Here is a 68,675-nt window from a genome sequence, read left to right as displayed (position 1 = left end):
CTCCTTGTGATTGCTCAGGCTGTTGCGATGCGAACTTGCGTCGGGCCTGGACGACAGTGTCGGCCAATGAGCGTGTTTCCGCAGCGGACGGCGAGCGCTCCCGCGGCGGCCCCAGCACGAGAAGCGCGGCCGCCGCCGTCTTCTGGGGGCTGTCGGAGCTGCCGACCTACACGCCGCCCGCCGGCGCGCGGGTGCGCACCTACTCCGGCCACTCCAGGGTACGTACTAGGCCTGGCGGTCTGCGAGCACTCGGCGAATGTCCGATATTCGGCAACAATGCGATATTCGATGATAACTTGGCATTCGATATTCATCAATAATACGATATTCGTTAATAATACGATATTCATTAATAATACGATATTCGTTAATAATACGATATTCATTAATAATACGATATTCGTTAATAATACGATATTCATTAAGAATACGATATTCGTGAATAATTTGACATTCTAAGTATTTTACATTCAATAGTCATGAATAATATGATATTCGATATTCATTAATTATTATTGTATTGTTTGATTCGACATTTCAAATAGAATATTATCCCCCCAGTTATTTGCTACCAATAGACGGGCTTACACATGTCACAAAAAATTATTTGGGGGAAAAATGTTACACGTGTGATGCTAAGATTGCAACATACAACATTATTCACAATTTGTTTTTAAGTTTAACAAATAATCAATTATTATGATTTTAAATTATTAATTATATTGTCAAGACAACTTTCAAAATTAAAACTTAGTGGTTTAAAAAATGCATTGCCGATAAGGTTTCCCTTTTATTTGCACCTGTTTTTTTACTGTATTTTGGAACAATTTTTTTTATTCCTATGAAATGTAAAAAAAAAGTTCAACTCTAAGTTAAAATTCGATTTTAAAATGTTATTTTCATATTCATTACGAAATTCGATTCGAATTAAAAAAAAAAAAAAAACAGTATTCGCAGAAGCCTAGTGCGTGTACGCACAGCTGAGTACAGGTTGCACAAACAAAATCGCAGTGCGTGACCGCTGTTCAATAAACTATCTGAGCTCTCGAAGCGGCGAGAGTGCGCCCAGGTGTTGCTCTGCCCTTGCAGCGGGCATCATCGTGGTTTAGAAGTCAACTGAGAGCTAGAAGGTGGTCATCATAGACACGGAAATATCGCGTGTTCTTCGGGTTGTAAACAAGCAAACCTTTGAATTGCTTTGATGAGTCGATCTCAATTCTCTTGACACATCTGTCTACGACTGTGGGCCAGCCAGCAGTATAGAGTGGTCGAATTAGGCGGTGGACACACCAAGGCGAGCACGAACGCGAGCGCGGGCGCGAACAACGCAACATTAAGGACTGAGTGCAGCAACACACACCGCCGAGCGAGCAGTTCGCGCGACCACGTGGTCTGCGGTCAGGACGCGCGAGCTGCGAGCTGACCGCACATGCTGGGTTGTTCGCGCGGCCAGTGTGCAGTTGTGAGCAATTTGGACGAAAACATGGATTATGAAATCACCGAACGACTTATATAACTTGTAAAAGTGAATGAAGTGCTGTACAATATGTCTATGGAAGGATACAAAAACAACAGAGTAACAAACAAGTAATGGGATGAAATAGGAATCATACTAGGAATGCCAGGTAATTATTTAATTATTATAGGTAGTTATAGAAATAAAAACAAAATTGGTACACATAACTACAAGGTTTTTGCAATTGAACGTACTAAGTGATATAGGAACTTGGTTAGTTATCATTAGTAGCATTAAAAAAGGAAACAAATCGGTCGCGAATCTCAAATGCATAATTTGCAGGCCTTCTAGGAAATATGTTCTGATTTCGAAAGGCCCCAAACTCGCAAATTACAGGCTCTAAAATATGTTCTAGACGTCTTTCACCTTGTTCCCGCGACTGCCTCTGTTCGCTTTGGTGTGTACTGGGTTCGATCGCCAGTCGTTCGCGCCCGCGTCCGCGTTCGTGCTCGCCTTGGTGTGTCCACCGCCTTACATCGGCCTTCTCAAAAGAAGGGGAGTTTCTGCAGAAAGAACTCAGGCAAAATGAAAGCATATGTGGGTGGAGTATACATAGGACTGTTTAAGCATGACACCGAATGAATACGCGAAATTTCTGGGTGTCTAGTGGTGAGGCTCTATATTTACTGCCAGGGGTCTTCTTCAGGCAGCCAATTTCGAAAGGTCTCTCTTTCCTATTGCCAAGGTGTCAGAATACCAGGGAAGGACTTTCCAGCCATTGTTTTTTTTTTTTTTGTATTGGCCAGTTGTGATGCGCCTCTTCTCTTTACCTGTGTTCGTTATTTGGAGTTAGGCCCTGTGTGGCTTCACTCCTCTTGCTTTTTGCTGTTGTTTTTCTTTGTTCGAGCCTTTAGGAAGAGGCATTTCGTAATTAGCCGCATGAAGAAGACACCTGGCAGTATACAGGATGAATTGTAGAGCGTTAGATAAATTGAACAGGCGTGTTGGGAACCGATTAAGAAAATACGTATTGAGCAAGACGGCCTAGGGGTTCAAATGTTTTTGTTATAATTTTTTTTCCTATGTTTTACCGAAATCCTATTTTAAAATTTAGTACACGTTGTGATAAACAATACTTAGGGAAGTTTTTAAAACCATCTGAACTTATTCAACGTGATTAATGTTTTTTTTAATTAAGTTAAAGTTTAAGTTTTTGCCTTTTTTTTTTCAATTTTTCTGACTTTATGAAATCAGAACTAATTCATTAGTCGTTCTTTGCGTCCATCACTGCATTTCACAGACGAAGGATGCATCAGAGAACAAACGTAAATAAAAAGATCAAATCTAAAACATGCTACAAAAAAACTTCTAAAGGGGTTAAGAGGTAACATTTCTGTAAAACTTAGGTGAATGAATAGAACAAATTATAACAAAAAACATATTAGACTTCTAGGTCCTTTTTTCTCAATAAGTATTTTTTAAATGAGTTCACCGACACGCCCGTTTGGATTGTCCGACCCTCCACAAATCATCGTGTGTATCTAAACGTCTAGTCCACATAAGGGGGAAGTGGGGTGAGATTCAGCCGCGGGCAAGAAAAACAATCGTGATGTATACATAATGATTATACATATATATATATATATATAGCATTATGTACCAACACTACTTCGATTTTACAGTAGCCAGTCAAAATCATTATGAAAACCACACTAGACATATCATAAAGTCCTGAAAAGCAAAAAAGCTCTGTACTCAAGAAATGGATGTATGCAACTCCGTATTGTGGGGGAAAACAACATTACATTTGTTTATATTCCTCCGCGTCTTTCCGTCTTTTTACGAACAAGCTGCACAGACAAAACATAAAACTCAATAACAAAAATTAAATAATAATAATAACAATAATAATAATCGCAGCTTCAAGCCAGTCCAGCAAAGCAAACTGTAAACTGCTGCCGCTGACATCTGTCCCGCCACAATTCCGCATCCTTAAGGCCTCTCCTGCTTGGGTTTTTAACATGTTCATCCACAAATGTAATTTTTAGTTTAATATTTAAACACCGTTTTCATTAAAACAGGACATTCTGCCTTTTTCTTTTAAATTTCACCATGGTAAGTCACAGTTTATTTTGTCAAGTTACTGCGATAAAAAAAAATTTTTATTTCAAAACGAGGATTACATAACGTCTCTTAATATTTACCAGTGGGCTACCATAATATTAAGCCTGCTCATTTAATTAATTTTTTTTATATTTGTATAAAAACGGGACGAAATGCAATATCTTTATTTTTTGTTCATTAGAATTTTAATAAAACTAAAAAGATATATTCTGTCGAACGTATTTTATAATTAGTTGTGAAACTTAAACATATGTTTTAATATTTTAACCTACTTTTAATGAAAGAACAAAATGGATATCATAACTGGAACTGGAATACCCAACTCTATTTCTATGAAATTACAAAAAAAAACTATTAAAACGGTCATATAATTTCCCATATTTTCAACACATGTTACCAGGACCGGATTTAGGGGAGGGCAACCGGGGCGAAAGCCCCGGGGCCTCCACAAACGGAGGGCCCCCCCACAATAGAGACTTCGGAAAAAAAAATCTTTCAAATTCCGACAAGTAAACACTAGTAAACATATTTTCCTTTGATATTCGTTTTTCACTGTTTTACCTTTACCCACAGTACTTTGTACATACATGATCATATTATTGTTAAATATTAACAGAAATATCCATTAACACTAAAATTTAATTTCATATAATTCTTGTCTCCGATTATATTTATGTATGTTTTTTTAAATACTAAGAGAATCTACTTCATTTCACAATAAATTATTTAATGGAAAACTGGACTGAAAAAAAATTGTTCATTTTATTTGGAAAATAATTTGGGGCCAGGGGGCCTCCGCTCCTCTGTTGCCCCGAGGCCTCCGGACCTCTAAATCCGGCCCTGCATTTTACACACACATATACACACACTTAAATTTTGTTAACGAAAGAAAATTGATCTTATAATACAGGCCACTTGTTAATAACCTTAGTAATCTTAATTTTTAATATTACTTGAAGTATAAATAAAGTTGTAAATATTTAAAATAACTGACTTTGACAGTATTCGTAATCCAATGACGGGCTCCATGCTCAGGAGACACGAATTGGTGAATCAGTCTTTGTCATTTGTGTTCTATTAAAGTATTCATTTAAAAAAAAAAAAAATATTTGAATCGTTGAGCCAAACATTTACCACTCTGGGTTCAGTTTTATTTCGGGTCCAGGGTCCAGTTTACTATTATAACTTCATAAATAATATACGCAAAATTTGTGTTTTATAATATTTATTTATTTTGTATTTTTGTTCCGTTGATCCCACATGGACTCAAGGCTCCGGGATATAGAACATGTCACGTTATACATGTAGTTCCCTTTACATACAACTATGTATGTGCAGACATTAATATTTACATGATGCAAGTTAAAAAAAAAGTACAGAACATGTTACACAATTTAACTGTATAGTGATACTTGATACTTTATGCAAAACCTGAAACAGCTGTTATCACAAGTCCATTCAACAAATTAACAGTTCAATTTCTCTATTATCAATCAAATTAAAGAATTCCTTCAGAGAGAAGGTAGGATATTCTATAAGTATTTGTTTTATTTTTTTTTTAAACTGTTTTACTTTAACACATTAAATTGTTATATTGTACTAATATAAATTAGAATTTATTCCCTGTCATGACACTGCCATTATTGCGTGATGTACACGTGCATTTTGGTGAATGCGTGTGTCCGGAAGTAAAGAGGTGGAATGCAGTGCGAAGGGGCCGGTTCCGACCAGTAGCGGATCCAGAAGGGGGGGGGGGCTAAGGGGCTCAAGCCCCCTCCAAAAGCATCTGGGTCCACTCAGGGGCGCAACAACTAAATTTCCAACAGGGAAGGGGGGGGGGCAATATACCTTTTTTTATAAAGAATCATCGATCCCCCCTATTGAAGCGGGGGGGGGGGGGGTGCCGGGGGTCCTCCCCCGGGAAAATTTGTATTTCAAGGTGGAAAATGGTGCTATTTAAGCAGTTTTATTATCTAAAAATTGATTACACAGCACTTTATTTGCCCCCATTTGCCCCCACTTCAAGGTTTCAGAGGGGGGGGGGGGGGCAAAATACCCTTGCCTCCTCCCCCCCCCCCTGTTGTTGCGCCCCTGGGTCCACTATTGTTTTAGTGTTTGCCTCGATGAAGCCCAGCCCCAGCTGGGTCAAGCCCCTCCCAAACCAAAATCCTGGATATGCCGCTGGATCCGCCGTCTCGCTGATGCCGCAGGTGGTGACGACGCCGACGGCTGCAACACCACTGAGGGACGCTACCCCCGCGCGCCGGCCGGTCGGCGTGCTGAGCGAGTACCGGCCCGACCGCCGCTCCTACCTCTGGCACTTCCCGGAGCTGCTGGCGCCCTCCGCCGGCGAGGACGAGGCGGCGGCCGTGCGCGACGCAGCCGTCGAGCTGCAGAAGGAGAGCAAGCAGCGCTAGTGTCGCGCCTGCCGCGGAGGCAGCCTCCGTCTCAGAGCGCGCTTTCCGTAGACACAGCCTCGGACTCAGAGCACACTTTCCGTAGAAGCAGTCTCGGACTCGGAGTACGCTTTCTGTGGAAGCAGTCTCGGACTCAGAGTACGCTTTCCGTAGAGGCAGCCTCCGTCTCAGAGTGCGCTTTCCGTAGATACAGCCTCGGACTCAGAGCACACTTTCTGTAGAAGCAGTCTCGGACTCAGAGCACACTTTCTGTAGAAGCAGTCTCGGACTCAGAGTATTCTTTCCGTAGAACCAGTCTCGGACTCAGAGTACTCTTTCACTAGAGGCACTCTTGGACTCAGAGTGCTCTTTCCGTAGAAGCGGTCTCGGACTCAGAGCACTCTCCGTAGAACCAGTCTCGGACTCAGAGTACTCTTTCACTAGAGGCACTCTTGGACTCGGAGTCTCGGAGCACATGCCCCGTAGAGGCAGCCTCGGAGCGTACATTCCGCAGAGGGACCCGAAGTAACAAGCGTGTGTTCGACGCCTATCACGTGAGCTTGACACAAAATTTCGATGTAACTACCCCGTTGTAACATTATATTTTTTTAAAAAAAAAGTGACGGTACGTTCCTGGGGCTATATATATATTTTTTAAGTGACTGTACGTTCCTGGAACGTATCTGATACTATGAGTGTTCTATAAACACCGTCCAAATTACGGAATTGTGACCGCGAATGTTTCTAATCAAACCGTATTAATTAGGGGGCAGTTTTTTTTGCAAAAACGTTTTTGATATTAGTTGTGTGTCAAAACAATCTAGCATGATCTGTGTTTCGTGGTTGGTTAAGTGTCTTTCAAGTACATGTCTACTGTCGACACACGAAGTAAATGCGTCCTGAATGGCCCGGCCAAATAAATCGATGGATTCTCTTGCAGACGGTTGCCAATTACAAGTAAAAAACCACTATTGAGGGTATACCTAATTGCAGTCTAATGAGCGTTCAGATTTTTCCGCAGGAACCTACTATTAGTATTAATTGTTTAAAAAACTACAGTCAATGGATTTTTTTTTAATTCAAGAAAGTGTAGGCAATTAATATATTAATGATTTCTGTGGAGCGTAGGGCTATTTGTCTCACATTCTCACCGCTAATAATATTTTTAGTGTAATAGTGTTTAATACCTACACTCACCACGCATTTCTGGCGTATTGTAAAACACGCGCAGAATTTCTGTGTGCATGATTAGTGGCTTTGACTGTGATTACGTACATTTTAGCTACCTTTGTAAGTGTGGCTGTATTTTAAACTTACACGCAGTTTGTTCTAAATTGCCCGCGTGATAGCCATAAGTAGTTTAGTCCCTCTTTTTCCTGCATAGCCCAGACTCCCTCTATTGCGTGATTCACTTACTTTTTTTTTGTTCCACCGCACAGTCCAGTTCTTGTATAATGATGTAATAGCTCACGGCGAGAGAACAAAGACTTGATAGCGAGGGTTCTGAAGCATATTGTGCGTAAGTGACTGTGCTATTGGTGAAGTGTCGCGGGTCGCAGCTCTGGAACTCAGTGATGCTCCTGTGTGTTCAACATAGATGCTAGCAACAAGTGTCTGCGCGTTGTTTGTGTCATCTGTGATTGCAGCCTTGCAGCCTTGCAGCCTTTTCTGGTTCTGGAAAGATTTTTTAATTGTTTCAAGCTCGTCCCAGTGTTAGTTTTTTTAAAAAAATACTTTCCTTAATATGTACCTACTTACAATAATTATAGCAGCGAGTGCCTTTACTATTTATTTTTAAAATGTTATTACTTCAAGTGAAGTAGGCCCACGAAAATAAATCAATAACTACTAAGCAGTTATTTACATTGTATTTCTTTGCACGAACCTGTGTAAGAAATTGACTTTTAGTAGAAAGAGGTTGGCAGACATTCACAAGCAATGAAGGAAAGAAAAAAAATTCCTGCAGAAAACTGAATTGATTTCAAAACTTTTTTTTTAAATGTGTTTTTGTAGACCTGTGCATGTCTATGTAACGGTGTATTCAATAACTTTTATGTTGGCACAGTTTCTGCACTAAGTAGCTTACATTAAGACAAAAATGTTAAATATAATATGTTATTCGCTACTGTGGTATGTTTCAGTAGAGACGTAAGGCAGTGATTGTATCGCTTGAAAATTACACTTATAGAAAATAATACAAGGATGTTGAGGTTTTTAATGTTTCTTGTACATTGATGTAGCATCTGTTGTGTTATATATTTTATTTATATTTTTGTATTGTGAACTTCCTAAGTGTTGTTAAAATTCTAGTGTCCAAAATTATTAGATGACTTGGTCTTCAATGGTAACAATATGTAGGCAGAATACTAATTTACTGCTCAAATTTAAAGTCTTATTTCCCATGAGCATTGAGGTAAACTGCAATTATCATTGGTTTTAAGTAAAAAAAATCGTAGAACATATACATAATCTCATGTACACTCAGGTTGGTTGGTTTTTTTTTTTTTTTTTTCTCATTAAGAACAGACCGACCATGGAAGTAACTGTTAAACTCTGTAAGCGCCCAAGCGTACATTAAAATACTGTAAACATGAGATTCTTCGCCACAAACAGTTTGGATTTCCAGTTCGCTGTGTGCCTTTGAACTCGCGACGAAAAATTGGTTTGAAATAGTTTTCAAAATGTATACATTTCGTGCAACTAAAAAAAATAAAGCAACCATCAAATATGCAGATTAGATTCCACTAAATTAACACGTATGCTGGCAAAAAATATATTTACCATTGTATTTCACTCAACAAATTTAAAGCAAAACCTATAAGTTTGTAGTTAATCATTTTCCCCTAATCGTTCAAATACAATCCATAGCCTACTTACCAGAAAATGGGTAAGTAAATGTGAATATGTTGGCAACCACTATAAAAAAAAACCAAGTAAACGTGTTTTCAGGTGCATGTAAATGTAATTTCAAGATCATGTACATTTTAAGCTTAACATTGCATTAATAAATTGCAATAAACATTAAGTGTTATCAATCTTACTCCAGCGATGTATTCTCAATTATGTACATATTTCGTACGAGTTGTTTGTGAAGACACGTTGCACTAGTCATATAAAGGCTTGACAAAGAACTACATTGAATTAATTTTTTCTTTGCATCCATTCGTAATTGATTACAGTTTACCGAAATAGCCTATTCTTTCAAATGTGCACCTGAAGTCTTTGTATTGCGTTTTGAAAATGTAGTTTTAAATTTTTGGCTTCATGTGATCGTGAATGTTATTGCGATAAAATAAAAATGCAATATGGATATGGAGGATAGTAGTAACAAATTATACAACATAGACTTCACTACCAAATATTACCAATTAAGCTACAAGAACTAAGATTACTGACTTTAAATTATATTTTACTTCAAGCATGTTAATTTAATGTAACACTAAAAGCAGAGAATCAATAAACATATGGTAAAAAAAAAGTCACTTGATATTGAAGTATTTTTAGATTCTCACACTCTTTTAAGTCCTGTTGAGAATTGTATTTGTAAATATAAGAATCATTGAGTGAATATTAAAATATCTGTAAGATTTTTACAATAAAAAATTACTCTGCAAGGTATTTTGAATCAATGTCACTACTGGTTTCCAGCATCAACAACGATACATGTATTATAACACTTTTTTTTATTTTAGAGAATCTAGTTATTCTGTTATAATTTTATTTATACAAAGAAGTGGTTCCAATAAAAATTCAATATAAGTACAGCAAAAGGATTTTTGCATTTAGTGGAATGAATAAGTTCTATGTCACTTCTGAGTGTGTTTTATAATTCATATAAGTGTAGCTGTTTAGGAGTGAATTTATTTAGTGAAAAGTGTATATTTACTAACTTATACTGCAAGTTTTTAAGTGTTTATTCCTGTGGCAGCTTGTAAGCATGAATATGACACATTTATGACTTAATTTATAGTTCAAAATAATGACTTTGACCAATCATGTATATTTAATTTAATTTTTATTAAATTTTTCACATTCAAAATACGAGTTTTTATTTAGTGGAATAGTTTAAGTGGCAATTTCACCTGCATGTTTTCATTTGTAGATAATACTTATTATGGAAATTCTTCGTTAATAATGAGGTATCAATTTCATATTAATGCACCATTTTATTTTCTCTTGTCATTAATATTAATTAAGTGCAATTATTTTATATTTATCACGATATCTCTCATGCTTTTTGTGTTACAGAAATTTGTTTTCAACACAAATGTATCAAAACATTATCGATAAAAAGTAACATAAGTTTTCATATTTATAATCGTTTTGTCATGTCCACCATTTTGGCCTCAGCCGACACTGCAACACAATCGGAACAATCTTCCCGGATGTGCATTGCAGCCGTATTCACCTATGGAAAGTGTAACGTCGGCACCAGTCGCCCAAATATTACAGTTGCAAATATTCACAACCAGTATGCTAAATGGGCTTGTGACATCGCCTACAGTTATTTAGGGTAAATACTGTAATTTCCATGTGTATGAAAGTACAATGTTGTGTATTTGTGTATTAAAGTACGGTTTTCAAAACCTTTACGTACATGTGTTATGTAAATGCAGATCATAGACTAGTGTATAACATGGTACTATATGTATCTCAGATGAGTCAAAACTGGAACGCTGTGCGCCCGCAGCTACTGCCAACTTACTGGCTCGCCTGCCCACCAGGCCCTAGCTGCTGGCGAATCAGTGGGTTAACCCCCCTTCAGAGCCTGCCCTGACGCCCTCTGCCGCTGTGAATGTTGCTAGAACCGAGACTCCGGTGCTAGGGGAAGGGAATATCCACAGAAGCCCATTTATTTTTTACAGGTGGCTGCCTGGGAAGTTGAGTTGGGCTGACAAGTGAAGTCACCCACCCCTGTGGCCGTATGCTAACAATAACCCAGATGTGCCCAACAAATAATGCGGGCCGCAAGGCCCAAGCACCCAACCCCTGCATAGCTGAATCATTCCGCCCCGCCCAACTCTTCTTACCTGGACCTTTTTCCCTCTTGTCCAGTAGTTTTTTTTGCTTTCTTTATTTTAATAATTGATTAATTGATCCCCACTTGACCCGGCCCAGGGTTTTCCCTGTCTAAGCAGGTTTTACCTGGGTCAGCGTTTTGGCTAAGCAACCAAAGTGGCACCAGTCGCAGCCATGAATGGCCAATAAACCCCAATTAGCACACGATGCACGATGCACGCACCCTTGTTCTGCATGGTTAAAACCTCGCATGGTAGAGTGTATAGGTTTCGGCCTGAGACACACTTAGGTCCCCCTCCCCACACACACACTTAGATTAACTTAGGCTAGAAAAAAAAACTATTTCAGGAATTCCCACCTCAAAGCAATTTTGGAGAAATAATGACCTAATATAAATACTAGGTTATTATTACTGCAATTCCTATCCTTCTCTCCTGATCCTGTCCTTAGTGGTAGGGAGTGACTCTTCGGGGACTGCTATCGAATTCATCCTCTGGTAACAGCCACTCGTGTACACTCACCATATCCATCCTGGTAGCAACTGTTCATAGGCCTCTCCATCTGGGACAAGTCAATTTGTATGACCGTTTACAGCGCGAAAATAACTTTCAGTAAATATCTTGTGAGAAAGTGTGTGACAACAATTTCAAGAGAGCAGTTTAAATAAATTTATAGAAAAAAATACCTTGATTAATAGTAATGACAATAAAGCCAATAACCTATTTTGTGTGTGAGATGAAGCTATCAGATAAATCACTCTCTATCAAACAGTGTCTCCAGATAACTTTTACACAATTACAAAACTGTAAAAGAAGGGAATTTAATGTAAACACTCATAAAAACTATTGTAAAGTAAAATGTAATATGCTTTCTCATGTCAGAAATATCAAAACATTGTCCGCCCCATTATTATTAAAATCATTACAAACGAAATTATCAAACGCTCAAGTAAAGTTACCCGCATGCTAATCTGAAACTATTTAAGTATTGCTAACTTCTCTCTCTCTCTCTCTCTCTCTCTCTCTCTCTCTCTCTCTTGGTCAATATAGCGTGAAAATGTACAGCTGCTTGTCCTTATATGTTGTCAGATGGAACAGGTGTAAAACAAGTTATATGATTTAAGGGAATGTTGTGCATTTTTGACAGTAATTACTTATTCCTACATGTTCAGATTGGATGGAATGCATTTTAGGGATATTTTCCCCTCTACCACAAATACATTTTTTTTGGAGTGTTGGTAACTCTACAAGACGAATACCTACAGTTGACGCACAAGTTTCAAAATTTGTGGTACCTATGATATGGGATGATAAAATGCAAGTCACCATGTAATGTATCCAGTTTAAGAAGTGCTAGATGACGCTTTTAAGCAAACTATATAAACGTACAATTCATAACAACCGTCGTCATCAAGCGAAGGCCGGCATGCATCACATGTGCGGGCTTGCGCACGGCAAAGCAAGGGAAGCAAAATAATGTACCAAATCGTTTTCCAACAAGACGTGTGTGAATCTTGGGACACTGTTGGCGGCCGCATTTCTGAGCATTAGTTGTGATGTGCGATTTATGTTGTTGGAAGTTGTTGAATAAAACATTTTCCCCCTTAAACTATTATTATTTCTCTTTCTGCTTTGTCCTTTATCATTTCGTAACACAGTTGAGTGCCAAGCATTCAGCTTGTGGAGATTTGTGCTTGTTTCGTTGTGTTCCATTACATCCCCAAGAATTTTGAAACAATCTGTATAAAGAACTCTCGATTCAGAACTGTCGCAAACGAGCAAGCAGGCCACCATAGCCTCACAAGCTACAATTTCTAATGCACGGAACAGCAAAAAATAAAAAATAAAAATAAAAATCATATGACCATGAGTGTGACGGCACAATATCAGCGAGTGTTCAATATACACAGCTAGTGAAACTAGTTTACTAGCTTACGTAAGGGTTGCCGTGAATGTGATTAATCTATAATCATGTTGCTAAGCCTTTGTAATTTAATATGCATGTATTATACACATAAACCTTACAGTGGAAACCATATAAAAATCCATTGTATAGTTTAGAAGAAGTGAGCATAAAACACAGACTTTTTATTTAGAGACCAGGATCACTACATGTTATTTGAAACCAGACTACTTTAGAGAATTTGGTGTTAATACCACAGTAATGAGACTTCATAACAGAAATTTTTGCTCTGGTCCCAACAGAAACAACAACAAAAGCAGATTATTGTTTGGTTTATTATTTCTGAGCTATAAATATTGTGTAATAAAGTGAATACATAAAAAAAGTCTAGTTTACAAAACGAAGTCTAGATTTCTTGGTACACTAGCAAACTAACAAGAACATCTTCATCGCTTGTTTTAATATGTCTATGGACTGGAAGAAATGCTAGTCCATTAAGTCTACTTTCTGATGTGGTATTTCTTAAGTAAGTCTCCAGTCTTCTTAACTTTGAGAAGCTTCTTTTCGTTGTTGTAACAGAAACAGGCAGAATTGCTAGTAGTTTCAAGATAATATAAATGTTAGGGAAGAAATTCTTGTCACATTTTACTAGAGAACTAATGGCTGTTGAGTTCAGTTCTGTTCTGTTATATGTCGTAATGGAGACGATGGTTAACAAGAGAAGACTAGTTCCTGGCTTTAAGCATGGGCGGAGGGCCCTCGCAAGCACATTTCCCACGTGGACGAACGTGCCCTATTGCAGATTCCCATGGTTAATGAATTGATTAAATAGTTGGGCTAGAAGTTGGCACATTTAGTCCATAGACAAACCCAGTTTATTGATGGTAAGTTCACAAATAGTACCTCATTCCTGTGGAAAGGTCCGCGAATGCGGCATGTCAACTACAAAGGAAGGAAACATAAATCTCGAAAATGGGTTACTCAGAACGAAAAACTTCAGTTATGCAGCAGGTTCCTTCAAACTGCACCAAAACGGGGCCAGTCATGGGGCCGATGCAAAAGGATGAGGAAACTTATGCTCTGTCTGTTACAGTCGGTGATGGCAATATGTTGTAGACCCCTTGGTGCACGGACACGTCCAACCCTGGTGCCAAGTGAATGGTGACTGACCGTGGCGCTGGAAGCCCGGAGCTACCTAGGTTCAAGTTATTTTTTTTATTTTTTATTTTTTATTTTTACAATGCTCCGGAGAGCATAGCTCTGTTTTGGAACTATACACGTCACTTTGGCATAATATGACACATAATTTTTCATAACACAATTCATACAAAAATATCATAAGTTTCACAGGTAATACCATTACAGTTGAACATTTAACACTTAAAATATTTATCATACATTTAACAATAAGGTCTCGCACAAATAAAATACCTAGTTAATTTAACACTTATTCATTATTTATTGTACTTAAAAAATTACTATTTAGTACAAACATCAATTACACTTTCAACACATAATATAGTTCTTATACATAATTTTGGTGATGCTATTGGTCTATATGTAAATGAGATCAATTAGTAACTATATAACTGCACTTTTAACATTTACAATATTCCTCCCACAGATATATTTTTAGCCATTTAACAAACAAATGTTCAGGTTTCATGTCTTTATATTTTTTTGGCAAGTTATTGTAGAGTTTGGTTATGTTGACTGTGACACTAGCAGATCCATATTTAGCTGTGCTAAAAGCATCTAGGTGGATATTTCCAGCTAGCCTTGTGTCATGACTATGGATAGCATTGTTTTTTAAAAAAGAAGTATTGCCATGTGTCAGGTTATTGATAATTTTGTACATATAAATTATGCTTGCAAGTTGAATCTGCATTTTGATTGGTCGTATTCTAGTTTCTAAGAAGAGAGTGTGGCACGGGGTCAAGAAAGGCAGGCCATACAAAATTTTAATAGCACGTTTTTGTAATATTTCTAGTTCTTTTATTATATAATGTGACCCATGACCCCATATTGTGCACATGTTTCCCACACAAAGTACGCAGAGTGCAGGAACGACTCGGCCTGAGATTTGTGGCATAGTCGCTCAGTGAACAATTTTATTAAAAATAGTAAAGACAAGTGATGAAGTTACTTCAATTAATAATTAGTGATTAAATAAATAAATTAAAATGTTTGGGATCTATGTTTGGCAGATAAATACATACACTGCAGAGGCAGATGAACAAAACTCTTCGATAGCCGGGCGAGCGGCTACAGACCGATCGACCTCGCGGTAGTTCTCTTTGCTGCTTACACTTAAACCATCTGGGCGCTCGCTGTAAGCACACGATAAGGGGCGGGTGTCGATGTGGCATAACAGCCTGTGCGACAGAGGCGCACCGATGGTTGGCGTCAACCATTATACTGCTCTGTGTAACCTTAATATGATGCACATGTTATGATTTTATCCCGATGTTTTCACATAAAATACATATTGAGGACTCGAAATGCGCCTGTCTCTGGGTTTTTTCTGGTATGGTTTGGCACAGAAGTAAAGCTGTCCCCACTCCCACATCAACACCTAATGGAAGTCTAGCACAGGCCGTGGTCCGAGGCAGAAACACTGTTCCGTGGGGAAACTACAACTTTGGTATATCGATTCTTCATTCTGGAATATATAATTGTTATTCAAAACCATTTAGTTTAACAATTTTCTGGTGTAAGGCCTGCCATCACCCGGGTTCTCGTGTTCGAGATCCGGCGTAGTTCCTAGCGGGAAGGCTGAGTTTTTACGGAAAAACGTGTCTGGGAGGGTGCCAGGCTAACTCGGTGGCTAACCACGAGGTGGGTCGGTGGGTACGAATACCCCTGTGTGGCCCACTAGGAATGGCAGTGGTGGTCGTGGTGTTAGGGATCCCTGGTTACTGATGCACTACTGGCCCTACACAGCATAGCACGCTGATCCCTGACTGGATTGGGGAGATTCACAAAAAACATCACGAGTCTGGTTTGCACTGTTGTATACACATCGCGCACGGAGTGTGCGGAGTGGACGTTTAATTAAAGTTGGAAGTTACACTTGCAGTTACAGTTACACTATTTTTCCCTACACAAATTACACTATGTTTACACTGGGTTGAGGGGGAGAGTTCGATTGGAGTCGGCCAATCCCATAAATTGCGAACGGCGAAGCTCGGGCCCACCTGTGTGGACCGCGGCTCGCAATGAAATTAGTTAAAAGTAACTAGATGTGGCCGGTGCCTGTGCACTTCGGCAATTAACCAAATGTCTGTGGTTGCGGGAGTCGGCCCGCGCCATATGCTGTAATGCCCCGCGTAAAGCGTGGTGCGGGGAGTTTACGTTTAAGCGGCTGGGATAGGCCCTACACCGTAAAAGGACCGGGCGCACACGGGGAGTTAATTACAAAACGGTTTTGGAGAGTGACTATAATTACCAAAAATGAAATCAGTGCAGATAATGGTTGAAAGCTCCCCGTGGGACGCACGTCCGTCCCGATCCGCGAGTCGCTCGGTACTGGCGTCTGGCCCTGGCGTGAGGGGAGGGCTCAGCATCCTATCGCACCAAGGTTTCTAAAGTTCCGTTATTCGTAAAATATTATATTAATAAAAGATTGTAAGTGGCTCTAAATTCACGCATTAAAATTTAACAACTAACCTAATACATAGATACATTTTGGAAATTGGATTTAACAAGTTTACGTTAATTCAGTTTGAATAATGTGAGTCACACTGGAGACTGTTCATCGCTTGCTGACTGCTCCAGTGGCGAATGATACATGAAAATTTGGGGCGGTTTGAATTGAGTCACGCACTAATTTATTTAAATTAGGCTGAAGGCCGCAACGGGAGCACTCACAAAAGTATTAATAAAAATCCACACGTGAGTGACCCGGGCACTCCTACATCGCACTTCCTTTGCACGGGGTTGTTAATTAAAAGTGATGTGAACATTAATTTACGTTGAATTTATAATGTACAGGACTCGTGTTGTCTGGTTGATTACGGCATGGGCTTTGATTCTACCTTTGCTCCGCGGTGCTCGCCTGACTCGGGTGGGCCATGGCTAGGGGTGCGTTCCGTTAGCGGGGTCGGATACTGGCGGTTGCATGTCGAGCTTTAGGGTGGCCTTCGGTCGGACGACGTCAGGCCTATCCCCACCACTTCATCTTAACTCTGTCATGCTAACATGCCATGGAGTCATCATTCTTGGAACTGGCCGTTTCCAGGACAGACAAGTTTCTTTTAGTACTCCCAAGTTTACATATGCTATAGTATCAGCAATGTCCTTTACAATAAAAATGTTGTGTCACTGCAGCAACACATCGCGCCCAACTACTTAGTAAACTTTACCAACTTAGACTACTGCCCGACTTCAGCCACACAACAATTCATAATTTGTGTCCCACTAGGACATATTTGCATAAGCATAGCTATAGTATCACGTGTAACAGTGATGTATAGTGTGTTCTTGTAATAAAATAATGTGTCAGTAATTCGTATGTTTCTTCAGAGTCTTCCTATGCTAATATCGTCTAGAAATAAGTAGTGTTTATTGATTAGGGAGTTTAATAGTGTTAAAGTTAATTTCTTGTATGAAACTTCAGCCACTGATCTTGTGGATGACATTGGAGTTGACAACCCACAACAACCAATCTGTTATTGGACACCTAAAGCTAGCCTGGAGTCCTTCCAGACATATTTCACACCTTAAGCAAACCAGCATCAACTAAGTCTACTCCATGGTTCGTAACGCAATCAGCTGTTGATATCTAGTTTATAAATTTTGTTTTTGTTTTTAAAGCAAGTTTATATGATCGTAATATTGTAAAGAGCAATTTTTATAGCAATTGCCTGGCAATGTTGTGAGAATTTTTTATTTTTAATTTCATGATCACAAACATATGCCACTGTGATGCCCTTTTCTTAAATGAAATAGAATTTTCTAAAGAAAATTATTATACAATTGCTAAAAACTGCCGAATTAAATATGTCGTGACGACAGTCGTCGTACCCTCCCAGATGCAGAGGCCGTACCTGTCCACCGATGTGGGCCTGAGGGAGTTTTGCCCCCCCCCCAGTGCACCATCTGTGAAGTGCTACGGTCAGGGACGCACCCGCGTGCGCCCTAGCATGCCAGTGGGCCTCTTTTAGTGTTATAAATAATTCTGCTTTTTATGTATTTTTTTAAATGATCACGAGCCTTAACAATTGTGTATATTTTGTAATCGCAACTAATTCATTCATGTGTAAATTCGCTTTTTAATTAATTATCCGCTAAGCTGTGTAAATAATTCTGTGATTTTTCTCAAGTGCTTTTACCGTGCTAGTAATGTAATCGCAGTCAGGCGCGTCGCGGGGCGGGCCTCTCCCACGCCGGCCGATTTCTCCCCCTCTCCTCCGCGGCCCGCGGGCCTCGGTCCACGGGGGGAGAGCGCAGTGGTGTTCTGGGCGCGATCGAGAGCAGACGTGCACGCCGCTCCGCGCTGCTCGTGAGGCGCGTCTTCTCAGCTCGTAGTCCGACGACAGTGTAACATCACGGGTTGTCACTGCAGCCGAGCTGCATCCGTTGTATCGCTCACCGTATTGAGTTTTACGAGTTTTCCGGGACGTCACCATACGAACGTCATAGGCCGTGTACGCGCAGTTACGAACCACCGAACCTCGCAGTCAGTACGAGACTCTTACGTGACGGACAGCGTACGCGCTGCGCATCGTTACGGATCAATCTTAATCGGAGCCATTGTTACGGGAACAATTTCCCAGTTTGTGTCGGGACGTGTTAATGGACGAGACTTTCTTCCAGGAGTCCGGGTCGTAGCGGGAAGGCCGCTCATTCCGCGACGGATCCGCCAGGCTGCGGCAGGCTCTCTAAGCGACCATAAAAGGGGCTCGTGAACAGTCAACACCAAGTTATCCTTGTAACTACCTACCATTCTTCCTCCTCACCTAAACTCCCTCCAGGTCCCGCATTTCCCGGTCCCGGCCACGTTGGCCTGGACCCACACCTCACCGACGAGAGCTGCACGGGCAAGACAGGGCAATTACGCAAACGGGGAATCAGGGACCAAAAGCCGAGGGACGTCAGTCGTTTTTTAATGGTTTATTGATAAGCAACTTTAGTTCAACTTTAAAATGAAACTAATTTTTTTGTAGTAGTATATTTAACATTGTAATTTGCAGAAATGTTTTTTGTGTAAATTGAAAAATTAATATTAATTTAAATATTATTTAATATTTCAATTTAGTTTCATATTATTTTAATTAATCGTGAATTATCTGTTTAGTTTAAATTAGTTACATTTACTGATGATTTACCAGTGGTAGGTAGTGTTCGACCACCGTAATAGAAGTTCAATTGCTGACAGTTGTAAACGGAACATATCTTTGTATATAGCAGACGAAAGGGATGAAATTAGAATTGTCGAATAGTGGGAAATAAATTTATTATTTTTATTTGTATCCTTTAAAACGTGAACAAATGGCTGCAAGGGCTGGAATTAAGTTTGGCAGCAAATTAAAAGAAATCAGATTGCATTTATGCCAGAAATCTGAGGCAAGCAAGGGTGTCAGGTAAGAATTTATGTTGTAAAATTAGTTTGTTTGTAGTAATGGTTACTTTTTGAAATTAAATTTTCAGAAAATAATATTATTGAACATTATAAATGTTACTTAGTTAGTCTTAAAGTGGCGTTTTTAAATTCTCCCAGGATTCTTAGACACTAGGAAAATAGTTGTGAACATTATAAATTACAAAGAAAAATTTTAATGTAAAGGGGTTTAAATTGCTGTAATGGAGATGCTTAACACATTAAAATAAGTAAATCAAAAAATAATTTCGAAGTATATAGTGTAATAGGTAATTGCAGTGTTAATGCTGTTGCAGGGAAATGGTTTTGCTAATGATCATCATGTGTGATCATGTTCATGTGTGATGTACTTTTCTTTATTTCAGAGATTTTGTAGAGCAATATTACGTAGAACTGAAGAAAGCCAACCCCAAGTTCCCCATACTTATCAGGGAGTGTAGTGGTGTACAGCCGAAAGTGTATGCCAGATATGGTGAGGAAAAATATTCCATTATAGACATTCTGAACTTAGAATGGTCTTTAGAAATAAGTTTTGGTAAAAGTTCCTTATCACTTATCCAAGTTTATTGATTGATCATGATAGCGTGATCGTGTACGCATTGATCATGTGGTACATGATGTTTGCTGTTTTAATTTAGTACATGGAAAGATCCTGGACATAATCAAAAACTTGTGAAACCAGTGAATTATGATCTCAAAATGTATACAAAAGAAATAATTTCTACAACACCTGAACATAATTTGTTTGTATAGGGATATTTGAGTTTTTGTTATAAACAGGTTCTTTTTATATACTAAATTAAAACAGCAAGTGTCATGTACCACCTTATCAGTGTATACAGTATGCCATTAAGATCAAGAAATAAACTTGGATATATGATAAAGAATGACTACCGAAGTTTTTATCACAATAAAAGAATGTAAAATTCTCGCATCGAGGCTTTTCACTAAATAAAATAATAAAATTCAGAAAATAGTTTCTTCAAACACTAAAGACATTCCTTTATTTACCCTGATAACAGCATTTCTATATTCCTACTTGTTTCTGAGAAATCACAGTTTATAGGTTACCTTATAATACCTGTGCATTGATGCGGCTGGTGCAATTTTTTGCTTTCCCGTGTGGATCCATGTGTTTATGTTTTGGAAAACTTGAGACAAATTTTGAGAATGGTCAATTAGGTTAGGTTAGCTACCTTAAAAATAGTTAAAATAATTTTATTAATATTGACAATAATATTTATTAATTTAAAAATAATATTATTTTTAGGAATTACCTATTTACGACGTAGCTATTCTGACCTAACCAACCGTTCACATGATTTCACAGCATTTTTAATGTAGCTACACTAACTAATCCACTGGCCACACTTTTTTTTAATGTAGCTCGACTATTCTTTTATTTATCCTTCACATAAGTCTATGAAAGATGCAAGATGACTTGGACATCTTATCCTGTAATTAGATATGTGCTACTGAGTTGCTAGTGCTAGCTGCAAACTTCAGTACCTTTGGTGAACTTGGGAACTATTCGGGCCTCGGAGTGGACTTGTGTTAACTTGTTGCTATGCTACGTTGTAATTTTTAAGCAACCATTAAAAACATGTGACAGTATTTTTAATGTGGCTGTAATTGTTCCGTATCACATATCATTATGATGGCATGATCCTGTATAATTTATCGTGTAGTACATGATGCTTGCTGTTTTAATTTAGTACGTGAACAGATCCTGAACATAAAAAAAACATCACAATACAAACTAATTATGTCAGGTCTTGAGGAATTTTATTTTTGTATTCAATTTGCGATCATAATTAGTTTTTTTATTACAAGTTTTTCTGTAAGTCCAGGATCTGTTGACATATGTAATTAAAACAGCAAGCATCATGTGCCACAGAACCAATGTGTACAGGATCATTCAATCATGATCAAGGGATTAACTTGGATACATGATATAGAATTTTTACAAAAGTAGCTATGCTAACCTAACTAATCGTCAAGAATATATTAAGGTATTTTTAATGAAGCAAACATAATCCAAACAACCATTCTCACTGTGTAACAAATTTGTAATATTTATACCGAAAGTACACAATTGCTGCTTCAGAATGGACTTTAGTGAATATTAGGTGTGCCGATTTTTTGTAATTCTTTATGTATGAGAACATAAAAAAAATGATGATGACTGCATCAATGTATAGGTATTATAATGAAGCTATAAATGGTTATTACTCAGAAACCAGTTGGAATATAAAACACTGTTTTCAAGTTAAATACAGGAAGGTTTCAAGTTTTTGAAACAAGTATTTTCTGAATTTTATTATTAATTTTTGGAAAAACCGCAACCTAAGAAAATTACCTAGAAAAATATAGCTCTATAGTTATTAACAGTGGTAGCCTGTATTACCGCCTCAGATTAAATTTCCATTTAAGACTGCTTCACGTCATGCTAGTGCGTTTTTTGCTAAATGAGGTTCTACAGTGAGTCAAGTCATTGTTGTAAAATGATAACAGAAGTCCTAGGGTGATTTGCAGAGTCATAGAATACTATGCTGAGAACCTGGATAAAGTCCAAGCCTTATGACGAACTGTCGGCAAACTGTATTAGGCAAATATGTCTGTTTTATCTGTTTGGAGCAGGTTCTTTTTAATAGTACCAGTGTTGAATTCAAAAGTGTTAAGAGTACTATAAGCTATTATTAAAATTTTGGCAAATGTTGGCTTTATGGTTGCAAACTGAAGTTAATTGAAATGATGCCATTGTTTTCATTTTTATTTTGCTTTCCAGAATTTGGCAAAGAAAGCAGTGTGCCTCTAACCAACTTGAAAGCTGAGGATGTGCTGAAACATGTTCAGACTCTTTCCAAACAGTGAAAAAAATATTCAAAGTTCTGTATAATTGTATTATAGATTAAATAAATTATGTTAGATTGTTTTTAACAGAATTTTTTTTTAATGTTTCCTTTTGGTCCATCCGCCCACCAGCAAGAAACCAAGCCCAAACACGGGTCGCTGTACTGTTTACCAGTCGCACCTTGAATGATCTGCTTTTCTGCATAGGGCTTTTAAGAACCTGTGCAGGTTGTTTTATTCTTAAATATTACTCTGAAAGCACACTTTTTAGCCAATTTAACTCTTCTAAAAAAAAGGTAAAAAATTTAATTGGGAAACAAAACTACTTATTGGCCCTCAGCCAATTCTTAAATGCTTGACGTGAACAGACCCCACTCGGATATCTCGAGTAGTTTTCAAATTGCGTGGTTTCTTCTGAAGCTCTGCACACCGTGTGTGTGCTCGGGTAGGCAGGGGCCTTAAGAAGAGCAGACAGGTGCTTGGAGGGGGAAGCAGCCTTATTAAAGGAAGAGACTTGTAGCACCACAGTACGTCCCATGCTGGAGTACACAGCAGTGCTCGAGAGAGAACTGGAGGGGGGTGCAGAGGAGAGCAGCTAGGTGGGTGAATGGAAAGTGGAGGTGAATAGACAATGATGAAAAGGGAGAGTATTTTAACAGCCCAACAGAGCTGATGAAGGAAATAGGGTGAGATAGTCTAGAGGGCAAAAGGCATAAGGAGAAGCTAATTAGGGTGTACCAGGCACAGTTAGGGTCATAACGTACTGACATTAAACATCCCTGTCTTTATAAAACAGTCTCAGCTACACTGTATTCCTAAGGATCTTCGCAGAACCACAGGATCAAATTGCAGCTAGTATCACATAAACAGTCTTGGCTATGCTAATAAAGCACAACATAGGGATGGCTGCATCACTGGCTAATATCAAGTGAACAGTATAGCAGCGGCCAGGTCATGTTGGAATCACAATAGCGCGATGGTGGCGACACAAATATATCTAACCAATCATGTTCAACACACTTGAGACAGCGCGACAAAAATGGTGGAAGCGACATATTTTCAGATTAGAAATTTTTTATATTTCCAACTGCGTCACAGGTCAGAATTTTGTTTTGAAAAATGTTTTTTAATTGTTGCATTATTAATTCTAACATTCTTGTATTTGAAGGTAATTTACACCGTGATTTTTACAACTAGAATGAAATTTGAATTAAATAAATCACTCTCTCAAACAGAAGTTTCTATTAAAAAAAACCTGCAAACATTGATTTGTTGTATGTTTGGTGCATAAGCTATGTAACAGCAATATTTATACTATTATTTATTTTTGGTTTTCGCGCTGGTAAAAACCCTATGTTTACAATAACCTGATATTTTGCTGTCGCATCGTCATCTTCGATAAGAGCCTGTTATTTGATTCCAACACCACGGCAGATGTTACCTAATGTAACCTATAAACAGTAATTTCTCAGACACCATTAGAAATTTTCAAAGTAGAGGAACATCTATAGTTTTCAAAAACACAACACTGAGAATTTAATTTTAAATTTACGGAAGTGCTGTGACCCTTACAATTTATTGGTTGTATATCTAGTTTATAACAGATGGAGATATAATAAAACATAACTGAACCACATTTGTTGATCTCATCAATTTTGATAGGCCTGCCAAGTTTGAAGACTTGATGTTTCATTCAGCCTTGTACGTGAGCATTAATTCATTTTCCTTAACCTGTCGTGGAAGACCATTTCTTTCCATAATAAATATACTCTAAACTTGCCTTATCAAAAAAAAATTTTCAATAATTATGTAATTGTTATTTTATAAATTTGTTGTAAACGCATGCGTGATAAGTTCAATATACCAGTGCTTGAGAAGTTTGTACACACCACATAATTGGGTTTAATTTTGAAATTGGCTTTCATTTATGGTGCCCCATTGCAGTTCGACTGAGTCAGGAACTTTATATGAGTTTTCATTGCGAACTCTATGCATGTAGATTATTTGGCATAGATTCTTAAAAATTTGAATTATTTAAAAAATTTATTAAGATACTGCTGTGACCGAGCAAGTGTTGAGGACCAGAGGTGTAACCCCAGTCCAGCGATCATGATTTCAGTTTTCCAATTATGACCAACACCACTCCAGGCAAATGTTGGACGGGTTATTTACTATAGGCCAAGGGTCTGCAAACTTTCGAGTAAGATGAGCCAAACATTGAGCTAACAGATTCTCCAATTTTTTTAGAGAGCTGCAACTTGTATTTTCTTTGTATTTATATGGAATTTTAAGATGATAAAAAAAACAAGATAAAACCAAAATATTTTATTCATAAGGTCTTAGAAATAAAAGCTACTTAGAGGAAGAAAAAAAAACACGGAAATGTAAAAAAAATATGGCAGTCATTTGTAGAGATGTACTGATAAAAGCGGAAGACAGCACCTAAATTATTTTTATTAAAGTGCGGGCAGGCCCCCACCTCAGTGAAGGGCTTCTTATTTTTCCGTGAAAAGGGGGGGGGGGGAGTATCTGTGCCCATGCGTCGGGGCCTAGCCCGTGGAAGATGTGTCCCTCCGGGGCCCGTGCGGTTCGTCGACAGAGATAGATCATTCACGGCGGCTGGAAAGAAATGGAAGAAGGCGTGAAAATTGTTTCACGGGTGTCGGGGAAAATGCGTGCTCTCGACACCGGTGATTTGCGCAGTGGTATTTTACTTCGTTTTATGTATTTAATTACATTTTGGGTACAAATCAGTTTATTTTTATTGTATCAAGTGGTTTTGTTTGTTGTATTAGGTTTCCGATTCATTTCGGTATATGTGGATGTATTTAGAGTGCGGTGGCGACGGTGCGATGGTAGGTGTGAGCATGGGTTGAGGACATGCGCTGTGATTGTGCCGTTTCATTTTGTCATAAAAAATAAAAATAAAAAATTTGTGCTGTGGCAGATCAGTGAGTTGTAGAGTCGTAAAATCCTATGAAAATAGCCGCATGCGGTTCACGTGTTACAGTCTGCCGACTCCTGCTGTAGGCCATGGCTGATTCCTTCCCCTACTTCAAGATGTGTTATGTGTATCATCTAATGATCTCGCTATCCACTAAAACTAAGAAAATATAGATTGGGATTATTCTTGATTTTTGGTTATTATTGATGCGTAAACATCTTAGCTCTTGGTATACGGCATTTGGTAGGAGTAATGTCATGAAAATAGTGTAGTAACATAAGCCAGTATGTATTCACTTTCATAAATATTAGGGATTAGCGGACTTAACAAATGTATAGCTGTGCCAAACGAAACTTTATGATAGTTAAACTACCCTGGAATATGTATGGAAAACTAAAATAGTCATAGTAAAAAGTAATCTCAAGTTTTAAAATACCTAAGAAAACTGGCAATACAATGATTATAATACATATTCTCCTTCTTAATTCCCAAGAGGGGAGGCCGCCAGAACTAAGCACATGGCTGCAGGTGTAAATGTGCCATTCACAAACCATTTAAAAATTATGTTTATTAAAAAAATAATGTTTAACAGGTGTTTCACTGGCATTTTCAGGTATGAAAACTTAAGTTCGCAACAATGTAAGTAGGCAAGGTATGAGCTCATCTTTAATATTCGAACGTAAAATTTTGGGGTCAACGCCTAAAGTCCCTGAGAGGTGCGTTACTAATGCTAAGACCGCTTGCCAGTTTGGTGCCTTGCATTTGATGCACGTGATGCGCGAGCCTATGTCGCCCTTCGAACCCTCGCACTTTTCAGAACTTGAGCCCCGAGCCATACGCACGTTTAATTTTCCTTTATTGTCTTTTATTTGGTTGTTATGCCTAAGAGGTAGCAAAGGAAGAGGATGTTATTTTTCTTAATAACTGATCAATCATTGCAGTTTTAAGTTGTTTACCTATTTTAAGTGGCAGAGATGATGAAATGTTTTTTGAATATTTATATTCAGTAGACCTTAAAAATTTTGCTACAAGTTAACTCTCAACAAAAATTTCTTTTTGTGTGTGTTTATTAGCGGTTAATATTTTGTAGAATGATAAATGCATACTTTACTTAAAATTTAGTTATGAGGTGCAATTCACAGTTTTTCTGTGCATGTCAGTGCAATCTGCATTCTGTTTTTACATTTTTTTTATTGACTGGCTAAGACTAGCCCAAAACCTTGTAAATTAATTATTTTTTGTGTGTTTTATATGGAGAAGATGGTTAATTTATCACTCATTGTGTGATTTACAAGTGAATAAAATGTGATGCAGCTATGCTTAAATTATCAGTGCATCATTACTGGACTCCTGCTGTAGGACAAGCTAGCAAAACAGTGACCATGGTCATGACTTGTCACTCAGCCCCAGCCAGCGATCAGGTAGGTGTACTCGTGTATATGGAATACAAGACATATAAGCTTATCTACAGCCTGTTGGGACTGAAACATTTCCCATTACCATGCATCACATTTGAATATTGTGTGATCATTTATCTCAACGACGTGCAGACTAGTCTACAAAGCTGTGCCAGAGTCGTAGCTCACTGAATGCTGGTACTAGCCGCCTGTGCGGTAATGTAGCTCGCAGTACTTGAAGCAAGGGCAACTCGGTCACGAACAAGGGTCACTGTGTCCATGAGCATGGCCGAGTTTCACAGGAAGAGGATTCATGTCCATCCCTGCACCCCACACTTGACTCGAGACAGCTTCATAGCGAGCCTGCCCCAGGACAGCTGAGAACCTTTTTTTGGATGTAAAGTGAAGGTACATTAAGCACTTCCACTTCATTTGCACAAAATTGTGCGATGTAAAATACTTTAAATCAAATTAAGTTTCCATTAGCTAGTACACGCAATTGCTCGGGAGTACTCTGTACCCGTATGGACTCTAAATATTGGTTCCTTTTTTAATCAAAATTCCACAGTGGTATAATAAAAACGGTAACTCAAAATGCTGCTTATTTATTTTTATTTTTGTAGATGTTTCAGCTACACAGTATACACGTCTGCCGGCAGTGAATGGGAATGGCCAGATGAAGCAGCCAGCTGGTCGCCGAGCGAGGTGACCGACAGGGCGGCTCGCAGCTGCTCCGTCGTCACCGCTCCAGGGGCGGTGGTGTAGGTGAGGCGCCTTCGACGCACCACCAGCTGGAAGCCGTTGTCGGAAAAGCGGCCCGGGGGCAGGTGGCGGGCCGCCTCCAGCCACACCCACAGCGCCGGCGCGTCGCACGTCAGCAGCAGCGAGAAGCGGTCCTCGCCGCTGGCCGTCCTGTTGGGGCCCGCGACCTCGCTCACCGCCAGGCCCGACCTCCGGGCGCCCGGCACGCGTCCCAGGAACAGGAAGTTGTCGGGCACCTCCTGCGACACCGACGACCACCTTCGCTGACCTCCGTCAACTTCTGTTCAACCTGCTGGCGAGTCTCCTTCAGCGTTTCCTCTGCATCCAATCATCCACCCCTAATCCTCTCAAACACTTCCGGCGTCGCTGCTTTTCCGTAAATAAAATAATAAAATTCAGAAAATATATTTTTCGAACACTTAAAGACGTTCCTCTATTTACCCTGTAAACAGGGTTTCTTAGTATTTACTGATTGCTAAGAAATTGCCATTTGTAGTTCACATTTGATAGTCTATGCAGTGAAGCGGCCGCTGCCATGTTTAATTTCATTCTCGATCCTAGGTTTTGCATACATAAAAAGTGTATAATTTGATATGGATATTGTAACGTGATGTGACGTAAATAATAACTTCTAAAAAAATACATTAGCGTCAACCCTTGACGGTTTTTTATTTTTATTTTAGCAGTATGGTGGTGCGAAGCGCCAATATATTACGTGCGATAGAACGTAACCTTACGTATAAAATAAATTGTCTTTGTTTGTGTCAAACGTAATAATTCCTTTTATACGACAGGTTATATGCTATCGCACGTAACAAGTCGGCGCTTCGCTTCTCCGTGCTGCTAAAAAATCACTTTCAAGGGTTGACATTTGGGTTTGGATGCATAGTAGGGACTCACATAATTTGAAGTTATTATTTATGTTACATTGTGTTGCACTATCCAAATAAAAAAAATATACAAGTTTTTGTGCTTGGAAAACCAGAGGATAGGCAACGCGATTAAAACGCAACATGGCGGCTGCCGCTTAACTGCATAGGCTATCAAATGCAAACTACAAACGGTAATTTCTCAGAAACCAGTAGTAATTTAAAAAAAAAATGCTTTTTATAGGGTAAACAGCGGAACTTCTTTAGTAGAAACTGTAGTGTATAACGGTTGGCAGCAAGGGCGGACGAAAAAGGTGGTGTATGACGGGCCAAGATGGTGGTTTTGTGATGTGTAGACGAGTGTGTGATTTCCTTTGGGAATAGTAATAAAGAACCTAACAATTGGCGACGAGGATGGGATCGGCGATGTGCGGTAATTTATGGGAGTGCATTACAACAACAGTGGGGTGTATTGTGAGTAAGGCGGGCCACATTTTGTTCACTTTCACGTACCGCACCTGAAAATGTAAACATGGGGTTGCTGGGACATATTGGGGAATATAATGCGCAGACAGAGGACTTTGATTCGTACGTGGAAAGGCTAAAACAGTTTTTTGTAGTGAATGAAATCAAAGAAGATGCCAAGGTGCCACTATTTATTACCCTTATGGGGGCCAAAACGTACGCTACCCTCAAAAGCATACTGATACCAGACAATCCTACATCAAAGAAATTTGAAGAATTGTTGGAGGTGCTTTCTACACATTTTTCGCCTGCCAAGAACATCATAGTCGAAAGGTTCAGATTTCATAAATGTGATCAGCAAAGCAATGTATCGGTATCTGAATACATAATAGAACTAAAAAACCTGGCAAAATCATGTAACTTTGGTAAATTTCTACAAGAAGCATTACGGGATCGTTTGGTATGTGGCTTGCGGTCCGAAATCATACAACGTAGTCTGATCTGTGAACCTAACCTAGACTTTGACAAGGCTTGCCTTATCGCCAGCAGCATGGAACAGGCCACACAGCAGACAAAGTTGTTCCAGCCAACATTGCCAACTTCGCCAATGGACGTAACAGAAACTGTCAACAAAGTAACAGATAAGCAACAAGGTACAGTCCAGGAAACATACTCGCGAGGCGGGCAGCAGAGAAATAATGACTACAAGTCCACATACAGGTCTACATCCAAACACCCTAGTGGAGCAGCGGCAAGCGGAGCAGCATCATCTTGCTTCCGATGTGGACGGAGGCATGCTCATGAGACATGTCCAGCAAGGCAGTGGACCTGTTACTCGTGTGGGAAGAAAGGTCACGCAGCTCGAGTATGTCGCTCTCGTATGGTGAAAGAACTGGGGGCAGAGTCTAGTGACGAGCTTCTGGAACTTAATGCATTGCATCTTAATCAAGTTAACTCTTCCGTGAACACAACAGTATATATCAATAGTGTAAATAAACCCTTGACTGCAGTGGTTTCCGTAGAAGGTCAAAAGATAAAAATGGAGATAGATAGTGGAGCTTGTGTATCTGTCATACCAGTTTCTGCTTACAAGGACCATTTTCCACGGGTAGTACTTAAACATTGTGCCTTAGAATTAAAGTCAGTCACTGGTAACCAGGTCAAAGTGTTGGGGCAAATCAGTGTAAATGTAAGAGGGCAGTCTGGGAGAGAGCATCAACTGCCCCTCGTGGTAATAGGAGGGAGAGCAAACATGTTGCCTCTGTTGGGAAGAGAATGGCTTGATGCTATTCTACCTGATTGGAGAAATAACTTGGAGGCAGTAAGTAACGTAGGTAAATTGATTGGTTGTGGTCAGGGTCCCAATGAGGTATCAAGCACATGTGTTGAAGTGGGGACACTGGGACTAAGTGAAATGAGTACAAGATTTCCTAGAGTATTTAATGCAGACACTACTGGATGCATACGTAATTTTAAGGCCCATCTGAATGTCAAAGAGGAGGCAATACCAGTGTTTCACAAAGCTTATGATGTGCCTTACGCACTTAAAGAGCAGGTAGAAAAGCAACTACATGATTTGCAGAATGTAGGTAAAATTATTCCTGTAAGACATAGTGAGTGGGCTAGTCCCATTGTGGTGGTACCAAAAAAACAGGGGGGTGTAAGAGTATGTGTAGATTTTAAGGTGGCCTTAAACAAAGTCCTAAATGTTGATTGTTACCCGCTACCAAAATTGGAAGATATTTTTGCTGGGTTAACAGGGGGTAAGATTTTCACTGTATTAGATTTGAGCAATGCGTATCAGCAGTTAGAAGTGGGGGAGGAATCTAGGCCTTACCTCACAATGAATACTCACCTAGGCTTGTTTCAGTGGACAAGTTTACCCTATGGCGTAGCTAGTGCTCCAGCCATATTTCAGTCCGTTATGGATAGAGTGCTGCAAGGATTACCTGGGGTGGTATGTTACATAGATGATGTTTTGATTGTGGGAACATCAATAGATGATTGCAAGCAAAAAGTATTTGCTGTACTAGAGCGGTTAAATGATCATAATATTAGAGTTAACCTGTCGAAATGCCGCTTCTATGGTGAGTCAGTAGAATATTTAGGGCATAAGATAGATGAGTATGGAGTTCATCCTACCGATGAAAAGACTGAAGCCATTACACAAGCAGCCAGACCTTTAAATGTAACACAGTTAAAATCCTTTCTGGGTCTGCTGCAGTTCTACCATAAGTTTTTACCTATGCTGTCCAGTAAGATGAAACCCCTGTATGACTTGACTAAATGTGGCAGCAAGTGGATTTGGAATGCAGAGTGCCAAACAGCCTTTGAGGCAGCGAAGCAAATGTTAACATCCAATCAGGTATTAACGCACTTTAACCCAACAGCTCAAATTGTGGTGGCATGTGATGCATCCCCATATGGAGTTGGTGCTGTGTTAAGCCATAGGATAGAGGGGAATGACAAACCTGTGCTTTTTGCATCGAGCACACTTTCAAAGGCAGAGCAAAACTATTCACAAATCGACAGGGAAGCGTTAGCCATAATGTTTGCGGTAAAACGTTTCCACAAGTACATTTATGGTCATCAGTTTGTACTGGTGACAGATCATCAACCTTTAAAGAGACTGTTGGGCCATGATCAGGCCATTCCTACCTTAGCACATGCACGGCTTCAGAGATGGGCAGTTATCTTAGCAGCTTATAATTATAAACTTGAGTACAGACAAGGATCATTAATGGCTAATGCAGACGCCTTATCTAGGTTGCCCCTGCCGGGGAGCATAGATAACTGCATTTTTGCTTTCACAAACATTCCTGATTTACCCCTCAATACAGATGATGTTTGTGAAGCTCAACGTCAGGATGTAGGAGTAGCAAAGGTAATAGAACTCACAAAACATGGATGGACAGATAGGTTATCAGATCCAAACTTGAAGCCATTCTTCATGAGGAGGCATGAACTGTCGTTACAACAAGGATGCCTTATGTGGGGAAATAGAATAATTATACCAAAACAGCTACAAGAGAAAGTCATTGAAATGCTACATGATCAACATCCAGGAATTGTGAGAATGAAACTGTTAGCACGTGGTATGGTTTGGTGGCCTGGTGTTGACCAGGACATTCAAAATAGAGTGCAGACTTGTGAAGCCTGCCAATGTACACAGAATATGCGCAAGGAGATTCCAACAATGACCTGGCCTCAAACTTATTCAGTATGGGAGCGAATTCATTTGGATTTCTTGGACCAAGGAGGAGAAAAAATACTCATTCTATGTGATCACTTTTCTAAGTGGGTGAGTGCCTGGGTCATGAGTACTACATCAGCGGGGAAGGTCATTGAAAGGTTACGTTCATGTTTTGCCATTTTTGGAATTCCAGGTGCTATTGTCTCTGACAATGGGCCTCCCTTTAACTCTGAAGACTTCATATCCTTTTGTAAAGGAAATGGCATACAGGTGTTGAAAAGCCCACCGTATCATCCCAAATCGAATGGACTAGCAGAACGGGGGGTTCAAACATTAAAACAGGCATTGAAGAAACAGGTCATTGATGGAACACTCAAAAATAAGCATGTAAACATCCACCATAGGTTAGAAGAGTTCTTGTTTGTTTACCGAAATACTCCTTGTACAGTAACGGGACAGACCCCGGCGGAAGTGATCTTTAAAACAAAACCCAGAACCAAGCTGAGCATGTTAAAACCTGATAAAAATAAAACCAAAAAGTGTGAACGAAGGCAACCAATAAAGGATGGTGTTCCTTTATATGAAGTAGGGGAAAAGGTCCTGGTGAAAACAATAGGAGATAAAGTATGGAAATGGGTTCCAAGTAGAATTGTAAAAGTCTTAAGTTCATTGACATATTTGGTGTTATGGGGAAGTAACCAAAGAAATAGGATAGTGCATGTGGATCAAATCCGGAAATCACAGTTACCAGATTGTAGACATCCAGTAGTGTCAAACAATGTGGTTAGTGACACACTGGCATGGGGGCCTAAGTTAGGAAACTGGGCAACATCAAAGCGTGGTAGTGGGGAAGGAATTGATGACGAAGTGAGGGGGAGGGTTGCCACAAAGGTGGTGCCTAAGGAAGGAATACCGAAAGAGCTGTCTTCCTCAGGACTACTTAGAGAAGATAGCCATAGTCCACCCTTCAAAGGCTTTGTATCCCCCACTTCAGTGCAAGGGGAAAGCAGACCTAGACCAGACAGACGGTCAACACGATTAGTGAAACCTCCAGTAAGGTTAGATTTGTAACATTATTTGTGATTGTTGATAAATGCAACTTGTCATGTAATATGTATTTATAGTAGGGTAATATACAACTGTACTATGTATTTTGGAGATCATTTGATCTCAAGCTCATAAGGAAGGATGGGATTGTAGTGTATAACGGTTGGCAGCAAGGGCGGACGAAAAAGGTGGTGTATGACGGGCCAAGATGGTGGTTTTGTGATGTGTAGACGAGTGTGTGATTTCCTTTGGGAATAGTAATAAAGAACCTAACAGAAACATAAAAATTTCATTTTAATTTCAATACACTCGTAATTTTAACTACTTTGATTAATAAATGAATTTCTATATTGTTTAAAGTTCCCATAAACACACACACACACCCACATGGGAAAACAATAAATAGCTGCGGCAATATCAATGCACTGGTATTGTAAATTGAAACGCTGTTTTCAGGGTAAATAGAGGAACGTCTTAAGTGTTCAAAAAAGTGTTTTTGGAATTTAAATATTTATTCACGGAAAAGCCACGACATAAGAAAATTAGAATCCCTTCTTAACCTTTTCTTAAAACTCCACTCATCCTTCAACTAACCTTTCACTCAACCCTACGCCTCTCAATCTTCTCTCATCTTCCGGTACATAGTGGAGCCTGAATACTTAGCCTAATAACAGTCTTTGCTTTGACAAATAAATACAGCAGAAACACTGCAACAACTTGGTCGATTTTACGAATACTTCCCCCTACACTCATCAGCCTCATCAATTATTGAGCGCATCCGTCTACACAACCTTCGTATTTAATAAATGACCAATGCATAGAATTCATACATTATATCTATATTATTGAATTTTTCAATTGTATGAACAATTAATTTACGTGCCTGAAACAGTAACCAATAACTAGGCAATAATCGTTTGGTAGTCTTGGGGTGTTCAAGTTCCCTACATTCATCCTGTCATGTCGGTAATCATCATTCAAGAGATGGCAGAGTGCTACGAGGATTCTCCCTCTTCTTGGGTGATAAACCGTTTTCAAATTTAACCACACCATTATAATAGATGTAATTATTACTATGTACTGGTAGTTTAATATTAGCATTACCTTTGACACTGGTAGAAAATACTAAAACGCGTGTTATTTGGTTAAGGTTGTATTCACCTCTATGATGTCAGTAAAAGCTGCTGGTCGGATGTATATGAAACACTTGGCTGTTGGTTCGGATCCACACCCTGCTGTAGATAGAAAGTTATTCATGTTCTTCGATATCGAGATGACAGGTTTATTGAGTACCAGTCTAGTAGCAGCTTGTTCTGTGTAGAGTGGAGTAAAGCTGTCATATGTCATCACCATGATGTCGAAGTTCAGGCGAACAGTTTCGTTGTAGTCGATATCGGATATGGCGGCGACCTCGAAACTTCCATCGGACGTGACATAGGGTGACAACAGCACCGGTGCGAAGAAGTTCTTGGCGTAGTAGTGCAGCATCTTCCAGCGGCCGTCGAACTCGATGGAGGACCAGGAGGGCGCCTGCCACACGTCGTTCAGCTGCCAGTACATGGCGCCCATGGTGCGGCCCTGGCCCGCCGCGGTCAGCAGCGACTGCGACCTGCGGTAGTGCTCTGTCTCCGTCTTTATGGACATCGCCTGGTTGATCTGACTCAGGAAGATCAGGGACGCAAAGTTCTCGACCGAGGACTCGTTCAGGGTGAAGGGCATGTTCCTCTGCACCTGCTGCACTATCTCGTCGTTGCCCGAGGGGTGGTGCTGCCTGTGGGAGACGAACTTGCTGGAGAACACCAGGTCGGAGGGCTCTGCCACCTCCTGGAGGGAGCCCAGGGACGGATAGGACTGGAAGCCGTACTCCGACGAGAATCTCGGCACGGAGTACCGAGTGCTGTCCCAGCCATTGATGTCGTAGTTGTAGTAGTGAATGTCCCCATACAGCACGTCACCGGGGTTCTCCGCCACGTAGCCTTCCTTCACGGTCTTCCAGCCGTTGGAAGGACTGGAGACGACAAAGTCCCTGGTGCCGTCGGTGGCCTGGACGGACTTCATGATGGTGTCCACGTAGAGAGTGACGTAGTCCTTCTTGTAGAGCTGGAAGTCGCTGCCTGTGCCGTACCAGTTGTCCCTGAGGGCGCCCTCGTTCTCGTTGTTGCCCGCCCACACTGCGACACTGGGGTGACTCTGCAGGCGCCGGACCTGCTGGGAGACCTCTGCCCGCACGCTGGCCAGGAACTCCGCCCCCACAGGGTACATGGAGCACGCGAACATGAAGTCCTGCCACACCGTGATGCCGTACTCGTCTGCCAGATCGTAGAAGAGGTCCGACTCGTACAGACCGCCGCCCCACACCCGCACTATGTTCATGTGGGCGTCCCTCACGGCCTGCAGAAGCGACCGGAGGGTCTTCTCGTCGGAGGCTCGCTCCGGCAGGATGTTGGCCGGGATCCAGTTCACTCCCTTGTGGAAGTAGTCCAGCCCGTTCGTGCGGATGTGGAAGGTCGTCCCCTTGGTGACGTCCTTCTCATCCACTGGCTCTTCTATCAGCTTGTGCGTCACGAAGCCGTAGCGGGTATGTATCTGGATCTTTTCAGTTCCATTGTTACTGATGAACTGGAAGCTCATGTTGTACATCTTCTGTTTGCCGAGACCATTAGGATACCACAGCTCTATGTCGTCTTGGAATGATAAATGGTGGCTGGCGTGGTGTTCCGTTTCGTTACTGTTGAGTTTAATGGTATGATTTCTCTCTGAGGTGAACACAGTAGTATCATTGTACACTAAAGATGCCACAAGCTTTCCTTCGATTTGACCTTCGCCTGTTCCAGTTTCTAGCAAGTAGTCGAAATCCATGGATATGTTTTTGTTTACTTCAGTATACCTGTAAAAAAATTCAGATCAGGTATGAACACTCTTGTTTCACTTTCTTAGTGTTACAGGTCAAATGAGTTTGATATTTGCATATAACTTACCACTAAAATCATTTAGCTTGGTTCCTGATTAACTCATTAATAATAAAAGTCAAAATTTATTACATTAATATGTCAATGTATTTTGAAAACAAATAAGCTTTAATTAATGAAATTTAAATTTTAGGCAAAAACTTAGCATGAGTGGATGTGTTATTTTAATGCAGCATTAGAGCAACAGAGTTAGATGGAAATATTAAGTTATATGCTTTACGTAAATCAAAAACAACTATGTACAAAATTATTAAACATATTTTCCCTACTATTAAATGCTAGTTATTAGACCAACTCAATATTATACTGCAATGTGCCTTACTAACATCAGTTTTCATTTTCCGAAAGCACCTACTAATACAATTTATTACATTTTCGGATAACCCTTGCTAATATATGTTCAAATGTGGTTTTTCCTATTTAATGTAAAGACACTGTATTACTAAATTATTTTCGCGAATTGTTTCCCAAAATGATTATCAGACTTATTTCTTACGTCCATAGGTTTATCACAGAAAATAGCTACATAAATAACTTACAATCCTACCAGTTCATAATGATTTTACTCAGCAAATTTAAAAGAGACAAAGTAATTGTTACAAAAGAAAAAAACTTTTTGTAGACAAAAATGTGTAAAAAAAAATTTATGAAGTGAAATTTTTTTTCTTAGGTGGCTACAATTTTCGAGCATTACAAAAATTCAGATCGCATGGGGTATAGTTAGGTACTTGGTAGGGGAACCAGTAGAGGATAAGAGAGCATCAGCGACGACGCCACGCCAATGCTTGCACTAGCGGTCAAATGGGGAAACAGCAAGGGATGGGGAATAGGTACATAGCATAGCATGCTAGTTGTAACGGTCGGAAGGAGAGATGGCAGGGGAGAGGTAGAAATCACGCAGTAGTAATGCTACGGAATTCTCGTAACGCTGCTTGTATTTATCTATTCCTCAGTTTTCGTTATGGCTAATAATTTACACTGTGTACCATACTTCTTTTATTTTATTTTTAGTATCTACAATTTATTTATTCTTGTTTAAAAGAGTTATTGATTTGTGCAATTACATTTATAAGTATGATTATTTTTATGTGAATAGTGTGATTGAAAATGTAAAAAAAGATGTATAGACTTAAAAGGTTAGCTTTATAAGTGTAATTTATTTTTATATAAAATAATAAAAAAAAGGCATAAACAGATAAGAGGTATTAGCAAATGTAACATGGAAATAAACCATTAAAAGAAGCTCCAAAAAGTGCCAGAAATGGATGCGAGGGTACAAATTGTGGGAAAAAGGTTTTTTTTTTTTTTATTTCAGACCATACCCGCACCCTTAATATTTTCAGTTATTAGTTTTTGTTCAGTAAAAAAATATCCCAATTATTTATCTCTATCCATAGCTAATAAGCAAAGAGTTTCACTTCTGTCGCACGTGGACTTCACACATAATTTTTTTTTTTAAATTTTGTAATAGTTAGGTGGTTTTGGTCATAGACTACCCTAAATTTCAGTTAGGCATATTAACAGTCTAATGCATTCGTTTAATAAATGCTGTTGTTGCGGAAATCCATTCTAGACTTGACTTGAGGGAAATTTGGAGTTTCTTTAGAGTGGAATAGAGTACACTGGCGGGCAGAAAAATTGCACCTGCTGCTGACAACGCAGGGCGAGCCAGCACCAAGGGATAAGAGCAAAGGGCTAGTTCTGCTCCCAGGATATATGAGCACAGGGCTACCTTCTCCAGAGCACATGGGCACAGGGTGAGCCTGCTCTGTGGAACACCGCTGGTGGAGGGTGAAGCTGGCCTGTACCTCACGGTCACATCACGCAAGTTGGCGCCGTCGTACGAGAGCAGCTCGACGCTCCTCCAGACGCCGACGGAGGGGAAGGCCGGGCCCCAGTCCCAGGCGAAGGAGGCCTGCATCTTGCGCAGGAAGTTGACGTGGCACTCGCCATGGTACGCCTCATCGACGCAGGGCGGTGGCACCACGTAACGGCGCGCCTGCTCGCGGTACCTGCGAACACGCGCGCACTGCTCACTTCTGAGGCTAGCCCCTCGTGCGGGGAGTGGGTGTAGCCACTGCCTCAAGTACAGAGCTGTCCAGCCTAGAGCCTTAAGGGCTCCGCCTACCCGGGCACGCACACGGTGCGCAGAGCTTCAGGAAAAACAACGCGATTTCAAAACTACTCGAGACATCCGAGTGGGGTCTGCTTACGAAAATCATTTAAGAGTTTGCTGAGGGCAGAAAAGTACTTTTGTTTTCGGATTAAATTTTTAAAATGTATTTTTAGAAGAGTTAAAATTGCTAAAATGCATGTTTTCGGAGTAATTTTAAGGCGTAAAACAATCCGTACAGATTCTTGAAAGCACTTAAGGGACTTGCATTACACCTTTATCTTCATTTCTCAGCTGTAAAATGTCACGGTCACCGCTCAAATTCCACAGTTATCCTGTGACGACGAGAAGACTGCGCGGCAGTTCAGAGCCTTGCGCTTAGAGGCGACACCGCGCTAGAAACACCAGCGAGCGTCGCACTTATCATCCCGCCTCACTAACACACATACACCCCTGACGAGGCGGGCCCCATAAGAACCAGCAAGTAGTTGCTGTGAGGTGGACTGTACCTGGCTGCCGCCGACACGGTGGGAGAGGCCAGCTCCACCTTGAGCACGTTGCCAGAGGCTCTCAGCAAGTTCTTCACTGGGAACTGGTACCTGAAGCCAAGTCGAGCACATGACACTATACAACACCACATCACTCCATTAACCACCACACCACCACACCACTCTACTAGCCAAGCAGGAGCGTTGCTAAATAGTTCATCCATCTTAATGTCCTTGTTTTTATTATATGTTACAAACTTAAGTTAAAATCAACAAAAAGGTATTATTTGACATGTGACTGAGGGGCACATGACTGCAAAGTGGCTTTTCATTTAAATTTAAATTTAAATTTACTGTAAATATTTTTCTGAAATGCTTCTCATCCATAAAAGTCTTTTGCAAGGTTTGTCAATAAGACCCTGGTACTATTTGTGCTTAGCCTAGACCACCTTAAAGAGTCAGCGTGATTATATACGATTGTAATAGTTTTAAGTTCAAAGTATGTGCATGCTTGGCTTGTGTGTCCAAGCATGTCGAAGGCGATGTTTCACGCTAGAACCCACAAGTTTTAACCACATCACACAACTGCCACGATTGCCTGCCATCCATATTAAGTTCAAAATACCTCTGTGTTTATTCATTAAGCATGTAAGTTGGTGATGAGCCTGCTGAAATAATTAAAATCAGCAGAACAGACAAATATTTTCAAAACTAGTTCATAAACACGGTGCTGGGTGGAGGGCATAGGAGTCAGCTGTCGCGTGCGACTCGGGTGAAGTTCGCGTGTGGCAGTCCGCAAGTGTGGACAGAGCAGCGAGCTACAGAGAGTTGAACGGGACCTGGCTAGAGAGCTGCTTCCGGCCGGCGTGGTGCGCCGTCGAGTATAGCCTTGCACGAGGTATGTCCATCTGTTCTGCAATAACTTTGTAAGTCAGTCTGATCCATCTAGCATTTAGTGCCACTGCTTAAGATTTTGGATTTTTGATGGCACGAATCTTTATTTGTTAAGAACTTGGAATTTGGAAACGTTACAATTTCTTTTTAATATCAATTTTCTGGCAAGGACATTTACCTTACGGTATGGTTAACTAACTCGGTTGTGTAGTTGACTGTGTATTTAGACATTTGATTTTGCTTACTTGTCGGTTGGTAAACGAACATTTGTAGCTGCGCGAGTTATTGAAAGTAAGAAAACATGCTGGATTATATTTTTAAAAATTTTTTTTTATACATCTGTATAAGTTTGTAACTTCAGTTGTGGATTTAAATGGGTCTGCAGGCTATTTAGCCACGGTAAAATTTTGTTCCTGCATGAGCTTTATTTATAGCTTTTGTGGAATAAACTTTAGTTAGTGCTGAAAGTGACATTTTTGGTAGTATATTTAGGCACATGTGTGCACACTGTATGACAGTTAATAAATTTTTTTACTTTGGTTCTAAGCTTTAAAACTGGAAATAGTTAATTAAATATGTAGATTGGCGTATAAGAGGGAATTATTTGTCAGCCATATAAAAATTGGGTAATTGTTAAGGAGAAGGTCGCATTCAAAAAAAAAAGAAGAATGAAAATATGATTCTACTTTTTTTTTTTTTTAAATTTTAGACAATTTTTCTTTACTCTTTTGGGATGCATGTCCATACAAAATGTCCTGCTTTTGAAAAAATTACAAATGATGTCTAAATCACCTGGGGAATGAATGTTCCTTGTTGCAATGTCAACAATACTTAATTCATTGCTTTGTATTTTTACTGTCCTGTCTGGTTTGTGATTTATCCCACCATTTCCTGGTTTGCATTATGCGTTTTCCATGCATTATATTTACCTTCCCAATCATAACTACTTGTTCCACTGCCTTTGTAATATCCTTTACATACTCACCTGGCATTCAGCCCCCTATGCATTTTCCATTGCATCTTTAAAAATGTAATTTATCCTGAGTAAGGAGAGTACACTGAACAGCTTTTGCCTGGACACCACGTACCAAACGATCTGGCACCATTCTCTCCAAATCGGTAAAAAAAAGTTACAGTGCGCAGAAAGACGACCAATTCAGCTGCATGCTATTTGGCCGTCTCGTCTTCTAGCTACTAGCTGATACTGACTGTAGAACTTGAAAGTTTCTACAGTTATGACAATGTAAAATTTTAATCATGATTAAACCACACACTAAAAACCATTATTAACATATTTGTTTCTGAAATTTAAAATTTTTTCAGTTAAAATAAAGACTTAAAAATTATTTGCCTAATTTAATTTAGTAAATTATAAAAAAAAGTCCCTTGACAGAAACATAAAAGTTAATATTAGATATCCAAATATGTTCTTCTGAACTGAATATTATTTAATATACACCATTTTTTTGCTAATTTTCAATTTAAAAAAATTATTCAATAAGTAAATATCACCACAATTATTAAAGAGAGATGATGTTGCAACAGTACCTGACAAACATGTTATCGGTAGATCCCAACATCTGGTCGTTGAGAAGGATGTCTGCTACAGTGTCCACGCCGTGAAACACGATCACCAAATGCCTCTTCTGTAGCATGTTCTGCGACACGTTGAAAGTCGTGGTGTAGGTCCAGTTCTCATATGCGACCCAACGGTACTCCTCATCGTTGAACCTGTAACAAACACAACAATGTGTTGATGTTTACTGCGACACATACAGGTCGTGGAATAGGTCTAGTTCTCATGCACCGCAACATTACGCCTAGGAAATGAACCTGCAACAAAAACACAAAACATGTGATTGTGTTTACTGCGAAACAAGAGGTGATCGTGCAGTAAGTCAAGTTCTCGTATGCCACCCGGTACTGCTCCTCAGCATTGAATATACAATGCAAGAAAATTCCATGAAGAATATTCCATGTTATTGTGACATCGTGGTCGTGGAATAGGTCCAGTTCTTATATGCCACCCAACAATACTTCCCAGTGTGGAACCTATAACAGACACAACAATATGTCCATGTTTCCTGCAACACACAGATGGTTTAGAGTAGGTCCAGTTCTTATATACCACCCATACTCCTCAGCATTGAATCTGCAACAAAGACAACAATGAGTCCATGAATACTGTTACACACAGAGGTCGTTTAGTAGGTCAATTACCAGTATGCCACCTAATAGTTTTTCTCAGCATTGAATATACAACAAACATAACATCATTCCATGTTATTTTGACATGTAGTGGTCGTGAAATAGGCCCAGTTCACAAATGCCACACAACAATACTCCTCAATGTGGAACCTGTAACAGACACAACAATGAGTCCAAGTTTCCTACGACATATAGAGGTCATGGAATAGGTCCAGTTCTCATATGGTACCCAATAGTTCTCCTCAGCAGTGAATATACAACAAACAATAATGTGTCCACTTTACTACAACACACAGTGGTCGAGTTAATAGGTCCAGTTCTCATATGCCACCCAACAATACTTCTCAGTTTTGAATCAAATATTTTAGTAGGACAATATAGGAAACTCAGGCCTTTTAACATGGCAAATGCTGGTGACACCCGACTGCAGTGATCCTAGCGGCTCAGCCTGAAGAACGCCTGCAAAATTCAAATTCCTTTGTATTTCAATGGGCGATCTCGGCACAGATTTTCTCTCGTAGGTTGAAATATGTTTGTCGTAGATTAATGAATTTACAATTCATATGTTTGTATGAAAACAGTATATTGATACACGAAACAAGTTTTCGTAATCTACCAAAATATGTCGATAATGAAAAATGACAACTTTTAACATGAGACAGATTATACAACTTTTAACAATGACACATTCTTAACTTTAAACCTGAATTGTTGTAATTTGATGATGTTAGTAATAATTTTGTGAAACATGATAAACTTTATAAAATTTATTTTACTTAATGATGTTGTTCAACTGTTATAGATATTTATTTATATGAAAAATCCAAAAGTGGTATTTTTGAGTACTAATGTCCCGGAAAACATCATGAAGTGATTTTAATGTTGCTAACAAAACTTTTACCACATTATAAATCATTTGAAATGTAGCTAACTTAACCGCATTAACTGTTCAAAACAGTGAACTTTTGTACTAGTTAAAATTTTGCAATGCTGTTAAGCTATCATGAAATATATTGAGAGGAATTTAAAAATATCATTTTCTGAATTTTATTAATTTTTTTTAGAACACCTATTCTAGAAAGTTAGTACTTAATATTTACAAAATTCTTTTAAAGGGGTATTATATACAAATAATTATTATTATTTAAAATTATTAAACATTGCAGTTATGTAAATTCTTTACTTCATACTCAGTAATTTAATTTATATTTGTTTCTATAAAGGTTATTGACACTTTTATTATTTTTTTTCCACATTTAGGTTTAGCGAATAATAATATTCCTCTTATTTAAAAGTTACTTGTACAACATTTCACCAAGAAGTACAAAATTCTGCTTTAAGGGATGGGAAAGGATAATGGGGGTGGTGGTTAGGAATCTTTAGTAGACAGTGACATTCCTTTTGTTTTGAAGGTTGAGAGTGCAAACAAAAACATAAACACTTCTTTAAGTGTAGGTATATATATTCACATATTCATGTACACCCAAGCAATCATTTTGAATATATTTATAAGATTTTTTTTTTGCCAGTAAAAAATTGTTATATGCCTACCTAGTGTAAAGTAACCAATACACATACTGAGCTGTGTATTTAAAGTAATTATTTTTAAACTTACTTAAACAAATAACATGTAATATATGATTTTCTTTAATTAAAATGTAATAATGAGTTATATAAGAAAAAATATATATTAAAAAAAAGTGATTCACTGAGCTCATGAGCTTTCAAATATCAGCTAAGTATAATATCATAATGCTAAATATACCAATTCCATAATGTAGATAAAATATTGGGTTATTAATTGTTTAATCACAAAATTATAATGTACCTACTTTTTAAGTTACTACTATTTCTTTGTGTAACTATTAAGGTCTCTAAAAATTATTCCAGAATATTTTTGCTATCAAAGATTTATTTGGCACACTGATACGTTTGATATGTCCCCTGGTGTTCATGCAAAATAATAAAAAAAATAGGTTATTCCCAGCACATGCAGATGACTTTGAAACAAACCCGCCTAAAAAATTTAATTTCAAAAATTATTTGGAGCCGTTAGGAACATCGTAATTGTTCTAACCAAAATAGCATGAACTTTTCCAGCCATAATAAATAATTACAAATGCATAAAACAGGGAAAAACTTACATTCAAAATTGCCAAAATACCCTTATCACAAATGTGCTAACGTGGTAGGATCAGGCAATGTTTCTAGAATGTGCTGTGCTGCGTAACGTGTTTCTCGTTTTTGCGACGACTTTTTTTTACATTGTCCTACTACATTATTTTGCATAACTTGCAACAACCTCAACAATGTGTCCATTTTTACTGGTACATACAGTTCTCTCTCGCATGCAAACAAATAGTTCTCCTCAGCCTTAAATATACAACAAACACAACAATGTGACCATGTTTACTGCGAAACATATTGGTCGTGGAATAGGTCCAGTTATCATATGCCACCCAACAATACTTCTCAGTGTTGAACCTGTAACAGTCACAACAATGTGCCCATGTTTGCTGAGGCACATACATGTTTTGGAGTAGGTCCAGTTCTTATATGACACCCAAAAATACTCCTCAGTGTTGAACAGTCACAACAATGTGTCCACTTTACTATGGCCCATAGAGGTTTGGGTGTAGGTCTAGTTCTAGTATGACACCTAACAATACTCCTCAGTGTTAAACCTGCAACAAACTCAACAATGTATCCATTTTTACTGTGACACATAGAGGTAGTGTAGTAGGTCCAATTCTTGCATGCCACCAAATAGTTCTCCTTTACCTTGAATATACATCAAACACAACAATGTGACTATATTTACTGTGACATAATGGTCGTGAAATAGATCCAGGTCTCATATGCCACCCAACAATACTCAGCATTGAACCAGGTGAATGTGGCACAACCTCAAGGTTAGTAAAGAGAGGTTGTCTCGATCCCATAAGAACAATGTAGACAGCCCGACACTCCGCTCTGACGTCATCTGCAGCCCCGCCGTTCCCAGCCGTAATACTACACCTACTGACTGACGGCTTTCTCTTATCAGCTCGGCCCGTTTCACATGTCTGATACGCAATACTTATAGTATTTCATTTATGCTTTGTAGATTACTGTTAATTATAATCGCTTTGATATGCTTTTCAAATGACATGCTTTTATTTATTTATTTATTCATTCAATTTTTGTTCTGTAGATCCCATATGGAGGTAAGGACTCCGGGATATAGATAAAGTCAATTTATACAAATATATACATATATACAAACAAACTGTACAACCACAAAAACTAAATATTACACAGTATTTTTACATTTCAAAAGTAAGAAAGAGAGATTTATTTAAATAAAATTTATCAGAGTTTAGTTTTCTGTGACTGAAAACAAGGATGAATTATTATTTAAACATATTTTTTCAGTGACAGTAAAAATTTTCAAATTATCAATGATGAATCATGAATTTTTAAAAATTAGTATAATTAACATGTAACTAGTAAACAAAATGGTTTATTTGTATTTATTTCTCAGCAAGATTATGATATTTAAAATAATTGCATATCAATTTCTTAGTGTTTAATAAAAGTAGCCATAGCTACGTTTTGGGAATGTTTGCAATATAAATAAACTGAAGTTAGATTTTAAAATAAATTTCTAACATGAATAGAGCAGATTTCGTGTAATCGTTTCATCCTCTTTTGCATCACACTCGAGCTTTTTCTTCACTTTTGCTTCGTCAAAGAACAACAATGCGTTCGAAGTCTAGCAACAAAGTACGTGATACATTCAAAAATTCAAACATGTTTACTAGGATACCTTTGCTCATGTCAAATGAAGATGCCCATCGTTGAAGAGTTGAAAGTCCAGGCAATGGGAAGTTAAGTTTCTGTTTTAAAAATAAATAACATCGTTTACTGAAATAACGCAAAGTGAAAGCGAGAGCTATTTCCTCATTGGTCCAGTTTACTCTTTTTTTCAACGAAAGTGATTTTTTGAAAAATACACTTGAAAGAATATTTTGCATGCGGAACTCTAACGAAGAATGGTTTTTTGTTTGTTTTTTAAGATTTACGTTTTATTTTTTGAGTTTTTTCATGACTTCCAAATTTAAAACTGACTTTCTTTCGGCAAGACACAATTTTTCTTTAAGAATTTGGATTTCCTTCCTAAGCATTTCAACCGAGTCATTGTTAGAACAAGACTTTGTTTAATGCATTAACTGACTACAAGAACATGTTTCTTCCTCACTTACATTTTCATTTGAATCTACGATTAGTTTACATAACATTTTTTTTTTTGTTTTCCCTGCATTTAACTCTGTCTTCTCGGCGCACACGACTTTCCATTGTTTCTACATGAAGGTACAGAATTTGGTTTAAGACGTCTTTTAGCGCATGTATTTAACAACTCAGCTTTCAAATCACGCTCGTAATCATCATCTGTAAAGTGCTCTGAAAATAATGTAAGTTGTTTTTTTTTATTCCACTCGCTATTACGTCGGCATTTCTGAACCCACACTTTCAACAGATGATCATCACGTGGGAATCGATGATATTTTATATGATTTGTTTCAGGTAAAGATTTTGTTTTTACCAAACTATTTGTACACACAGCCACTGTACACCGCGTACCTGGCATTGTAATGCTTAAATACAACTTTTTAACAGCGTTTAGCCAAACAAAAAAAAATCACTTTAAATTCGTGTTCTTAACATTTTGCCTGCAAGTTATAATTAACGAAGCACCTGTGCACTTATGATATAACCAACACTAACATTTTATAACATACGCACTCTCAATAAATTAAACTCCTCATAATAATTCTCCCTGTATTACGCTGTAGATTGACACGTTATTACGAGAAGATGTGCTTGAAAACTAAGTAACTGATAGGAGCGGACGGGCTGGCAAGCCGAGCCGGGGCTGCAAGTGACGCGATGCGCAGAACGATGCGCAAGCGATCGAGGTAACCTCTCTCTACTAACCTTGGCACAACCTAGCTCATAATTACATGTAATTTAGCTACCCTCTGTTCTGACTGTCTGATTACACGCCTTCTGTGACCCTGATGTATAGAACATGCTGAGTAGCTGGGGAAAATATTTCTGGCACAATATGCTCAAATTTAACATTGTGTCGTTGAGCAGCCCACCAATGTGAAGGTTGGTATACAATCCTGTCATGTTTAAATAGTGACCTTGAATCGAGTTTTATTCAAGCTTACCACCATGGCAAGATTGATTCAAGCCTGTTTTCCTTTATGGGTGAACATACACATATATACATTAGTGAGTTGTGTGAGACAGGATGTTCTGGCACAGGGTGATCACAAGTGCAGGTGGTCGTTGAGCGACCCACCACTCTGCAGGTCGGAATTCACGCCCACCGGACCCCTAAACTTTAGAATGAGCCTACACACGCGCGCACGCGCCCGCGATATAGAATACCCGGTATTGTAGTGGGAGACAGTATGTTCTGCAACACGGTGCTTAACTTTTACAGAGTGGCGTTGAGCGACGCACCAATCAGCAGGTTGGTTTACACACCCTGCCTATACACACACACACACACGTGTATATCTAAGTGAGTAGTGGGGACAGGATATTCTGGCATGGGTTTCTCACCTGTACAAGGTTTCGTTCAGCGACACACCACTCTGCAGATCGCTTTAAACGCTGCTGCATCTTAGCATTTAGAGAGTTCTTAGACACACGCTAGTGTGTACCTGAGTAAGTAGTGGGAGAAAGGATATTAAGGCACAGGGTGCTATCTGTACAGGATGACTTTGAGCAGCCTACCACTCTGTATGTCGGTTAAATTGATCCTGCAAACTGACTTTTAGAGTGAACCTAGACATACAATTGTATACCTGAGTGAGTAGTTGGAGACAGAATGTTCAGTAAAAATTTAGCAGCCTACCATTTTTCATATCGATTTAAACGCTCTTGAACCCTGACTTTTAGAACGAGCTTAGACAAGCACACACACACATGTGTGTATACCTACGTGAGTAGTAGGAGACACGGTGTTCTGGCACAGGGTGCTCACCTGTAAAGAGTGTCGTTGAGCAGCCCACCACTCTGCAGGTCGGAATACACGCCCCCCGGCACCCTGGCGGGCAGGTGTATGGCCCTGCCGGGGTTGTTCAGGCGCCATTCGCCATCCAGAGGTTGTGTGATGCCGAGGGTAGACCCACAGCACAGTGCAGCCAACACCATCAGCTGCGGCCTCATGCTGGCGACTGTCGCCACTCGCTAGTACTCGCCGTTATCTGCCGCCTCTTCAGCGCCATTTAGTATTTACAGCACTTGGTACGCCGAGATAGCAAGCTGGAAACAACATCCGAGCTTTCTGAAGGACTCTGGTATTTTGCAGATGGAACTATTTCCATTCTTCACTCATTGGGTAAAAATTGTTATCCAAACAGAATTGTTTTGATTTAGTAATCATCCAGTTAACCCATATTTTTAATATTTCTACTGAATATATAATATTTGTAACTTTATTTCATGACACATTTCATTTTGTTAACAGACCAAAAATAAAAGAAAAAAATTACTTTCGAGATGTTTACAAAAATTTTAATTTTACTTCCATTGAGGTTTTATGCTGACTGTCGGCTTTTTTAGTATACAAAATAAGCATTTTAAAAAAATAATTAATTGCTGCAGATCTTTTGATTGAAACTCTTACTTATATGCCCCCTGTCTCGTGTACAGAGTGCAAATGAGAAAAATTCATGTTTTATATACTTTCCTTATTGTATGATATAAGTAAAATACTAAAATGAATTTCAGAGAACGTTATTAAACATTAGGTACTTCGCTGCAGATGGTCATCTTCATTAACTTTATCTAATATATCGATTCATATATCAATGTGTTGGTTATTTTATTTTTGACAGTGATGATAACTAATATAAAGACTTATTCTGTAGAACTATCACAACAGCTTTCTTAAACCATGAGGATCTCGCCATGACTCCAAGCTGCGACCGATGATAGAGCACTCACTGCTCCAGCACTTGACGAACTCGCACTTGCAGTTGTGAATCAAGGACTGGCAAGCTGTGTAGTGTTAGATCTAACAGATCGTTGCACTCTCTTCAACAAGAATACTCTTCAAATAAAGGACGGGGTTTTTCGTTGAAACTTCTGTTTTCTGAGTTCCTGTTAATAGTGTAAACAAAGAATTACTAGGTGTGTTTGCTATGGGATCCAGCAAGTTATTGATAGTTGTGTTTATATCACAAGATTGGTGTTGTGAGTTTATTTTACGAATGAGTAAACTCAGTGATGTACATTTAAAAGTATACTTTGAATGTCGCAGTAAGTGCAAGTCAGAAGCGAACCAGCAGTACAACAGACGCAGAGAATCACGAGTCGCTAGTTATATCCAACCACAGCTGTTCAGAGATATTGATGATTTCTTTAGCCCCCATCCCGACAATATTAAATTAGTTGGTATAACATAGCTTTCTATACTCTGACATTTTTACCATGTGTTGAATACTTGCCCTTAAGTCTAAACTAACAATTCGGCCGAAAACATTGTTGATGTCGATAACAGTATCAGATAAAGATTATACGAGAGAAACTGCGATACAATTCATCGTTATCACATGACTTTTCGTTTATGTAATTTGAAAAAATGTACATAATCTTATCGCTTTCTGTTGCTAATGACAAGCAAAAACATAATGAAATTTAAAATTTCTTAAAAACAAAAAAAAACAAAATAGTGTTTACACTACTGTATCAGTACAAGCAAACAACATACGGCTGGTTCCTCACTCGCCAAAGCACAACATTGGCTCATAATACTATTGCCTTCACGCCTGCCCCCCCCCCCCCCCCACACACACACACACACAATCGGTGCGTTGCTAGTCCAAGCAGCTGCGCTATAGTCACATGAGCAGTAACCTGTAAAGACCCCCTTAACTTCATCCCTTTTGGACCATTTGTAGGGCCCACAACCACTTCGGATGTGTGGGACTTCCCTCTGTGTGGAAGAGCAGTTGGCTAATAAAATAAAATTTAAAAAAAAAAAAAAGACAAGCAGGGTGGGTTGCCGGCAGCAGCGATTGTCGGGGTCATGCGATCAAGAGTGGCGGGTACAGATATTTCCGTTTACATTCAGTTTCAATCTTCTGCCTCTTAGATCTTATCCCTGTTGTAGGCATAGTGGAAGCTACGTATTTTCTTATTTTATTCCTTTGTCCCATGCTGCATTTTCAATCTTAATAATATAGCTTGTTTTATACTATGGCTACGAGGGTTTTTTACTTTAATATATTTCAATGTTATCATTTAACTTACAGTTCATATTTTGTTGGATTTTTTTTTTCTATCCTAATCACAATCTTTCTTCTGCAGTAACTAAATGCGTCCTTCTTTCTTCTTTGTCTTCGTACGAAAATATGTCAGTCGAAGTCTTTGTTTTAACTTTATTACTTAGTTGGAATCGTCTGTCTTCGTCAACATAATCCAAGTTTTATAAGTTTTTCTTACCTTATTTTCCACACAGTGATATTCTATCGCTAACAAAATTCCAATTTCTTATTCTTCATTAATAACTTCCACTTTAAAAGCTCACTCTTCAAAAATATTGACATAGGTATAGGTATTAGAATACGAAAATTATAAATAAACCCTTAGGTATTATATATACACATGAATTACATTGAACAAATGCTATTATAAATTAAAAATGAATTAAAACGTCATAAAGGTTCTTTAGAATTTTATAAAAGTTAGGTACCTCTCTCTCTATATATATATATATATATATATATATATATATATATATATACATACATATATACACATGTATATATATATACTTCTATACATTCTTATTCCTTGGATTGAAACAGTGTTTTTTACTTATATCATTAATCTTAGGTAATTATGTCTTAGAGCCCAATGTTATGACCTTCAAATCACTATTCTTCATTATCCCATTTAATTCAAAATTCTTCATACTTCTATTGGAGATTCAATATCCACCTATATCTCTTGCAGTGTGTCCTTAGTTCAATCTGTTTCTTCATTAGCTTCATATCCTCTATAATTTTCCGCAGCAACATCTTCGTCATAATCAACATATTCCTTCTGTAGCAATGTTATTCAATCAATTCCATTCTTTGCTTCGTACTCCAACTATGTCATCCATTTTCTTCTTCGTCTACATGCTCCAAGAGTTATAATTACTTATTTCTTCATTCTTAGATTATTATACTTCAAATTCAAACAACATTTTCTTCATCTTTACTGAACATCATCCTTGCAGCAGCCTGAATCAACCAGTTCCCTTCTTCCTTTTGTACGCCTGCCATGTCAGAAAAAAAATTCTACTTCCTTCTTCTTCTTCTTCAATCTTCAAACTTGCAGCAACTGGAATTCTCAATGTTCCTTCTTCATCTGAAAGCTCCATATGTGATAAGTTCTTCTTGCTTCATTATTCATGCAGATAATATTGCAAACTTCAGACATCAAACATCATCGTCTTTATCTTTAATCAGCATATTCCATTCCATACGACGTCTTCCCATTTCTATTCTTCGCAACAATACCTCAAATGCAATTATTTATAAAATGTTTCTATGTCTATATATATAAAATAAAGTCTAAAATATTGGTCTGTTATTAAAAAAAAAAAGTCTTATTTCTCATCTTCAGATGTCATTTATTGATAATCTTCTTCATCTTTAGAATTCTATATAGCATACCAAGGAATTGAATTCTTCATGTCTTTGACTAAGTTCATGAGTTAGATTCTTCAAAGTATTAAATAATGTTTTGTAATGCATAATTCCTCTTAGGTCAGCATACCTGTATTCCATATCATTAAATGTGCTATCTCTCAACCATAGTACTTAGTATATATTGGGGGCTCTGGAAACAGGAGTAGGAGTGAGGATTGAGGATGATGCCAATGACCGACCGACATCTGACATCTAGCAGCCATCTGGATGAACATTACCTTTGACCTTGGCCTTTGACCTCAGTCGCCATCTTGAATTCCACCATCTTGAAATCTAATGTCCCTCTCTGAATGTTGCACTTTTCGTTATGCCCACCACCTTGAATGTGTATGATGTAATCATTGCACTTTTCATTATGGTCACCAACTTGGATGCTAGAACATTGCAATTTTCGTTACCACCACCATCTAGAATCCTAATGGCATGCTCATCAACTTGGATCTGATGTCATTTTCAATTTTTTTTTTTTTTTTTAGATTCTATTATAATTTACAACATATTTTTTTCGTCTGCTGAAGGCCGCCATCTTGGATGATGTCACGACCACCATCTTGTTTTTTTTTCCTGTTCTGCTGGAGGCCACCAATTTGTATACCAACATATTTGTTTTTGCTGTTTGTTCCTAGAGTGTGTCAGCATCGCCCTGTCTCCGGCACATAAGATCGATCGATGTTCCATTACCTGCAAATGTTATTGTTGTCCCTATCAACATATTAAATGTAATATTTTTATACAAAATACATTGAACTGCGGTGATTCAAACCATTTGAACCAGCTCGGACCTCTGGGTTGGAAAACACACCTTTGATCTCATGCCGGTGGCCATCAATACTTTTACCAGACTTGGAATTAAATAAGGTATACAAATAAATTACATATTCGGACTTGTAATTATTTTTTAGTTTGAAGGAATAATAGCATCACTTACTAGAGGGCATTGCAGCCATCTTTATTTTCAATACTTGCTACCAGGAATGCTAGTTAACGTAGGTACGTCACCTACTAGAGAGTGCTGCTGCAAGGAGAGATGCAAAAATAGGCATCAAAGACTAACCAAATGGAGAATGGTAATTAGGTCATTCCATCAATCGGAGCATTAAAGTCTAGAGTCTTGAATACTCGTAGCCCCGTAGCCCTGTGGCCTTGTGGTCTTGGAACCTCGTAGTCGCTTAGCCTCGTTGCCTAGTGGCCTTGTAGCTGACGTGTCCCGGCAACAGCATCGGTTGATGGAGTGGCATGAGGTGGGGCGACAGGCCCACTGGGAGGCTGGTAGCTGCTCCTTGACTCACAGATATTAGTCTGACCTGCCCTTCTGCTGGGTCAGGGGTAGAGGAGGGTTGGAGTTAGGTACAGTGCGAGGTAAAAATCTTTTGAAATAAAAACACACAAAGTTCAAGTTTTCCAAATTTATTTTAAAATGCACAAAGTAATATTAGATTAAGACATTAAGAATTTTCTTAAGCAAATTCTTTAAAGCTGCACAAACTGTCTCGTCTACTCTGTGTACAATCTCGTCTATCCTGGTTCCAACTGGTTCGCTGATCTCAGGCACAGGAACACAGGTATCTGACTGGTCTTTTTTTTTTTTTTTTTTTTTTTTTTGCGATATCAAGTTCGGTGAGACATGAACGACGACGTCTGCAATCACGATTGCACCTGGGCTTTGACTCGGTGCTTGTTAGGTCAGGATCACTGACTGAATTACGATGAGATGCATGTCGTTTCAATGTCTGTGTAGATGCATTGCAGGTCGCAACAGGTTGCAACACATCCGGATCCAGGTTTGGTGTGACACGTGCAGACAAAGCGACTAATTATTTCTTCGATGATGGCTGGAGGGATCGTGTGCAGTCTCATGTGATAGACGACACATTTTCCAGGTTCGCAGCATCTAGAAGCTGCTAAGTCTATTTGTAGGACACAGGAAAGTGCGAAAACCGCCAGTGCTGAGCGCCTTCATCACAGATTTCCATATATGTGAGCAGATATCCGACATCCCAATAGCTGTACTCGAAGCTAGATCTTACGCTCACGTACATGTTGGCAGGATAAAACGAAAACATATTCTCGCAGGTCGGACAACAACTGAATGTACGAACCGATGCACAACTTTTATACATGCAGACTCTACTTATACTGCAAGTGCCATTTCCAAATTAGCTGCGAGCTTGTGCAGACACATACTCGTTCAAACTTGTCGTATGACTGTTCGCCATACATTGCACTAAGCTTTCGCAGGAAAGAACAGCCATATTAAGCCTGCAGGTCTACAATTTTGGTGGCTCCATCCAAAAGCTTGCACAGCCATTTTTTCTGCTAAGGTCTGGAGACATAAATGATGCCCCACGGATACTGCAATAGCAATACCTTCGTTCTACTCCAATGTTTACTTGAATGTTTACTTTTTTTGTCCATTAGTTTCCTGGGATACAGAGGCCTGAAGGTGCGAGTTTGAATCCTGCCATCATCCTCGTACGTGATGGCAATTTCCTTTAGAATGAATCCTTTTTGGCTCAGAAAACCTTACAGGTAGCAGTACATCTTGATGCTAGCAATGCTTGACTGTAACTAAATTAATTTCGCAAAATGCACTGCTATTTATGAAAGAATATTCTCAAGCTTGTCTCAGCAGTTGCACGATGCAAGTCAATCGTGAAGTATCAGACATATGTTTAATGGAATATTTCTGCTTGTTCATATCTCGATTCTACAGTCGATGATGTTTTAATTTATTCGAACTTCCTGTTTGGAAATGCCAAACACAATTAACAGAGCCCTGTTCTTGAAACTGTCGGGACTCAGTATCGATGATGGAAAGCCTTCTTTTCACAGACGAGAGAGCCAAATGCCCGATCGTGCATCTTCGTTTTTTTTTTTGTTCATTGTAACTCATGATAACTAATGGTCAATTAGATTAGGTTAGCTACATTATAAATACTTTTAAAAATTGTGGACGGTTGATTTGGTTAGAATAGCTACATTCAGTAGCGTAGCCAGGATTTGTGTATGGGGGGGGGGGGGTTAAGAAGCATGGTCCCTCCCCTATTAAAGTTGATGTCGTCCGAACGAAGGCCACCCTAAAGCCCGACCTGCAACCGCCAGTATTCGGCCCCGCTAACGGAACGCGCCCCTAGCCACGGGCCACCCGAGTCAGGCGAGCCACCAGCAGACAAGGTCGAACCCGGCCCCATAATAAACAGACCGACATTACAGTCGACCACTTTGATAAAACACACACAGAATATAAACAACATTACGTATAAGTTAAACGTTCGCTTAATGAAAGTGCGACGTAGGAGTGCCCGGGCACTCACGTGTGAAAATGTGTCGATACGTGTGTGAGTGTTCCCCTGGCGGCCTTCTGCCTAGATTAGTTAAGTATTTCATGTGACATAATTATTAACCCCCTGTGTTTCGTTATTACCCCCCACCGGAGAAGTCCGGCAAGAGACAAACTGTCTCTGGTGTGACGTATAGTTTAAAAGCCATAATTCGTAAACATACTAACTCTAAATTGTAGAAGGGATGAGTAATGTTAATTTAGCCTTAATAATTAATGCAGGAATTTAGCGCCCTTAAAATCTCTTGTTAACTTGTTAAATTGGAAAATAACATAATGAGGTCAACCCTGGCGCGAGGGACACCGAGCCTCGGCCGGACGCCATGACACAACAGCAGTACAGCGCGACTCGTGGACCGGGGCGGACGCACGTCCCACGGAGAGACATCATCCATTGTCTGCATTGAACTCACTTCTGGTAATTATGGTCACTTCCTCGAAACCTCTTTTTATTAATCTCTCCGTGCGCATCCGGTCCACATTTTCGGTCCAGGACTTAATCCGGCCGCGTAAATTTTAAAACCCCCTGCAACCACACTTGGTCCGCGGGGTAGTTTTCAGTATACGGCACGGGCCGCCTCCCGAACCACAGAACTTGAATTACAGCCAGTCGCCCCGGCGCTGACAACACCCCATATGGGAACTTGGACAAATTTAGCTGCGGTCCACGCTCCACTACAGTGGACGCGAACATCGCCTCGAGACATAGATATACGGGATTGGCCGCCTCCAATCGTCCTCACCCCCCTTTTGTGTAACCATGCTTAGAACTGCCTAGTGCCATGCTAGTACGTAACATTTTAGTAATTTTGTGCGATGCCTTGAACCTGGAACATTCTTGAGTAAACTTGTGCAACGCGCCACCACGTAAATTTTTTGTAAACTTGTGCCACACCTTCATTACGAAACTTTTCAGAATAACTTTGTGTAATTGTGTAACTTATGTATTGTGTGACGTCACCCTCTGTACGACGTGGTGTGTAATCCACGGTATTACACCAAGCCCACAGTCGCATGAATAAACGACGCACGTCATTTGCCGCATTAATTCAGTTCCTAATCAATTAACCATACAACTCCCAACCACCACCAAGTAGGGAATCCCTCATATCCCACGCAACACCGCCGACGGTCCTAGTGGGCCACGCGGGGCAACCGACCCCACGATCACCTATCGACGAGAAACAGAGCTAGTCTGGCACCCACCCAGAAACACTACATCGACAACAGCCATTTCCGCTAGGAGCCGCACCGGGACTCGAGCCCGAGACCCCGGATGTCGGCAAAGTGGGGGGTCCGGGGGTCCCGTCCCCCCCGGAAAAATTCGGATTTGAAGGTTTTAAATAGTGCTATTTGAGCAGTTTTCGGTACTTAACTTTAAATATTGTAATGGTAAAATTATTATTATTTTTTTAATAAAAAAAATTGTTTGAGTGATGCAGTAAGAAATTAATTAAAGATATTTTAATCAATCCAAGTGCCTTGTCCAAGTCCACTCAAAACCATAAATCTTGCTCGAAGCGTGACAATACAAAATAAAAAGAATAAAAATGGTTTGGTTTTGGCAGAATTGGCCTATTCCTGGAAACAATTAGCTTTAGCTTGAAGAGTTACCCAGTCACCACCTGCTTATAATTACCGTGCTGGTTAAATACAATAGGTGTAACATATTTGAAAACTTGGGACCCGTCATGGCGTCACAACCTTATAGCTTCTGCTCGTGACAGGGGTAGGGGAAGGGCAGGAAAATCGGTAGGGCTCGCTTACTCTTCCCCTCCAGTGCAGTCGCCGGTGATAGCAGTAAGACACCCAGGCTTTTAGCTAACCTGCTTTCAGATGAGAAAAAAAATTACGGCTAAGGGGGGGAGGGGGTTAGAACCCCTAACCCCACCCCCCTCGGTTATGCCCCTGGCTACATTAAAGATACTGTGAAATCATGTAAACAAAAAAGCGAGCATGAACTTCGGGGAACTTCGGGTGTGTTTCTCTCATTTGTGAAATGAAGGCTTCCCATTGGTGACTGTACGCGATCATAGAATGCTTGCTGAAACTTGACATACATTTGATATGCGAGAAAAATCTTCCATTTTCAAAATTCATGTTCATGTCAACATACTGATAGTTTTCGTTGTTTAAAAATATTTTTACATTATATATTTGACAGTTATCGAACACGGAGTATGCTCTGTTTGGGCAGAAGAATAAGGAAATGTAAACACTCATAATTTATATTGCAAGTGACAAACGAAGTTCAAGAGAAAATTTTATGGGTTTTTAATCGACATCTAGGGGGATTTGAAGTTGGTTCGAGGGGGAACACTCTGTAGGAGTTGGCATCACTGGTATGGTGTAATATCTTAGGTTGTATTCAAGTGCGTGTTCTCTTTCTGTGTGTTCTGTGGTGGTTTTTCCGGTTGATTATATCGTAGAGTATTTGATTTGAAATTTGAAAGTATTGATAAGAAGTTATTTTATACAAATGTCGTATCGACCAGTAACGCATGTAATTTTTGACTGCGATGGTCTGCTGCTGGGTATGTTCAAGAGTATTTAATTTACGGATTGTCATTTTGTTTAGTTCAAACTTGATGTTAGAAAATACAATGAAAAAATCACATTAATGACTTACGTACTTTATTAGACAAGGTGTCTAAAATTAATTTAATAATAAAATATTTTATATGGATGGAAACATTTTCTCCAGTATCTGATGTAATCAATGTAAACGTGACAAGAAGTTACAAAATTACTGCCTTACATTGCAAAAGTAGAGAATCAATGTGAAGACATTTAGGTACTTCAGTAGAGAAACTATTTGTTATTGATAAATAATGGGTTTAAAATTTGAAGTTCTTTAAGATTTGTTGCCTACAATATTTAATGTGTTACCTCATACTTGCTCTGGCTATGTTACCATAGTAAGTACGTAACTGATTTCTTGAGCTTGTAGCCTTAATTAAAAAAAGATTGAGAACAAATTTTTTTTTTTTAAATCCCTTATTTACAACAAGTTGTTCCTAGAGAAGAATAGTGTCAGCACCATAGATCAGAAATATTGGGAAACGAATCTACCAAGGCCTTGTAAGAAACAATCCTAAGCATTTGTATGGAGTGATTTTGAGAAACCATGGCCAACTGAAAATATGATGGCTGGTTTGGGATTCGAACCTTAGTTCTCTCGAAGGTGGACACAGCATCTTATCAATATGCCACTGTAGGTACTCCATAGAAATTTTGAGGATCTGTGAATCAGCCCTATTATTTAGTTCAATAATGTAAAAATATGCTCACTTGTAAACATTTTCTCCTTGTGCACTTGATCCGTTCTCCAGTGGATGTGAACATGAACCATTTGCTGTACCTTGTCTACAATGGGTGCTACATATGTTTCTGGACGTAACAGGAAAATGATAAATGATAAGGCCTAATGACTGCTTGCATATAAGCTAGACATAGCTTAACAAGGTAATTCTGCTGGATCAAACACTGGTGCCTGCAATGCATCCTGCCCCCCCCCCCCCCCCCTTATAATTAAAGATGTTTCATTTTGTTAACCCCCCCCCCCCCCCCGCAATAATTACCATGAAAAATTAAATAAATAAAATGTGTGGTATGAATTATGGGTAAATATGTACAGTCGCGGTAGATGCCAAAAAAAATGCTAAAAATCTGAAAATACTTTTATTCTGTGCCCTTTCACTTCCTCTTTTCAAATCAACCGGCGGAGGTAAGAAATTCCAAATACTTTAGGAGATATCGAATTTTTAAATTTCATCATATGTAGAGTCGCGGTAAATGCCAAAAAAAAATGCTAAAAATCTGAAAATACTTTTATTCTGTGCTCTTTCACTTCCTCTTTTCAAATCAACCGGCGGAGGTAAGAAATTCCAAATACTTTAGGAGATATCGAATTTTTTAATTTTCATCACAATACCTGCGTAGTATGCGGCGATCACCATTGTTTCTTGTCATAGATAATAAGGTTTCTTGTTTACGAGTATCATGTTTCTTATTGGACAATTTTGTCACATGACTGTTCCGTGATTGGCTAGTATTCAAATTAACCAATAGGTGATTATTTATTCCGTGATTGGTCAGTATTCAAATGAACCAATACGTGATGATTTATTCATTTATTGTTCAATACGATGTTTAATTAATCGGTCAACTTCTGCCGTGAACGACTACATCATTTACTTATAGTGGCAAAGGAAATGTACCCGCCTCCAACTTAGGTGAGTTTTTAACGTTTCTAATTTTAAAGTATTATTTTTTTATTTGGATATTGTTGCGCAAGTAATAAGTAAAAAAAAATTACGTGAGTTGTTAATGTTCATCATTTGTCCGGGTTTTGTTAGGTCAGGTCAGTTACATTATAAATAATTTAAAACTAAAGAACCATTAAATTTAATTCACATTATTTTTAATGTCCGCTTAGTTTGAAAGTATTTATAATGTAACTGACCTGACCTAATCGACCATTTTATTTATTACGCATTCACTAACACACGTCAAAATAAAAAATGGCGACGTCCGAAGGGTTAAGCGGGCATTGTATTGCTAAATTAAAAAATTCGATATCTCATAAAGTATTTGGAATTTCTTATCTCCGCCGGTTGATTTGAAAAGAGGAAGTGAAAGAGCATAGAATAAAAGTATTTTCGGATTGTTAGCATTTTTTCCAGCATGAATACGCAGGTATTGTGATGAAAATTAAAAAATTCAATATCTCCGAAAGTAGTTGGAATTTCTTATCTCCGCCGGTTGATTTGAAAAGAGGAAGTGAAAGAGCACAGAATAAAAGTGTTTTCGGATTTTTAGCATTTTTTTTGGCATCTACCGCGACTGTGAATATTTACCGAATTATGATAAATGTTAATATTGAGTACACTGCTGTGCTAATTTAAACCTTTTGGCAGATGATAAAGAGGAGAGGTCGAGAAATAAGACTTAGCCTTGATGCTATTAGTAAAGGAGGCAGGTGTAAGCATACGTCATGTTTTCATCTACGCATGACGTCACCGCCGAACTTTGACCGGCTGCACAACACTAAAAACGGCTAATGTATGGAATAATGTTTTACATCACACAGTTAGATACTGCAAATGGGATCTTCATATTTTCAGTGGGTTGTAAACCCATTTTGATACAGACTCAGTGCTCAGAAGTTGAATGATACCAAGAAGTGGTTCTAGACCCACTTCGCATAAAGTTGATGCCTCAGCGATCGCGTCCACCACGGACTCATTGTTTTCTAACCCTCTTTCAGTTTCGTAGAGGTCAAGTTTTAAAATCTTTCAAATGCTATTTTTGCCAAAAGTGTTTTGTTACCTACCGAGTGTTGAAACTAATCATATAGGCCTACTGTGTTTTTTTTAATGTTTTAAAAATATTTTTTTTAAGTAAATATCTTGTAAGCCTACATAAAAAAAAATCAAAAAACCATCCCAAATTAAATGCATATAAAAAAGTACTTCATTTAAAAGTAATTTAATAAAAATCATCGAAACAAATAAAACATTAAAAAATAACCTTAAAATATATAACAGGAGAAATAGCCATCTCAAGATAGTAGTTTAAGAAGTTATTGTTTCAGATATTTGAACTAAATATTTAATCATAGGCTGGGTACTTTAATACACAGGTTTAGTCAGATAGAAGGAAATTTATTTACTACTATGTACTTTTGATTAATAATTTCTTTTGGTCTATTTTGTAATTCTTAACATTTATTCATATAAAAAGTTAATTCTGCTTTTATAAAACTGCTATCAGGGGTATTAGAAAATATAGGTGTCAAAATTTATATAATTTACTTCCAATGCATATAAAATACTAGCTGTAGTACCCATGTGGTATGGGTAAGATTTCCACTTCGTCGCAAAGCATTCTCATACAATCTGGCTTATTAGTTTATATCAATATGAAAATAACTATAGAAAAAAAATATTCAAGCATTATCGAATTTATTATAAAAATTAAAACTAAATAATGAAAACAAAAAAGTTTACTAAAAAAGTTAACGTAGGCAGTAGGTTAATTCCTAATATCCCTAACGCAGCCTCTGTTACTGTGTGTTACCTTTGTAAATTGATTTTAACTGCTATTTGCAAAGAGATGGTGGTTTTTTATGGGATAAAATTTTCTGTGTGTTTTAATCAAATATGTCTGCTACCTCTATATAAAATTTTATGAAAGTTCAATAGTAAAAAGTGTCACAAGCATTCAGATGTGCAAAATTTTACTTTTATACCCTACATAGTAGTGTATAGGATTTGTTAATCCAGTGTTTGGGCTGCCGCTGTTTCAGATTTAATCCAAATATGTTGAGTAGTAAATATATGATTCAGCTTTATATGTTTGTCCATTGATGGTTCAAAATCACCAATAATTAAAAATAACATCATTCAAAATCACGGATAATCTGCTCTTACTTTGGGTACTTTATGAATTCAGACAAAAACATATACATTGTTATGCAAAATAATTATTTTAAAGGGTTAGTCCTTTAAAGACATTTCAGATAATTAAAATTTATAACCCATCTTTACCAAAGTAAGTTAAGTCATTGTTAACTTTCATCGAGCGGCCAACACAAAATTTACTTACAATACAGTAGAGGACCGACTATCCTAAACAATTTGAGACTGTTGGTGGTAGGATACAATTTTTTGGATAACCAATAATTTATAAAAAAAAAAAAACACATGTACCAGTGTTATAAGAACAAAGAAACACTGATACTAAACACAAAACTGTAAATTTTTTGTGCCAAATGTCTTTTAAATATATACATTAACATAAAGTAGTGATAGTACATTAAAGACAGCACATATATTTTGGGGGAAAAGGTCTAAAAAAAAATTTTTGCTTCAAAGCTGAGTTTTTATTTTTTGTCTGTATATTTCGCTCTAGCGTCTTTAGCGGAACTACGTGGCATGCAAATTTGAATTTGCAGACTGCAATGCTTTCAGTTAACCTATTTTTCGGTTGATCAGTATTCGGATAATAGATGCCCCACTGTATTTGTTGCAAGAAAATTAGTAAATATATTGTTTGAATATCAACTTGTTTAATTATTATTTACATGTTCAACAAGCAAACTGATACCACAGAAGGACTAATTCAACGTCTATATTATCATCTTTATCCATAGCAAAATTTATAACTCTTATCAAGAATGTAGCCTATCACATTCAAATTTTAATTTAATCCAGTATTTACCAGATATTAATTCTATTGACAGTACTGATTGCTCCAATGATGTAAGTTGTTATTATATATATATATATATATATATATATATATATATATATATATATATTTATTTATTTATTTATTTATTTATTTATTTTTTTCACTACATTTATTTTCTAGATCTACTGCTGGATAAAGTTTTTCATTAACTGTGTGTGAACAGCACCGCTAATCAAATATATTATCATTTTACTATCGGTTATGAGCAATTCACGAAAATTAAATTATTTTCATGTTTCATAAATGAAATAAAGTTATGAACAGAGTTAATGCAGAAATTGTATTTTTTTTTATGTGTATAGTTTTCAGTGCAAGTTTATTTTTTAAGTCTTAATGCACGAGTACTGTGATAATTCATGTTGATGAGAACCTGAAATGGGCTACTTACAGATGTTCTAATATTCCTTTCCGTTTTATCAGATACTGAAACCATTTATGAAAAAGTGTACACGGATCTGGCAGCGGAGCATGGAAAATACTTTGATTTTGGTTTGAGGATGAAAATCCTTGGCCTCACACGCTTGACGTCTTGCAAAACGATTGTCGAAGAGCTGAAGTTGCCCATGACACCTGAAGAGGTGGTGGAGTACCAGGTGGAGAAAGAAAAAGAGCTGCTGCCTGGAGTTCGTATGATGCCAGGTACCTACTGGTGTGGTTTGTTTGGTTCAGGTGTAGAGCAGAGTCTCGACTCGTTCGAAACAACTCAGCCTACCGTCACGATACGGTGTGGCGACACGCAACGCACTGCAAAGTGATGATGCAACTGTGGGATAGCATGCTGAGCAAGAATATCTGCGCTCCGTGTCACGATACACGGGCCAGGGGCGCAAATCTGTGGGATTCTCAGTGTGGTCCTGCGTGGTCCGAAAGTTTTGCGTGTGGGCTTTAACAGACACGTCATTTGTGTAGGCTACCGCCCATATTTTGACCTGTGTGCATACAATAAGCAGAAAATTTCAAAATATACAGTAAGTTTTCCACAAAACATAGTTTTGACATTTACGTTTTTCAACATAATTTCACAGTCACGATTTCGAAAGCACAAGCTGGCCCCCTCAGTGAAGGGGCTTCTTGGTTCCTAATCCCCTGCCTCCCCGCCCTTCTCGCTAAATCTACGTCCATGCAGTGAGCACCGCACGGTTGAGGCATTAAACAGTGAGTGGGATAAAACATGGGACACTTGCCTAACACAAGGGTCGAAACAGAACACATTATGAGTATCAACACGCACTGACACCTCAGTGCATCGACACATAAACACACTGGCCATCTGTATTCAGGATGCATTTAAGTGTGTTACACAGAGAGCACAATTCCCACTTCCTTTTCCCCCCCAATGCAATTAATTCTAATAAATACCACATTTAACTACTAAAGCCAGTTTTATAAATAAAAATTACTGTTTACAATGGTTGTTTCTTCTTAAAAGATCTCAAATTTACAAATATAATAGATTAAAATTAAAGAATTGCAGTTTAAATTTAAATGTTTTTTTTTATATAAAAAATTCAGGGTAACGTGAGCACTATATAGATATAATGCTTTCATTATGGGGAAAAAAAGGGAGGGGGGGTGGAGGATTTAATAAATGGCTGGATTATAATATAGAACAAATTAGTAAGACACTCTGCCCCTACTTTGAAAGTGTTATAAAAATGCCAGTAGTTAACGTAGAAAGTTTTCGGTATGTACAATGAAAGGTCTAGAATCTGGTATGTTCGTTACCATGGCCTTGCCGGACTAGTGATTGTGTTAAATTATTGAATGTCAATATAGTTTTAGCTGGGAAAGAAAGAAACATTAATATACAGCACAATGGTATTTACGACACGTTTACATTATCCAGGGCTGCACCATCACTAAGCCCAATGGAGCTCACCAGCCTCCAACCATCCCACTCATTTCTTAAAATCTCCAGCAAATTTCGTGTACACAATACCGCGTGTCTAGCTCACTAAATTTTAAATAATGTTTTTTTTTTTTTACTTGTCAGTTTAATGAGTTATATCGTACAGGTTCATACAATATTTTTCTAAGGGCATTTATGTGTTTTTTTATGCCAGTTGCATGATTTCGAATGCAGTTAAAGATCTTTATTAATTATAAACAGCTTTCTTTCATCCTTGTAATCTACTTAAGGTGGTAAACTGTTTAACTAATTAAAAGGTAATCCATGTGATGGAATTCGGAAACAAATGTGAATGACTTGTTCATTTGCGTGGGCGGCTTGAACTTCACGTAAATTTATTTAATGCCACAGGTTTTTTTTATCACCTTAAGTATTAATTTCTAACATGATTGTACCATCGCCTTGTGTAATAAGTTTCTGCTGAAGCTCGTGTCCATTTGTTTGACCACGTGGTAACTAAATCGGGAGAGCGAGCCCATAGCCCCCTGGTATTTAACACCCAACAGTGTGCCCAACGCTTAGAGTGGGCCAGATCATTTCAAGTCTTGTCCTCACACTGGCGATGTCACTCCTTGAGATACTATTCACTGGGTCCACGCACCCCTTGTGTAGTGGCGCACATGGTATTTTGACATGCCGCATAAACCCCAACTTAAATCAAAGATTAAATAAACTGTAGAAGGGAAAATACAGATGAATGTTACTGTTAAAAAAAAAATATTTGATATCACATTGCCTTCATAATTCAGATCTCTTCAAAAAATCACTAGTGAAGTGTACACACTTGAAATGTCTTGTAGGAAGCATAAAGCATTTTTTCCGGGATTCTTGGTCTTATAGTAAATGTAAAACATGCTTGGCTAGTTGGTCTTTTTGCTTGTAATAGATTATATCCATACTGTAGGTCTGGCAGTTTGGAGTCTCTTGTTTTGCCTGCTTGAAATAGGTAATATTTGTTTAAAAGGAATGCCAAGTATCGAAATAGAAGACCTAGTGGTAACGTGTCATTGTAAAGAGCTTATCTAATACAAAATTATGCAGTTTTAATAGATAAAAATCATAATAGTCTCACCTTATCTTGAACTGAGTGTGCAGTTTTTTGCAATAGTCACTTCACTACCACGAGTCCAGGAACCCAGTGTTTTGCTTGGAGAAGGCGGTGGTGCGGTGATGATGCAGGAGTGGAGCGGCTGGTGAGGCACCTCGTGTTGCACAAAATCCCCATCGCCATAGCGACGAGCAGCACCATGGAGGCCATGGAGATGAAGATGTCCTCCCACAGGGACCTGTGGGGTCAGTTCAGCCACACCGTGGCCGGGGGCTCCGACCCGGAGGTGAAGAGGGGCAAGCCAGCTCCCGACATCTTCCTGGTCTGTGCGTCCAAGTTCTCGACCCAACCCAAGCCGGAGGAGGTTAGTGCTAGAGTGTTCCTGAAGTGCCTGCATCTTCGAACACTTATTTTCAGTCAGGTTTGTCATATTTAAATTCCTGTTCCAATCCTTTGTCGAGTCTAGCTCATCAATTCCACGAATCTGTGATATTTTTCAATGCAGTGAGATTCAAGGGACTCACAAGCCAGTTTCGACAAAGGATAGAAACAGGAAATTAAAGATTAGAACCTGGCTCGAAATAGCGGTACAAAGAGTTTATCATTTTAAAACTGTTTCAGTGTTGATTCCAAAGTGTAAGTTCAGTTGACTGTAAGCTAATAAATATAATTCAATCCTAAATGCCACGTTAAAAGTGTTAAAATTTTACTGGTAAGATATTAAAATTTGTTAAATTATTTTTTTGTGTACAAGTTAGAATAAAAATTATGAAGGGACCAAGATGGTTCAATGGTCAGATCACTTGCTTCCCACCAAGACAGTCCAGTTTCAGGCTCTGACTGAGACACGACTGGATTTTTCACTGGTGGGAAACGTGGCGTGCAATTAAGTGATCTGATGGGCCTACTCCAGGTTCTTCTGCCAATTCATTCCATCAATGTTCCATTCTTATCTCATTGTGTAGACAACCTTCAAGATGGTGTACTCTTGGCAATAGACTGCAGGGTGTCTGCATGTCACAAAAATCATGAGTCACGAGAAAGTCTGAAAATAAATAATAATGATGTGTGACGTCACAAAACTTCAATTTACAGAAGCCTTTTGCTAGCTTGCATTTTTTTTATACTTCACTTTAGTTTATACTCATACAATAAATATAAATAGTTGAGACAGTCCACTTAAATCATGTGGAAAGGTTTTAGCTTCCTGTGAATAAACCTTGTCTATCCGGACAAAAGGTAATCAGTACAATCAAAAATCCGTATAAACCTTGGTAATATGGGTAATAAACAAAATGTAATCCTTAAATAAGTAGACTTAGAGTTTATTATGATAAAAAACTAAGTTTTGAAACAAAAGTACATAGTGTACATGCCCTATATTGTTTATAAGACATTACAAAATATATAAAAATAAATTTTCACATCATTTCTTAACAAAGAATTCATCCACTCTCTTTTGTTTCAAACATGTATGGTGTTTGAATGAAGCACGGTAATGCAAACACTTTATCATCAGTAGTTAAAATCTGCAAGTATATGTGTGTTTTAAAAATGTACCAACGTAATATGTAAAAATGTGTTACTACATAATAAGAGTTGCAAGATTAAAAAAAAAAGATTATTTTTTTCCAATCCCTTTAGTCCATACATATTGGTACAAACTTCTAACTCAGCTAATTAATTACATTAATTGATTTTAATATATTCAAAAAATATGTTTTTGTAATTCAAGTTAAGAATTGATTAATAATGCTGACTAAATTGCGTGTTTTTAGTTGCATGTGGTGCTTTATGGTGTACTAACAAGCATAATGCTTGTTACATGTTGCATTGACATTCTCTTTGGTGTTATTTCAGTTTTATCACAATTCACCGTATGATCTTGTCCCTATCAATTATTACGTGATGAAGAAAGGGGTTAACTTGTACTGTCTTTGTTGTTCTGTTGTAGTGCCTTGTTTTTGAGGATGCTCTTAACGGTGTGGAAGGAGCGTTGGCTGCTGGCATGCAAGTTGTCATGGTTCCGGATCCCAGAGTTCCTAGAGAAGGCCTGCCTGCCACGCAGGTCATTTCATCCCTGCAGGAGTTCCAGCCAGAATTGTTTGGCCTCCCACCATTCTGATTAGGTTGCTTGTGCATATATGTGTATATATATACATAACATTGTAGTAAAAATCTGTTGTAATATATAACATGAGTAGGAAAAACTAATACTGTAATAAATATTGTATATAATTGTTATCTGTATATACAGTCCGTATTTAAAGATCATGAGGCACTACCAACTGTTTCTAATTGGCTGCTAACAACCCTTCAAAAACTAAAGTATTGCTTAACAATTTCTGCTGGTGGTACGTAGAACATTCATTAATAACAATTCTCTTGCCATGGCACAGTTTAAAGGGCCTCCCTAGTAAAAATGTTCAGTGCGCTGGGCTACTGGCTACATGAATGGGCAGAGCGAAATATCTGAGCTGCTCGGGGGGAAGGGTATGGAAGGGTGGAGGGGAAGGCTCTTTTGTCATTGTATCTGCTGGAGCCCAGTTGCTGTGTTACCTGCGAACAAGGTCACGGCAAGGCGGGGTACTGCCTACCGCTACGTACACCAACAGGATCAAATTGTATCGCATTGCTTGCTTTTTAACAGTGTTTATTAATTCCAAAAATAAGGTTAGTGTTGCGCTCCAGACTATATCCATGAGTTGCAAACAACTTTAATTTGTGTTTAAATAGTGGTTTTTTTTATTATTATTCACATAGTTCATAATTTAAGAGATTTACATTTATTAAAAAAAATATCATCACCAAAAATCAACAAATAGCTCGCGGTTTAAGAACATCAAAGTCTACTTATTAAAGTTTATTAAATCACAAAAAATTTTCCAATGTTTTTACTTTTGATATAACATTTAAGTGATAAGTGATGAATGAAGTACAGTCAAACCTCTCTGAAACGACCCCTCACGGTTCCCAGGAATAGGCTCGTAATAGAGGGGGGTCGTAATAGATGTTTTCCGAAATTTTGAGTTGATTTAAACCCCCCCCCTTTTCCTCTCCTTTTCACAAACCGCTACTCGCTAAGAAACCAGCCGTACAATGGCAGGATGCTGTCACTCACAATGCTAGACGGCTTTGCTTTAAACCCACTTCAACCTTCATGACAAGTCCGTCGCCCTACAGGCCACCTCTAAAGAAAATATGTCAATAGACAGTTTATTTTTACTGGTTAGTTTACATGTACGTTTTCTGCTTGCTGTAGTTAAATACACTAGAACCCCGATGTCACGAACCCCGGATTTAACGAAGCAGTGATTTTACGAATACATTCTCGGGAACTGTCAAAAAATTGGACATTTTGACCAAAATGTGAAAATCATAATAAAAAAAAACGAAAAGAAAGATCATTAAAATCTGTTAATTTTAACACACAGCATATTTTTGTGTCGGCTTTAATACTTCCAATAATGTTCATGTAAGAATAACAAAAAAATAATGGGACATTTCCTTTAAAAATACGGCAGCAGTAGCTTGTGCAACGTAAGTGGGAGCGCGGGAATATCGTCTAGACAGGCTGGCGGCAGCACAAGCGGCGGATGCATGATGTCATACGGCTTACCTCTCCTTCCCTTGTCCAGACTTCAAGGTTCATCCCTCCCA

At 38.5% G+C, this 68,675-nt stretch overlaps 2 protein-coding genes across 6 annotated transcripts; one reads left to right on the top strand and one right to left on the bottom strand.

Annotated features, from left to right (window-relative positions):
* Positions 1-27,287: 27,287 nt before the first annotated feature.
* Positions 27,288-51,152, bottom strand: LOC134531954 (beta-mannosidase-like). Of its 5 annotated transcripts, none has more exons than XM_063368049.1 (8): positions 50,206-50,461; positions 48,706-48,861; positions 47,741-48,021; positions 41,041-41,223; positions 38,620-38,709; positions 37,806-38,009; positions 34,190-35,915; positions 27,288-27,693 (listed from the first exon to the last, which is right to left on the bottom strand). In XM_063368049.1, exons 3-8 carry the CDS (start codon positions 47,923-47,925, stop codon positions 27,325-27,327), a joined length of 2,757 nt encoding a protein of 918 aa, XP_063224119.1. In that variant the 5' UTR covers positions 47,926-48,021; positions 48,706-48,861; positions 50,206-50,461; the 3' UTR covers positions 27,288-27,324. The 5 variants fall into 5 exon arrangements, with proteins under 5 accessions (XP_063224119.1, XP_063224116.1, XP_063224120.1 ...); XM_063368046.1 differs by lacking the exon at positions 50,206-50,461 and adding an exon at positions 50,014-50,199; XM_063368050.1 differs by lacking the exons at positions 48,706-48,861; positions 50,206-50,461 and adding an exon at positions 50,704-51,152.
* A 5,965-nt stretch (positions 51,153-57,117) lies between these two features.
* LOC134531953 (pseudouridine-5'-phosphatase-like) lies at positions 57,118-67,299 on the top strand. Its single transcript, XM_063368044.1, has 4 exons — positions 57,118-57,335; positions 62,479-62,697; positions 65,147-65,379; positions 66,970-67,299. Exons 1-4 carry the CDS (start codon positions 57,281-57,283, stop codon positions 67,138-67,140), a joined length of 678 nt encoding a protein of 225 aa, XP_063224114.1. The 5' UTR covers positions 57,118-57,280; the 3' UTR covers positions 67,141-67,299.
* The last annotated feature ends 1,376 nt before the right edge of the window (positions 67,300-68,675 follow it).

This window comes from Bacillus rossius, chromosome 5, assembly GCF_032445375.1.
Source record: "Bacillus rossius redtenbacheri isolate Brsri chromosome 5, Brsri_v3, whole genome shotgun sequence".
Classification (NCBI taxonomy): Eukaryota; Metazoa; Arthropoda; class Insecta; order Phasmatodea; family Bacillidae; genus Bacillus; species Bacillus rossius.
This window is presented reverse-complemented; position numbering and strand designations above follow the sequence as displayed.

Coding starts and splice junctions, on each gene's coding strand:
- LOC134531954 (XM_063368050.1), bottom strand. CDS start 47,925: ATGAGGCCGCAGCTGATGGTGTTGGCTGCACTGTGCTGTGGGTCTACC. Junction 38,010..38,619: donor ACCGTGTCGGCGGCAGCCAG/GTACAGTCCACC, acceptor GCGTGTTCGCAG/GTACCGCGAGCAGGCGCGCC. Junction 35,916..37,805: donor TTGCGTGATGTGACCGTGAG/GTACAGGCCAGC, acceptor ATTTTTTTACAG/GTATACTGAAGTAAACAAAA.
- LOC134531953 (XM_063368044.1), top strand. CDS start 57,281: ATGTCGTATCGACCAGTAACGCATGTAATTTTTGACTGCGATGGTCTG. Junction 62,698..65,146: donor TGGAGTTCGTATGATGCCAG/GTACCTACTGGT, acceptor GTGATGATGCAG/GAGTGGAGCGGCTGGTGAGG. Junction 65,380..66,969: donor CCCAACCCAAGCCGGAGGAG/GTTAGTGCTAGA, acceptor GTTCTGTTGTAG/TGCCTTGTTTTTGAGGATGC.